The sequence below is a fragment of the Aythya marila genome (assembly GCF_965140915.1).
Source record: "Aythya marila genome assembly, chromosome: 5".
In the NCBI taxonomy this organism is placed as follows: domain Eukaryota; kingdom Metazoa; phylum Chordata; class Aves; order Anseriformes; family Anatidae; genus Aythya; species Aythya marila.
The window spans coordinates 9,598,747-9,670,835 of NC_139046.1; the positions used below are offsets into that span (position 1 = coordinate 9,598,747).

Genomic DNA, 72,089 nt, shown 5'->3' on the forward strand with positions numbered 1-72,089 from the left:
GTTGCATTGGGAATTGCAACACAGTAATGCAGTAAAACCCACCAGTTGATGCCTTATCATTATCCTCATCAGGCAGTTTTGGTGTTACACCCATTTCTCTTATTTGCTTTGTTTGTTTAAACTTGGAGAAGAGACCACTCTTTGCATACAGTTTACATTTACTGTATTTGTGTCTAGAAGTCCCTAGACAGTGTCCTCACACAGCTAAAGGATAATGGCAAAAGCAAATGAATACTGCAACCATCATCTACCCCAAACAAAAATCCAGCCCCTTCACTGTGCTTACTCTTTGTCAGGGCTGTGTTGCAAGCATTAAGCCCAGAAGGCCTCTCCTGATTACAGAACAGTATTTTTATTCAGCAGTGAAACTGGTATTAGCTCAGCTCCAAGGAAGTCATAAAGTCTCTCCCAGTAAAGATAACTGATGCAAAGTCCTCAGGATTAGAAAGAACTGATTCATTCACACTGCTCTTACTCAGGCCACACCAAAGGACATGTACTGATAGCAACTCACATCTTCCCAAAGACACAGAGATCATTCAACAGAAAGTCCAAGAAGTGAATTTTCTTAAAGAGGCTATGTGCATTGAAACAGATGACCCAATTCTTTGAAAGACACAGGACGGGGACAAATTGGGTATTATACTTATTTTTCTAAACCAAGGGACACAACAAGGCGTATTAAAGGAAATTCATTTTTGCAATGTCATAAAGGCTCAATTTTTCAGCTGGGCACAGTCTTGCTTTTTGCAGCCATGATTTTTCATCTTCAGACACTATGCCTGTAATCTGGTGCCAATAGAAAGAGTAAATTAATGCCTGTTTGCTTTGTAGGTACAAGTGATCAATTAGGACAAATGGAAACCAAGACTGTAAAATTATTTTGCTAGTTTTAAGTGTGGATTCCAAAAAATGTTTCTCAAAGACCTCTGGGGGGTGTGGGTCAGGCATGTTCTTAGTTATTTCCACCTTTCCCAACACCATCTCTGTTGTCTTCTGTTATTTTCTATCAGATTTTCTTTCATGCTGTCACTTTATATATTTACTTATTTGCTTTTTCACTAAGAAGCTTTTTGCCCTGGCTAGAAAAAGTTAAAACACAGCCTTTTTTTTTCATCACAGAGACAATGCTGGTTACATTACTGTTTATTACAGACATGTTACATTATTTTTTATCCTAAATGTATCTCACAATCTGAAAAATATTACATGGCTTTGTGTATTTTGTTCCAATGAATCTTTGTGATTTTTCCCTTAGAAGTCTTTTATGTATCAAATTGATTTGTTATTCTTCAAAGATATGATTACAAATCCCTGAAAACTAACCAGTGAATATCAGTAATTTGAATCTATGAAGCACATCAGTCAATACATTCACTCTGAAACCCCTGTGACATGCTCATTAGAATGCTTCATTTTTATCCGCTTCCTTCCAGATCAATATTTATAGTATCATTCAAACATTTATTATCATAGAAGAGCAAAGCTCAGGACCCAAAGAAAAGGAAGCAGAAAGCACCAGCTGCAGAGAGTGGGTTTAGCTGCCTGCAGGTCTCTGAGCTTTCAGTCAGTCGTTGTCTTTGCTTGGAGTTAAGACTGGAAGGCCACAGTCTTTCCATACACAGCCACAGCAAAGTGTCTTGAATCCAGGTTAAAAAAAAATACCTTGCTTGATAACTTAAATCATTGCAGGTAGGTTACGCTCATGTGGTGCTGGTGGGAAAGGAGAACTGCCCACTTCTTCCCCATCACATCTGCATCTGATCTGCAGAGATTTTCCTTCCTTCCCTGAATTTTCCTACACCTTAGCATCTCAAAGCTATTCCTGAATGTTCAACTGCTAATCCAAATGACAGTCCTGCACAGCACAAAGCTGGGGGGAGAGGAGTGCACTAGGGAGCACAGCACACTACAGGATGCTCAGTCACCACTGCACTCTGGTAGGATGCTGCACCCTCACCACTGCTCGCTTCACAGCTCCAGCATAAATGGGAGAGATGCTCTCGTGTGGGCATTTCTCTGGCTTCCCATCCAGATAATCCTTTATTCATGCTGCCTGTATGTGAAACTCCTGGCCTGGGAAACTTCAGTTGGAAAGATTAAACTTTGGCGAAGTCATGAGTATCTGAAAAAAGGATCTAACAAGAGGAAGCACCAGGCAACCTTAATAGGCTGTGCTACCAGCCTCGCCTATAACATATCGCTGTGTTTATGGAGTAAGTAACATATAATTACGATGAGTGATTCAGTCTGCTAACTAGCCAGAGCTGTCAGAACTTGGCTGTCTGCACAGTTGACGGAAAGAGGATCATAATAATTTCTAAATGTGACCGATAATGTGGTTTACATTTTTCACATTGTTAGCTCATGCACATTGGGATTTCTGGCTGGTAGGGAATAGATAACATTTCTATTACTTTTGCCTGGTTTTATCTCAGTTCTTAGCAGTTGGTTTGCTTTGGACAAGTGGTGTTAGCAGCATCCTGGCATTCTTTATGTGTCTGGCACATTTCTGTTTTTATTCCTGGACAGTACACCAAGGAAATGTAATCTGGCATGTGCTCTTTACCTTTTTCTGGGCGAAGTTAACCCATCAGTGTATGTCTAAATAGAGATACTTGCAATATTCATACCTGTTGCTGCTAAAGAACCAAAGTAGATGCCAATGTTCAAAGAGCTTATAGTTGCAAAGGAGATGGAAAGAATCTCTTTTATTTGATGTCTGATGTGCATGCAAATGCAAGCAAATATCCCCAAACTATGATGGTTCTTGGAGTCCATGGATCCCATTTCAATATCTGTCCATGGGCAAAGATTAAGTATCACAAGAGAATTCACCTATTTTAAGGCAGCTTCCTGGTCTTCAAGGGAGTTATAAGAGTTTCAAGGCTGCTTTAGCTTATGGTATACTATTCTCTGTTACCAGAGATGGAATAGATTTAGCTTCATTGCTACTCCTAACAGTCTGAAGATGGCAGGAACTTGGAGAAGAGGCACCATTCAGCTGATATAGCTCTGTCTTTGCTCTGTTCAAGACATATTTTGAATAGACTGGTCTTTCAAGACCCTTCTGCCTGTGAACAAGGCTTAACTCAGAAACAAACCCAGAGCTTTGCTTAAAATAATTTTCAAGACATTTTCTTGCTTTGTGTCATTAAGTATGTTATTTCTGAAGGATGACTCCTGGAAAGCAAATCATTTTTTTTTAATACACAGACTTAGTAGAGCACGGAAACACGGGAGCACCAGACAGAAAGTGTCCACAGTGCCCCAGCCACAGCTGTGCCACATCATGCACTCAATTTTAAAACTACACCGAGCTCTAACTTAGGTTTTCTCTCTCTTCAATCTGTAACCAGGAGACTGTTTCAGAATCTGTTTGCTGAGCTGGCAATCTGTTGTCTTCTGATCCCAAAGTCTGTTTTCATATGACTTATACCAAGAAAGTCATTTAGCTTAAAAAGCTATTTTCTCTCCTAATGCTGAGCCCATAAATGCATCTGCATAGCAGTCATCATCACTCCTGTGTCACTGAGCTGAATAATCCAAGTGCTTTGGTTTCCTCTTCTAAAATATGCCCTGCTTTCCCACTGCTGTTGGGAAAACTTGTCTGTGCCTACTGCAGACAGAAAACATCTGTCCTGAAGGGGACCAGAGCTGTACAGTGGCCTCGGATAAGATACAAGAGCTGTCCACCTCTCCACTGGAAAAATTTCTGCCCTTACATCTTGGGAGTGGATTTGACAACACTACAGCTGCATTATGGCAATATTCTATTCTGTGGTGATCCCAAGATCAGCTAAATCCTTTTTTTTTTCCTTTTTATTTTTTTTTTCTCCACTGTCATTTCCAAATGATGAGCTCCTAATGTATAGCAGAATTACTATTGCCATATGCACAACATTGATCTCTTTTCTCAGGTCAGCCTTTTTTTGGTCTGCCAGTCCAATCCCTCTATCAACAGTGCCTCCCAGCACCTTATCATCAGCACGATGTATTTGATATTACTTAATTTCCTAGTAGTTCTGCCAAGCTTCTTAATGAAAATAGGGAACAGAATCAGTGCCAGACCTTATCCTTGAGGAACTCTGATAATGACCTCTTTCCAGCCTAATATTTCCCCTTTAACCCTATCTGTTGCCATCTCCCTGGAAGCTAGGTCTTTTTCTTTGTGAATCCCCATTATATTCATTTTATTCATAGTTTCCACATGATGGTACAATTGATACCTTCCCTAATTCCAGACAGACAAGATTTATCATTTCTACAATATCATTATCTTACTATAGAAAGCCATTGGTTAGTCTGATATGAGATACTTTTTGATAAAATCATGGTGCATTATACTCCCATTTTCCTTTAACCTCTCCCTTTTATATTCCTTCCAAATTTGTTTCAAAATTATGACCCAGTACTCAGATTAGGCATATCCAGGTTATTTTCCATTCTCTCTCTCCTGATATCAACACTGTAGTTGCTGCTGTTGGTCAGCTGGTGCCTTCCCACATCCGTTAGGTTTGTTTAAGTTACTTGCACTGACACAGGATGCCACGTGTGAGCTCCTCCAGCTTGCTGGGGTGGGATGGAGAATATCTGTCCCTTCTGCCTCTCCCTTCCCAAGTACTGCACTTCAGCAAATGTATGACTTCATTCAGAAATGCAATTTTTATCTCATTATATTTGCTTGGTGAGGTTTATTTGGCCCATTTTCTATTTTTCTGTTTTTCTCCACAGCCAGACTTTCTTTGTACGCAGCACTAGATGCTCTGACCATGACCACCTTATATGGACATCCTTCCAAGGTCAGAAGTACATACAGTTTATGCTATTTTATTAGGAACTGTTCTGCCTACAGTTTCATTTCTGATCCTAGAAGGTCTGCTGGTATCACTCAGAATATTTTAGATAAATTCAAGATTGAGAGTTGTGAAAAGAAGACTGAAGGCAACTGTAGATTTGTTTTAAATATTCAGTCTGTATGAAATAGTGTAAGCAGTTAGAAATTCCAGAAGTCATGAGAGATGAAAGACTGACAGGTTTCCTACACCTGGACTGGCTGTAGGAGGAGGCCAAGTGAGCTGAATGTAGTTTGGTGCTGGAAGTGGCAAAGCAGCTGTGGGGCCAGCCTGTTCCTAAGTGTGCAGGGCTACCACTGCTCTAAGAGCCAAGAGGTGGAAGTTACCTGCTCCTCTCTGCACTTCATCAGCACCCACAATAACAGCAATATCCTTAGATAAACAGCATTAGAGGTTCTTCATAACCCTCCATCACTGCTCCACCTCTTTATCTCACCAGTTTTTCTTATTAGTGGAAGAGGTGACATTTACTGCTCCAGCCTACACATACACATATTTGTGAAGAAATATAACACTGATTTTTTTGTTCAAGTTCACACACACACAGATACATACATATACATACATGTGGTATTTCAGCTAGTAAAATCATTCACTGTAATTTTACTTTAATATGCCTTATTTAAACCTCTCTTAAGTACTGTATCTTAATTATTTTTCAAACCATTTCAGAACTTTTTAGTTGTTTTTTTTGAGGAAAAAAAAAATCTTAGTAAACATTAATTGGAGAAGCCTGCCTTATCAGAGAAAAAATAGTTCTGATGGGGAATAATTCTTCTCCAATAATTTTTTTACTATCAGACTAGTAAAAATGAGTTAAATGCAATTTTGACTCATCTATAATAATCTGCTTATAGCTATGATGGTTATTTCTGTTTTCCACAGAAACAATCACTTGCTAGATAGAACGATCCTGTAATCTTAATTTATCTTTATCACATACTATTTTTTTTTTTAATGCTAGCAGCCAGCTGACCGCAGTAAATATCCCAGTCAGAACAAAGGTGCAAATAATCAATACATCTGTTCCATTTACACCAATAATAGCACATAGTAAGATTTATAGCACTTAGTATAAAGGAGCTGCGCTACTCAATTGATTACTGTTCAATAGCTGACATACATTTGAGTTTCACTTGTCTGTAAATATGACAAGATGCTAACTATTCATGAAGAATGACTGAATATACCACTTATATCCTCTCATAGTTTTTCACTCCTGTTTTTTTATGACATCCTTTCTGGGAAAGAATACCTTCCTACCCTTCCACAGGAAGAGATTTCAATTAGCTCGCTGCCTACATCCATAAACATTCCCTCCACACACCAAAGACAGGCTTAATTTTAATTCAAACCCAGATGTATTCTTTGCTACAGAAAGAATCATAGCTCATGACTGCAAAATTTGCCTCAGCTGTCTAAAAATGTTCAGAACATTAAGGGCTTTATTATCTAAATGCTGATTTGATTATCAATACTTTAATTGGAGGAAAAGAAATAGTGTTGCTGTTTGGAAGCTGAGTACACTGCATGGACAAAATTTATGATGAAGAGAGCACCGAGAGCAGGGCCCTACCAAAAGGGAAAACAATTAAGTGTTTGTTAATGAAGCAACTTTTTATGAACTCTCTTTTGACAGCAACTGCTACATTACATTATTTGGACTTGATGATCTTGAAGGTCTTTTCCAACCTGGATGATTCTGTGATTACAAACCCAACATTGTCTCTAAAATTAGGATAGTAGGAATCTAAGGAGTGCTTCTAGGAATAGTGTTCCTTGTTCCCCAGCTTTGCATGTGCTGTTTGTTTAAGGTGTCAGATCCAGGAACATTTTGTATATAAACCCCAGCAAGGTAAAGTGAGGTAAGATGAGCAGCCGTTCTAGGATGACAGGCCGACAAGAAACCTCTGTTACATGTTTTCATATGCTTTTATTTGCTATCAGCTGGTGAACTACAGCACATAACTGCTGGCACAAGGGTGAAAACCACCAATAGATCCGTTCTATTTAAATCTATAAAATAACTGACTATACATCAGGATGGGCATGATGCACATTGATGAGGTACTCATGATGCTCCTCACTTCTTTTAAGGGTAACCATTCTACTCTTCTCTCTACCCTGAGACAAGTTCCTCTTTATAGTTTCTCTGCACTTGTAAAAACCAAATTAAGGCACTTATTATTCTTAGTTAGCTTTGAAAATCTTGGCTCAAGGCTCTCCACTGATCTCTGGTGCAGCATGATAAAATTACATTGCGGTCTGTAGTGGTAGTGGTAAAAAAGGGTGGGAAAAGATGAGCCAGTGCATTTGGCTAACCTGATGACCTGCCCCACGGCAGAGCTGAGCAGTGTGCTCACAGCTGCCAGCCCTTCATGGGCTGAGAAAAAAAAATGGATGAAAGAAAATGATATTTTTTTATTTGCTTTTCATAGCTTTATTATCTCAAGTCTGCAAATAAGACTTTCATGTGTCTTCCTGCTGTTCCTCACCCAGCACACACAGCTCACAGGGAGGGTAGGAAGCCAAAAAAAAAAAAGAATAGCACAGCCTGCTTGCAGGCTGTTAAACAGGTAAATACACTCCAGAAACAAGTGCAGTCAACTCACGCCTGTGTTCTTATCAGCAAAATCCACTGTGTGACAGGACATGGGCTTAGTGATGGCTTGAGTTACAGCCTCACTGCTGCTCCAGAGTCTACAGTAATCAGCTTGTATCATCTAACGGTTGATTTTGCCTTACCAAAATGCCCTTTGAATAGGAGACAGGTGTCTAAATTTTTATCTAATCTAAGCTGTGGCAGCGCATCTAGGTGTGCACAGCAGCAGAACTATAAGGATGCTGAAAAGTGTTTTGCCAGAAGTCACATGTGCCCAAGCAAATTGTCTGGGGATTTTGGTGGAGGTAAGCAAGAGGAGGTGGCAAAGGGATAAATGTCCTCTTGGCATCACACACCAGAAATTACACCAAAGTTTCAAGTGCTGTTTTAAATTGTGTCCTGAATCTCAGTTCCACAGAGATGTCTTACCATGGCTCTGAGTCAAAGTCCAGAAAAAGGGGACAGTGACAATCTGGCAGGCATGACTAAGGATGTGAGTCCACCCAGCTAAGCTCATCAGTGTTCCCATGCTTCCTTTACAATTGACAGAGAAAAAGAGTCTCATCCAGCATGTAATTCATCTCACTGTATTCACGTTGTTACCAGTGATATTCTCTGATTGCTTAAAAAAGCTAGAATATACCCAGAAATAAAGAAACCTAATTTAGATGGCACCCAAATGGTAGGAAATGTCAGACTTCTGCTCAGCTGCATTTGTTCCTTCTGAACAAAAAAGTGCTATTGAAAATGTGTATGGTCTAAAAAGACCAACAATGAGCATGAGGTTAAAGTTGCATGGACAACTGGACGCTATGTCTTCACTTAAATTTGCAAGCATTTGAATTTGTAGCTAAAAATCCCTTTTATTTAAAAATAGGTTTTATTTGTTTGATTCTGTGAATGTTCCCATGGTTCCTTTATCCATTGCCTGTCACGTGCTGTCAGTGGGTGTTTGAGCCTTTGCTTTCAGCACAGGCTGCTCCTATTTGCATTATGGGAGCTAATTAACGAGGAGGAAAGTGCTACTTTTCCAAAAGTGGGATGGACAGGTCCAGATGTAAGGCCAAAGTTTGGTTGAAATGAGAAGTCCACCTCAGTCAAGCTCTTTCTGTCCTCCTTTGTTACCTGTAGGTGCACTGGCATGAGAGGGTGACAGAAATAGGCTACAGCATTTGAACAGAGGCAGTGGTGAGAGGACAGAAATGTGTTCTTCCCTTCTCCAGAAACAAATAGTTACTGTTCTGTCTGGACAGGGTGTTTAAAAATACAGGTTTGAGATGAGTCTCCTTATCCTTGACAAAGCAGCCTTCCCATCAGGGACTGTCCTGAGCAAGCAGGCACATACATGCACGTACACACACACACTCACAACAGGAGATTTCATGCAAAACTTGTCTTTTAAGATCCTCAATCTAGAATCCCTTGACTCATTTTTTTTTTAGTTCATCTCTTCTTGTTTTTAACTCTCAGAAGATCCTTCTTGTGTAAATGCTGCTACTCTGTGTGACAAAAGCAAATAAGAATACTTGCATAAAATGTTTGAAAATAAATAAATAAATAATAAAGCTTCACCTATGGGTATAAAATGAAATAGTGCTGCTTCATAGCTTTCCTGGGCTTTTACAGCAGCAAGCAGTAATGGTCAACAGAGTATCACAAAGGAAGAAAATAATCCTGTGACATCAGGAAGCCAGAGGCACAGAATTATCTGAGCCCTCAGTCTATATCTGCCATGCTTTTGCCAGAGAGAGATTAACCTGCCTCTGATCATAGCTTTGGAAAGCTTGGCATGGCTTTTGGATTAACCAGATCCCACTGTGGACATAACAGGCACCAATCATACAACAGCAAATTATTTTCTGTGAAGTTATGTGGCCATTCAGCTCCAGGTCCAGCTTGTGCTGCCAGAGCACTTAGACCTTCTCAGAGGCCGGGGCCTGAGCCTAATGCAATCTGTGTGATTCCAAACTGAATTTCTCCAGAAAGATGCATCTGATGATTGCTGTCTGCCTCTTCACAGGCTAGTGAGCCTGATTAGCATGAAGGCAGGGGGACAGAGGAAGAGCCTCCCAACCCAGAATGTATTTATTCCCAAGTGAAGCAGCATGGCTGACAAGAGCTCTCAGAAATGTAAAGGTTTATTGCCTCATAATGGAATAAAAGGATTAATTTAGAATAGGTCCGTAGCCCCTTGTAAAATATTTCATTTTAATAATTTATACTAATGGAATATAGAATCTAGGGAGGGTCACATGGGTTGCTTCTGGGCAATTGTTGACGAGGCAAATGTGGCTGGGGAGACCTGAGCTGGACTCGCATTGGCTTGTCCCTGGTGGAGTTGTAGAATGCTGAAGAGAGTAAGAACAATCGAACAAGCAGCAAACAAAGCCTTTAATTCATCTGCTCCTCCTGTCGCTGCAGAGCGCTCATCAGATGGCAGAGCTGATCAGCTCAGCAGGTGCCTAAAGATGCACGAGACAAAAAAAAAAATAAGCTTTTATCTCTGTAATATGTAATGAATCCTAATTTTCCCCTTATAGCATTAAAAAATAATAATAAATCACTTTCTTGTGTGAGCACAGAGACCAGTAGCAGCAATGATCTCAGCTCCAAGAGGCATGCAGAGGTTTGGGAGTCACAGAGGCTGTTGTGTGTCTGAGTCTCACTCACGCACATGTCTGAAACAAGTTAGAGGTGATGGGCAATAATTATGCAGTCTGTACATAAAGAGGGTAGTATTTCTTTCCACACATGCACTGTAAGTCTACTCTCTCTCTTTATCCATCTGAACTGTTTATGATGGATATTTCTGATGCTCAGTCCTGTCCAAAATCTGAAAAAGGACTTTGGGAGCTCAGCATTGTGCAGGGGCTCTTAACAAAGAGATCTGCAGAAATCTTCAGTTGTTTCATCTGTCTTGTTTTATAAATCCCTCTGCACTTTGACAGTATCATGCAGAGTCCAATGTCTCAGCAAGACATTTCAGCCCTTCAGCCCTTTGGTATCAGTACTAAGTCCAAGTAAGAAAAGGCATCTCATAAATATTTTTCAACTATTTCTGATTTTCTAAATCAGAGCCAAGAGAACTTGTCCTCACTTTTGTTGTTATTGGAAAAAAAAAAAAAAAAAAAAAAAAAAAGTTACACAGAAATCCTAATTGTTCAGTTCTGTTTCATCTGACAGTGCAGACACACATGGCACTTTGTCCTACCTCTGCCTCATTTTTAAACATTAAAACTTGACCTCTGCTTACTGCCTACTTCACCAGTTTTGCTTTCGTTAAGCTGCAAACATTTTTCTTTCATAACAATTTACATATGTAATTACTACAAGTACTTCAGGAATTGTTTGCTAAAGGCTCTATGTAAATACTAATTATCAGTAATTAAAAATCCACAGCTATTAGAAAGATACTGATAGGGAGAAAATACTGCTTAGGAAGCAACTAACATTTGTCTAGGCAAAATTAAACATCAAATAACTTTCTATCTATGTAATTATATAATGTGACTCATCACCTGCTGCATAAATGAAAGTGCAAATGGGAGAAAGGTGTCTGCCTGCGTGCACACACACACACACACACACACACACACACACACACACACACATCCCAGCTGCTCACAAACTGCACATCTTCAGCATTGCAAAAGTCGTTTCATGTCGGGAGCAGAGACAATTTCGAGGTCTCACATTACAGTTTCAGAAACATAACAGCTGCCTGAATGCTGTCTATGGCGTGCTGAAGTCAGTGCTTCCAGGCTGATGATATGCAAACTTAACTCTCCAGGTCATAAAAAGCACTGGGATTCTTTCTTGTGCCAAGTACGCAAGAAAATATCCTGTGTAAAGAGTAGAAATAAAATGCAGGAGCAAATGACATCTGCCCGTATATCTGTGGTGGGTTTTTACCCTCCTTGATGTATTTTCTCATTGCTAATGAATTTGTTTCCTTATTAAATGTGGTTCAGCATCCATGTACTCAAAGTGGAATTTGGGCCCATCTACAGATGTCAAAGGGCATTTTGCCACTGTTGTACATGGAATTATATTTTCATTTCAGTGATTTATTACAGATTTCAGCAGGCTTTGAATCGGCCCTGGTCCATCTAAAATTAATCAACTTTCTGAGCCTGATGGGAAAAGCAAACGGGTAATCTAAGTGCATTATACAGCAACCCCAAAGTTTGCTCTCTACCGTACCGCTCCTGATGGTAGGGGAGAAAACCCATTAAGCACACGGGCAGGCAGGGGGGCAGCCATTTTATGCAGGGTGTGAAATAGATTTCTGCTCTCAGAGTACATGCACCAGGTTGCTCAAAGTCACCTCTGTGCTGGGGGCACAAAGCCACCAGCAGTGCTCACCTCTGACAGGAAAAGGACACAGCTGTGGGCCCAGGTTTCTTCTTATAACTCCTGGCCTTGGCTACAGTGTCAGCAGGAGTGAAACGCTACTGGCAGCACAGGCCGAGCTGCCTTCAGGATTTCCCAGCACGTTTCTATTTGCTGCTGTGGAGCTTGTTTTTCCCCGTCTTGCTCTCCATCTTAGGCCTGGAATCAATACAGGGAAACACTTCAATTATCTCTGGATCAGGCCCTCAGACTGTATTGTGGTTGAGGCTTTGAAAATTGCTGTTATCAAAACTATTAGCAGACTTGCCTGTGCTATTTTGAGCTGGACTGAAAAGGGCTTGATGGGACACTGAGCCACTCATAAACCATGAGTCAGACAGGAATAGCAGGAGTTTCACTGTCAGGGTTTGACTTTCAACTTTCACTCAGTTTTGTCCACAAGCAGCCACCCTGTGCCCTCCAGGTGAGCTGCTAAACCCAAACTCTCCCAGGCCTTATGCCAAGGTGTGGCAGAAAAGAGCAGTCCTTTGGGCAAATTCGGACCTTGCCTTGATCTGGTTTGCTCCTGGCAAGAGGATACTATCAGCCCGGTGCTGGGGGCTTTTCCCTCCTGGGTTGTGAGGCCTGTACCACACCAGCTCATGGGGCAGCTCCAGTAAACCCATCGCTGGCCCATCTACCACCTGCAGGTAATGGGGGAAAAGAAATCCAACCCCTCAGGCTCTGCATTTGCTTCTGCATCTCCCTCGCCTTGGGCCTATAGTACACACCAAGCATGGGAACTCCCCAGCATCAGGAAAAGCTTGTCTGTCATACGTCTCCCTGAACCACAGCTTTATAGCCTACAAGTGGTACTGGCTTCCTCACATCTGACAGTAACTAATGCTTTGGATCAATATTTTGTTAATTCACAGCATTTCCTCAGTCTTAACTTGGCATTTTCGTTCTTCCCCTCCTGCTTTCACTCCATTTTTTTTTTCTCTTTTGCTTCAACAAAGCATGAAATCATTGTTTGTCAAAAGATAATCTGCTTGCTGCTGTATCTGGTTGTAACTAATGATATTTTCTTCAGTCTTCTAGATTGCTGGGGAGACGTGCAACTGTACTGTAACTAATTTAAGATCAGTCAACCCAACTGCTGTGCTTGTAGGTTACGATTAGGGGCATGCCAATCAGAATCCCATGGTCCTGTTTTGCTTAGCTTCAGTTCCAGAGAAAGGTAAGTGAAGCTGTCCCAAACAGAGAGACACATCCCTTGCTTCTCCCCAGCCCAGGCTGGTGTGCCATGGATAAAGAACACAGTGACAAACAAGGCATAGTTTAAGCATTTAGTTACCTGCCTGCTTCATCTAGACCTCCTCACAAAATGGACATGGAGGTTCAGACACCAAAGCAAAGTAACAGGCAGCATGCTGCAGTAGGTGGAGGGGATTTATCCGTGCAGACCAGAAATAAATGTTTGGGGCAGGAATGGAAAGGGAAGACCCTTAAGAGGGATTTTGCTTGGGGCCGGTTGGAAGGATTGCATCCATGCATGGCTCAGCCTCAACTCTTCCCACAGGTAGGTCCCTCACTTCCCAGACACAACCAGGTCATTCTTTCAGGGGAGAAAGATACTCCATACTCCTCTTGCTTTCCAACTCATGGGCTAAAACCCAGGCTAATACACAGGGCACAGGAGACAAGCTCAAACTATCCTGCCTGAGGGTATCAGCATCTGCAGCATCCAGATACAGGTGGGCCAGAGGAATTTGAAGACTGGATGAAGAGTATTTTTTATCACCCCAACTGAAGCAATTCAATTCTTCGTGGAACATAAAAACATTCATTATGTATGTAAACAATGCATAACTGTGTGTGTTAACTGTTAGCAGCTGCAGCAAGGAAGAGAAGATCGGGCATCTGCTCAGTGAGTACAGTACCACAGAGTGGTGTGAGTGACTTAAAGAAAAAAAACATATGTGTGCTTCCAAGAACAAGAGTGAGATGAAAGTGTTTGTCATCCTCTAGTGAGTGGTATGTCATGGTAATGGCTCCTGAAAAAAATCATTGCTGAGATCTGCATGACAGTGTATCACTCAGGACTGTGGAAGAGTGGCATACACAGGAAGAAAAAGAAAAGTAGCAAGCTATCAGTGTTTTATAGTGGCATCCATCACACGCTACAGGAATTGAAACTACATCTGGTGAAATGTTGTCACCAAAGCATCCCTCAGAACACGGTCAAATCACAGGGGACTAACTGCTCGTCAGCACACCCAGAGTAAGGGTCCCCCCTCCAGCCCAAATCTGGAGCCACCTGCACTTGGTAGGGCAGGAGGTGGACCTGGGCTCCAGGTGTTTTTCCTTCCTACTCTCTTTCCCTGCCTTCACCTGATCCCTTGAGGTGATTCCAACTTTGTATTTGCAGCCCTCCTCCAACTCACTTCTATTTGTTTTTCCTTTGCTCTAATGTGGAAAGTAAGCAGGTTTTGAAACCTCATGAATTGCTGGTTGTCCTCTGATTGGGCTGGGATGCCAATGTGCACCACTTACAATACTGGGAGAGATCAGAAAAGCACACCAAAACATGGACTGTTTATTCCAAGCTCTCATTGCTAAAATTAAACTGGAAGCATAACAAAACCAGGTTCTCACAACAATTATGAGAGAGATTTCCATATTTCCAGCTTAACAGACTATAAAAAACAAGAGTTCAGTCTCTCCTGTTTCTTCAGAGCATCAGTGTGCACGTCTGCCTGAGACCTGGGCAATCTGAGTAAGCAAGGGGAGATAATTAATGAAGCTAAAACTGTTCTGAATATAATTTTATATTCAACACACTACTAGCTTTCCTTGTTTTGGCAAGGAGTGCTGTGTGTGTGCGCGTGTGTATTTGTGTACACTTACGTGTGTTTACCTTGCAGTGGTTTCACTTGTGGTGGGAATTGTAAATGTGCTTGCTCATTCCTCATAGTTTCACTGTGCAAGACGAATGCAATTGATTTAGAAGGAAAAAGCCTTGCCAAGGACAGTAGTAATGGCTTTGTGCTAAGTAAATTTAATACAGTATGCTTTAGCCAACAGCTGCAGCTTTGGAAAGAAGTGATTCACCTTCTCCCAAAATAACCATGAGAAGCTAAGTAGCTGGCTGAGAAGCTAGTTTGTGCACAAGAAGAAGTGAAGGCCCGCAGTGGTAGCTAATCATATCAGACAGCTATCAAAAATCACAGCCAGCTGAACGGGTGAGCCCCCGGGAGGGAGGAGGAGAAAGGGGGAGAGATGAAAAGTTGTAGGAGTGGTTTTCTCTGTATATTGGATATATACTCTTTTATTCTAGGAAAGATAAAATGAAATAAAAGTGTCAGAGACTGCCGGCTTTTGGTATTAAAATATTTTAAAGAAATAATCATTATGATATTATTCCAGAAAGTATTAGTTCATCTAGCAGAGGTTAATATATTTCTAAGGCCGGAAAAGGCTATTAGGATCACCTAGATTAAGTTTAATATAATTCAGGTTCAGAAATAGATGCAGAGAACTATTCTGCCAGGCATGTCTGGAGGCATGAAGTTATTTTATGACTCCAGCAGCATCCCTGAAGCAGTGAGGTCTGTTCTGCAGGACTGTCCTGGCCCCTTTCAAGCAGAAGCCAGACTTTGCTAAGGATGAATAGCACCTCCCCAAACCTCACTTCTTTTCTTGCAGCATGCAGGGGTCTCCTTTCATTTCATCTCCCCCACCCATCTCCAGGCCAGGTGTTTTTGGACCAATCACCACCAAGCAGAGTCCTTTGCAATCACTGTCCCACGCAGCCCTTGCCATTTCTTCTCCACGTTGATGCCTCCGGAGGCTGCGAGGGGCTGCAGAGCAGCTGGGCTGGCTCTCCCACGGCTCCATCACATGCAGCCGCCAGATAACCAAGCTGGATAGCACTGGTGGGTGGTCTGCCTGCAACCTGCGGCTCCTTGCAGCATGGAGCCAGATACACGCTTCAAAAGGCAGTTGTGTAGGAAGCTGCCCCCGCTGCTACCTGCTACAGAGATGGGTAGATAGGACACAAGCCCTATCCTCCCCTGGGTCCCGGCACCCCCCCTGAGGCTGTAGGGTATTTTTATTTCCACACCAAGCTTACTCTGTTCACCTCGCGCTTAAACAGAGGAGTGTGTATATTTTCCAAATTTACTTTCTGGGCTGTTTGTTCTCTAAACCTGTCCCTGTTCTGGTAGAAGAGAAAAAGGGTTCCAAAAAAGATGTGGCTGGGAAACTTGCCCTGGTTTATAAGTGGGGAAAAAAAGTAAATATACAAACAGAAAGAATCACTTTTATTTTCACCACAAAAGATGTTTTGCTATTCTTTTCCCTCAGCAGATTGTTGCATTTACTACACAGACTACAGATTGCATTTACTACACCAAGCTGCAGGTACTGCGGGTTTCTGCTCTTCCTCCTTTTGCCTTGGGGCAACACAGAAAGAGCAAAGGAGAAACAGCAAGGTTGTTTCTGAGCCTTCTGTGTTTGTGTCTCACCCCTGTGAGAGAACTCAGGTGACTTTGTTCTCCAGCTTCATTTGTATGCTTGGAGCCAATCCTGCCATGGATCTAAAAACCAATCATTCCTATTGATTTCATTGTGAATTTGCCATGTGGAACAACAGTCATAGGAGAAAAGGTTGTCTTATAGCTAGATGCACACAAAAACAAGACCAAAAAAACAACCCACAACCCAATAATAAAGGAACCCAGAACTCTCCTTTGCTCTAGATAAGCATCTTGGCATGTTACAATTACCTTTGAGCACCTCCCACTGAAAATTAAAAGAAAGCCTTGGTTTTGTCACCAAAGCTGAAAAATGTTATTATTTAACAATGGATTGTGGGCATTGTTGGTGTTATAATATATCTCATTTCAAATCATAACAGATGAGTGATCTCTAAATTGTAGGTTCAAATGAGATAATACTCTATGATGCTTTCCTTTGCAACACAAATCTACATAACTAGCACAGTATAAATACAATCCTGGCTGGTATAAAAGCTTAAAATACTATTTTAAATCCTACAAGTATGGCTCGCACTCAAATTGACAGCTCAATGCTCTGTCAGTTCCCACTGCCAATCTCATTATGGAAGTAAATGGCTTTATCTTATTTTATCCCGTTCTATACATGATGCACTTAAAGGGACTTAAAAAATCTAGTAAATGGAAATATATGGTACAATGAACAGTTAAAAATGTCAATTGAATTAGTTGGTTTTGTGATATCTTTTCAGCATACAATGTGAACACAGATGCTGCCTTTTATAGAGGTTTATGCATACGAGGAACCTGAAGTGGAACAAATGAGATTTGAATTTTATTATTCTTTTATAGCATTGCATTGCAGATAGCTTTTTTTAATTAGCTCCTATCTCAACACCTTTGGCAACTCTAAATAATTCAGAGAATCTTGTCTTCTGTTGTTGTTGCTGTTGTGGCAGTTTCTTTTGCAGAGAAGTGGCCCTCGTGAATGGCAGGAAGCTTATCTATCACCTAGTTTAATAACGAGCCTCCAATTACACAATTAATTGCACAGGGAGTGTGTTATGGCCCACTCAGGTTCTTAAATCAGCCACTAGATGCATGGAGTGACCAATCTATCCCTAACCCTAGGAGGTGCCTGGATTGCTGAAAGTTTGCTCCACTTCTCTTGAGATTTCCTGCACACTCCACCAAGTGGCAGGCACACAGACGTTGGTTTAACATAGCAGGGCTTGGGGAGTCAGGGCCCCATAAACCCCGCTCAGGTCACATACGGAGGGACAGGAGGGAGCCCATGCCACCACACAGCTTCATGAACCTGTTGCTGCCTCCTTCCCTGGTGCTACACCCTTAGCAATAAAATGAGATCTCGATATAAAACAGGCACAAAACCCATCGCTCCCAGGACTTCAAAGCACCAGGCGGTATTTCAGTTCAAAATAAATAAACAACTGCACATAGACAGAAGCTGATGTTTATGCTACGCTACACAGTGTGTGAGTGTGTTGGGAGGGAGGCGGGGAGAAGTCTGCCCTGCTCAATTTCTAGACAGCACATCTTTGCACAACTTCTTTGTTGAAAAACTTCAGGGACACGGTGTCTTACAAGGATTCCCTCGGGCTCCCAGCCTCTCCCTTGCTTCACAATGTGTGGGCAGGATACAGCTGTTCAGCTTCACTGCATGGTCTTCTCATCCAAACTGTTCACATAATGCAAAAATTACGTCCCTCAAGGCACTATGGAAATTCACATCCTAACACAGTTTCAAATGCCTATTTATTTCATAGCCTAGTGCAAATATTACATCTGCTATGGAGTCCACTGTTTCAAACGATACCACAGTGCCTCAGATTAAGTCTGCAGAATTTCTTTTGTACCTAAAAAGGGACAAGGAATTCTTTATTCTCTGCAGAGAAAAAATAAAAATAAATAAAAATCATAAAAAAAAATCACACTGACATCATTTTCCTTCTGGTTTCTTTCAAGAAAAATCCAAAGTTGAGGAAATTTCTGAATTGCATGAAACATCATTCTGAGAGTTTGGCCCAGCTCTACCAAAAGGAGGATTTGGGGTCAGATACTGCACTGTAGTCTGCTCACCTACTGCAGCTGAGCAGCCTCCCGCATCCAGAGGAGAAACAGAAGGGATTTCTGCTGCTCTACATCACAGAAATGCAACATGATATGAAATGTTTATAGGCCTGGATTTGAGAAATTTCTAATTTAAGCTTTTAGCAATGACATTAACTTAAAAAAAAATAAAAATGGCCCTTTGGTATGTTTTTGGCATCCATTTCAAGCCTGGGAAGCAAGCAGAGCAGAATGAGCCCTGCTCAGGGGATCTCAGGAACCTCTGTCCAATATCAGCCCTGGCCCAGATCCTTGTGTGGCCCCAGGACAGTCACAAAAGGCCACAGCCACAAATGAAGGGGCTCACGTGTGCTCCCACTGACACCAAGAGCTTAGCTGAGACCTGGTTTTAGGGGGCAATGAGGCACCTCACAGCTAGGAGTTAGGTGGTTTCTGAGTCTAGGTTTCTGAGTCTAGGTGGTTTCGTGGATCTGATGCTGCTCTCTTTAGGTCACCTAAGTGTTGCATTGCCAAAAGCAACAAGTTTGGCTAAATCTGGGGAGAAAACTACACAGGAAATAGTCAGAAAGGGGGTTACAGCTTGTCAGGCTGAATTGCTTAGGTAGGTAAAAGTATATTTTTTGCACTACATAAGTTCATCGGACAGTGCTAAGGTGGCTGCCTCTGACATTTCCCCCACATCCATGTGACACTCACATTTCCTGCTAGGCACAGCTACAAACTTTCACAACACACCTGTGCAGTGCTCGAGGCTTCATCCTAAAGCTGGGGAAATGAAGGGAGACAGGTTTGCACCTTAGTCTCAGCAGTGTTGTTCATATGTGTTCTTCATGTGGCCACCGTGGAAGGCAAAACACACTTGCCAGGCTAAGAAATCGGGAGTATGGGAAAAAAAAAAAAAAAGTGCAAACACAAATCAAAGCTATATGAAATGGTCAACAAAGAGCCCTGGCACAGGCACCCTGTGTCAAGCTCAGAATTTAATTCAATCCAACAGGGGAAAAAAAAAAAAAAAAGGTGGGTGAGATGTAGGGAAGAGGATAAGAGGCTGGCATTCTGGCAGCATCTGCCTCTTCACAGGACAGCAGGTGCTGCCAAAATATTAGGCTCTCTCATCTGCTTTCCTCATTGCTTTTGTGATGGGGGAGATTAAATCCTATAGATGCAAGTGAGTAAATGTGCCAATGCTCCTTCATGATAATTGGTGATTTTCTGGATCTCCTTTTTTGAACACGTCCTGTCCCCAGATGCCCATTGTCCCTCCCAGTCTCTTGCTGGCTCCTGCATCTTAATTAGATCTTGCAGGTTCTGCTTCTGTGGTGCTTTCCTTGCTACAGGTTTAATTTCCACTCCAAGTCTGCCTTTTCTTCAGGCTCCAGCCATAGTTCAGAGGTGCTCTGCTGTTTCCCACCACTGGTCACTCACCTGAACTACCTTTTAATAGTGGTTGTTGTAGCTGTTGCCCAGTCCTCTGTGAATGGTTGCTTCACCTCAGCACCCATCAAGTGTTCCTGATAGCAAAGGGCAAGTATGAAACAGCAGCCCTGGGTTAAACCTGAAAAAGGAACTTGGACATCATGATACAGCATAGAACGTAGGTACCTGGATCACAAGGAGTTGGAAAAACTAAAGGGACTCCCAGAAACACAGCACATTGCTGTGTTATGAATTTTCTAATGATTTTCTAATGTAAAGGACAAGGACCAAGGCAGAAGCCTTCTCTCCCATATGACAGGCTTTTTCACTTGCCCAGAGTTGTGTTCTCTTTGGTTTGCTCTTGAGGTAGTCCCGTAACTGTTTCCTACCTGGCTGCAGTTTCCTACCATCAGCATGTTGTGCGAAAAGTGGTTTTGAATGCACTTGGCTGTCCCTAGCAGCGTGGTAGGTGTGTTCTGAGCATGTTTAGTGAACCAAGGCCTGCAGGGCAGGAGATTTTGGAACTGAGAAGTCTCTACCTGTAAGTAAGTCCAAACACACACAGGTAGGAGGTAGACAGGTAGGCATCTCTTGGCCAGGATGCCAGTACACCCACTCTGGAATATACTAGCACTAAAAGCATCTATAAAAGGACACTTACTTACCTTTTTTTAGGGTATGTCAGGTTCTGAGTTGCTAGGGTAGAGATTTGCTGGTTCACTAGGTTTGAGAGAGGCTTTAGAGAGGCTCTTCCTCCAGAGTAGTCAGAACGTGATCACAGACACGATGCACACTTTGTGAAGAGGATGGAGAAGGCGCTGTAGACAGACTTCTCCATGGAAAGTCTGAATAAAAGGTGGTACACTGTGAGGAGGATACTGCTCAAAGCAACCCAGATCAGATGTTAGCCACAAAATTCCCCTGCCCTGCAAGTTGCCAACTACTTCCTAGGATCCTGTGATGGGGTTTGACATTTTCTACTCTGGTCCAGCCCTCAGCAAGGAGAGAAGATTGTCTGCTGGCCGAGAGCCCCTCTGGAAATGCAGGCAGCTTCCCTTCTGACTTCCTTTCCCTGGTTCCCTGCCCTGTGTTTTTTGGCAGCAGACATGGCAACTTTGAAGCAAGTGGTGGGAATGAACTTTTAAAAGGTAGGCACACAGTCGCAGCCGCATTAGCAGCTGGCTGTTTCAGAGAACTTATTAAAAGAGAGGGGCCTCAGCAGCAAGGGATACATTAACAGCTACAGGGTACTTGCAGTGCAGAGAGAGCAGCCTGTTCTTTATTTATCAGCTGCCACGCTGGTAACTAGCTTTGGCAGAGTGGCAGACTAAGTCAGGAGTCTGGGGAACAAAAGAGGCAGATTTCTTTCTGCAGTGTTTAGATTCTGCATTTGCAGCCCATCTTGCTAAAGACACAAAGAGCAGAGAGAGATTATGGCTGTGATAATCTACACAGTGATGCTGGATTCTATTTCAGCGGGGGCAAGGGAGGTGATGCTGAAAGGTGTTTGGATAGCAAATACAGTGCCCAATTTTACTGCAAGCGCACAGGGCTAGAGCGAGACAATGAGCCATGAAGTATTGACAGGTACTGTAGAGGGGACAGCACAGGAATAAGGACTTTTAACAGCTCTTGGTGCTTGGGGCACACCCAGCTTTTCTGAACCCATTCAGCATAGCTCCTCACGCGATTATCATAGGCACATTTTCAAGCCAATGTTATGTCAGGAGCACTCAGTATATGGAGCTCTTTGGAAAATTGGCTACTACTTTTTGGCAGTAATTGAAAGCTGAGCTCTTAGGAAAATGGGAGGTCTGAATGCTTGGATGACATTTCTCAACTTTGCTCACAAATAGGAGAACCTGTAAGTCACAAAGGCAATGCCATCAGCCTTCCTTTAAGGACATAACCCTCAGACAGACTATTATTAAATCTGTTCTTCTATCTCCTCATGGGAACTTTAAAGACAGAGGTAGCAGAGTGACAGTGCTAAAGCATTCAGATTCTAATATCCCCTACTTTAATACACAGCTATATCTAAACAGAAACAGCACTGATGTACATGTAGGTAACCGTATGTGTAGTGCATGCTTGTTCCTTTAAGTGAAAGTAAATGCAAGGCAGTTATCTCCATCAGATTTTATTATGTGACATAGGATGAACAATTACATACTGTGCAATAAGCTAAGTGAGGTTTTAATCGCTGCCGCATTTATGGATGGTTTATCTTGACCTTTCATAGCCTTAAAAACTAATAACTGAAGCAAAACGAAGTTTACCAGCTCCTCTCAGAAACTAGCCATGTGAGCATAATCAAATCCCAGGCATTAGTAAAGCCTGGATTCCTGAGCTGGTGAGGAACTGAGTCACCTCCCATGTCAGATGAGAGCACAGTAGTAATGTTTTTATGGTTAAGGCCAAATCATCACCTGAAGTAAATTGCACAGGATTTTCAGCTTTCACTGTCTGCATACTTTATTTATAGGACAATCACAACTGGTGTGATATCTCTAAGGAAGAATATTTATTTTAAGATATGCAACATAACTAAGAGTAGTTATAATTGAAATAATGCTAGATTAGATAAATGTTTTGCTGAAAAGGGAGGTCTGTGTCTCACACAGATACCAATTATATGGAAATATGCCGCTAAGCAAAGAGATTTGATGAGGTCCATGGGCAGGTTAGTAGCAGAGCTGTGAACAAAACCCAAAGTCCCACCTTTTTCTCCTTAGTCATCATACCACCATGGGTTTCTGGAGGGGGTGAATGAAATGACAAAGTATGAGAGGTAGTGTTTAATGCAGTTTTCAGATTTACATTTTTCACCTCATGCCCTGAAGACACAACGATGTTGGGACTCTCATATAGATTTGCTTCATTCCAGAGAATTTGCAGAAAGAGTTGCCTTCCCTTCCCATGTCCTTTGCATGACATTGAGTTACAGACTGACATACTTCCTGCAATCAAGTTGTGCTTTGCAACCCCAATGAATCCAGGAGGTGATCATTTCAGGTAAAGAAATAAAGAAGCAGTACCACTAAGGTAACTAATGAAATCTTTTCACCATAGCCATGTTTGTAAACATAGGAATGCAAAGTTTCCCCATTTCAGCTTATTTCAGACATGAAGGAAACAAGATACTCTGACTCTCTTTTTCCTTTTTTTGTCTCCAAGACAGAAGGCACATTTGCAAAGTTTGCCTGCAGCAAGCCCTGTCTACCTGTGTTCTACTTCAGAAACGTGGCTTTTCAAGGCCTCTCGTAGGCTGCCTCATTCCAGGCTTGGTGACAAAATTGCCTACAGCAACACTTAGCCATTTTATTTGCCACCCTCAGCTGCAAATGCAAAGGAGCAGACATGCCTCAGATTAAACTTGCGGAGAAGTTAATTGTTATGATCCGACCCACAAAAGAGAGAGAAAATGCACATATCCGATGAATTTGCCGGCATCGTTCCTTGCAGCTGCACAGCTGTCCTTCACACATGAAAGAAGTGGGACTGGCTACCAAACATCTCTTTCAGTTTTTCCTTCTGTACAGCTACATTCAGGTTTCTCCAAACCTCAGCCCTGCACGACATTACAGCTGCCTGGGCCAGGTCCTCGGCAGTTGTAACCCAACCTGGCTCCCAGCTCCTGGATTTCAAACGTCTTTTCCACCCACTGGAGAATCCGTCTACAAGTTGAAAGGACTTCCATCTCCTCCCTTCCCCACCCGCCCCACAAACATACACACGCACATCCACATACATGGTAAATGGAATGAGTCCAAAAAGTTTTTCTCAACTCTGGTAGCATTTTTTTTTTTAACTAACTTGGAAAGAAAACTTTGAACGCTTTCCAATGCAAGTGTTCCTGGGGCAAGAGGGCTGAATGTAAACAACAGCTAAGGCTTGGTTCTGCAAGAGCTTTTTACGTGGAGTCCCAAGTCAAACATCCCTTCCTCCTCCTCTTCTTTGCCTCCTACAGCTAATGTGTACTGTACACAGTTGTGCATTGCTCCATCAGAGACTCCTCACAGCTGCCAGGTCAGTAAGCACATAGCAGCTTCTGCCAGGGAAGTAGAAATGTGCTGGTCTGACATTTTTGACAATGATTTTTCCCCAGTGAGTGGTGGGAAGATAGCCATTTTCGCTACTTTTGTGTGGTTTGCTGAGGAACAGGTAAGAGAAGCCAGAGAAGCATCTCCTCATTGACTATGTGGATGTGTAAACTGCTGGGAAAAACAAAGAAAAAGGATCCTATCTTGTAATAATTAGGGCGGGGGCTAGGGGTGAGGGGGAGAGAAATAGAAACTTTGGTCTCTGTTTCATAGTTTCTCTGGGCCTTGAAGTGGTCAAATCAAAGAGCTTCTGACTTTCATAGTACAATGGCAGCCCTCTCAGATCAAACATCATTACAGTGGGAGTGATCGCACGATAGGATGCTGGGCAAAAGGGTAAAAAGATAACCAAGGCTTCTGTTTTGATTTGCCGAAGAAAGTTAATCTCCAGAATCGAATCTGATGAAGTCTCTCAGTTGTGTAGACCTACCTTGACTCTGCAAATAGTGCAGCTTTCCACTAGAAGAACTCCTGGTGGGCTGGGTGAGATGAACATGCCATGAAGATTCCAGGCAAAGACCAAGAACTTCAGCCACTCCATCACCTGCTGCAAATTCAGAGCATCTCTGAGCATTTAGTGAGCTCTGTGTGATTGCCCAATAACCATCCCAAAGTGAATGCATACAGAGCCACCTTCTGAGTTCACACAGCTCTGGGGCCAATATGATCCCATCCCAACATATGTACAACGTTCAGCAGATGGGGCTTCTCAGTGCCTTGCAAGACAAACCACAGTAAGACCATTAACGAGACATTATCTTTTAAACTAATCTCCCCATTACAAATTTGTTGGGGATAGGGTATTGATGTATTTTAGATAACCATATTACCTGAGTATTTTCTGGGTAAATAAAACTCAAAGTTAGTAGCTTTGATTTAATTGTTCTCCTGCCCCTTTTCTGCTTTGCAAGGTTTTAGCACTTTTTGGCATATAGGTTGCTGTAGTTGCAAAACTTTTGTTGATTTTTTTTTTAATTGGTTGATCAATTGGATTTGAAGGACCATAAACTTATAGGATCATTTAAGTTAGAAAAGACCTCTGAGATCATCAAGTCCAACCTTTAATGCAAGGCTGTTGGATGAAAAATGTGCTCGTTTGACTAGATACAGTTGTGAATCACACTAATGTTCTCCACAGATTGGGGTGAATTCTAAATTGATATAAAAGTAACTCCACTTGTGGAAAAGAAGATGGCCTGTTGGAAACTCCAGCCATCTGCAAGGCTGGCTTTATATATGACTGTTTCCTTTCTTCAATAAGCAACACAAGGATTTCCAGATCCAGAAAGTCAGCGTCTTCTTGTAAAGTGTGCACCAAATTCGTAACATACCACCATCTGACTTTATTAGATTAATTAAAGAAACCTATTAATTTCCAAGTAAATGAAGAATATTTTTAATCATTGCCTGTGAACCACTTAGCACATTAACTTGTCCCTCTGAAGTCATTTACTTAAGTGTGCCCTCAGTTTGCTTAATCCATAACTGGTCAATAGTATATTAATATTACAGTCTCATTTTGGATCTAAGCATGTCTGAGCCTATTAAACTGTCACCCTGGATTTACTTGCAGGAAAAAATTATCTGCATTCAGAGATAGAGGCAGAAAAGTATTAAAGTGAATCAAGCACTAATGAAATTAATCATAATCATTGTAAGTACTTTCAACTGCTATCACCCAGTGGGAGATGCTGTTACAGGAAAGTCTTCCCGCTCTATTGTTTTTATGGCTGAGCTGTGGAGCATACTTCAGCTTTTGTTTGTTCCAAAGAGACCGATAACACTATTGTGGTTCTTTGGAATCATTCCTATTTTTTTTAGTGAGAATCAACCTTAGAGACAACCTTGAAATACAAGCCACTTCATGCAAAGCTTGTTCTAGTGAACTAGTTTAATGTAGGTCAGACCTACTGTAGTTTGTGTTATAATTCATTCAAACTGTGAGACTCCATCTCTTGCTGTTTACTTTTACTGCGCTGCTTGTGAACCTAATATATATAATTTACGGGGGCAAGACAATAGGAAAGAGCAAGTCAGGAGAAAAATGATCTATTTCCCTGCAGTGTAAGATACATTTAGATATAAGGAGCCAGATCCTGAGCTGAGTAAATCAGAATAGGTATATTAAAGCCAATAAAGCTATGCTGATTTATAATAGTGCTGTAAAATTATTCTTTACAGCACTATCCTTAATTCATGCAAAAATTTAATAATCCTTTAATAATACTTGAATTTTAAAAATGCTTTTTTTTTCTACTCTTACAAATGCTGGGGTCTGTGGTGACAAGACACTAATCCATATCCTGATTAATACTTCATGAAACTTTTGAAGGGTTCCCCCATATTTCTTCTTTGAATTCCTCAGTTGTCTAGAAACTCTGGTGTTGTATGGATTAAACAGTTGACAGAAACCTCTGATGAAGAGAAACATGACAATGGGATAGACAAAAAATAGTAGCAGATCAAAAGCAGTTATCTCTAAAAACAAATTCTGTGCTATCCACAATTAAGCATAATTTGACATTTTAAAAATATTTGATCAGTGTTTTGGCTTACAGAACTGCTTAAGGGGCACTGTGATGTGTAAATTAAATTCAAATGAAGGTTAAATATAGTTCTTTGGGAAAGACTGCACGGTTTAAATTACCTAATTATTTGGACAAAATCTGTTCTCCTGTAATTAAATGTATACAAAAGAATGTGTCTTTTTACTAAGTACATTTGGAGAGATGTTTATCAGCAAATCGTTACTTCCTCTTGAAGATTGTAGAGATACTGTCATCACTCAGAACCATGTAAGGAGTGAAGTTAGTTTATACATTTATCAGAGCTCTGCTGAGGTTGGATGGAAGTGAGACAGAGCACTCCTGTATTTTCCTGTATGCAGCCCTCCTGCGGCTTCTGCAAAGCCCTTTAACATATGCTTTGCTTTAAGTCTCTTCCTTGAATTCATACCTATGCAGGAAGGTATGTGCCAGTGCAGTGTGTCCGATGTGAAAAGAGCCGATCATTCATCTGATTCATGTCTGCCACGATGCAGGATCACTCCTTGCAGCACCCGGGACCAGATTTCTGCCTTGCATCCAGCTCAGCCCCTCTCAGCCCTCAAGGATTCCCAGGCTTCAAAAGGATGACTGCTGGAGTGAGTTACGGCCCCGTGTGAGTAAGAGGATGAGAGTCTGGCTCACTGGGGTTTGTTTAGTCTATTTTTAAATGTGTTGAGTGAAGGAATTTCAACATCTTTCTGAGGGAGACTCCTCCTGAGCCTAGCAGATGTCAACAGCAGGATACCTCTTCCATGGTATTGGGCATAAACTTTCTCTTTGTCTTGTCCATTTCTCTTCGTTATGTTCTCTTTTACTTTACTCCGTCTTCACCTATATTCACACCCTTCAGTTTTCTGCTTCTTTCTACAGAGCCCACAAACTGTAGCTTTTTCATTCCATCTTTGGTATCACTCCATCTGGCTCCTTTCTGCTTTGGGAAGGCACCCTTTTCACCCGTTTCTGCCTCACTCCAATTGCCAACTCAGTTCAAATCTGTTGTGTGTGGATGACAGACAGAAATGTCAGCCCTGCTTAGAGCTTTATGCCATCAATTTAATATGGCAATACAGCCATAATGCACTTAGATTGCTCCATTCCTGCTCATAAACCAAAGTCTTGCTCTCCAAAGCAAAGGAATTTAAGTCTGCATGGCATGCCTAAACTTTACAATGCCATTCACTTCAGGAGATATGTGACATGGAACAGAAGATTCTAAGAAAAAATGATAAGGTTGTAGTAATTAAATTCAGAAATACCCAATATATACCTGGAACAAAGCAAGTATCTGTAGTTTCCCAGGCTGGAAGGAAAGCATCACTTTGCATGTCTGGTCCCCAGCTGTACTATCTGTCATAATTGCACTGCGAAAGAAATTGCATGTTCATTAGAAGAAGTGCACTGGTGCACAAAACTTGTGTCTGGTGGACCCAGACCATCTGAACTGCATCTGGGAGGAATTGTTTGGGTTTCAGACATGTCAAGGAGGGATTTTCAGTGTGAGTGGGAAGTTACAGGCAGCTTATCAAACTGTCCCACAAGTTATTTTACAGTCCACTCTCTTTATTCAAATTAATTCTGCAGAACATGAGGTTACTTAAAGGAAAAGGAAAAGAAAAAGAGAAGGGGAGGGGAGGGGGGAAGAAATAGATTTATTGCTAATAGTCATAAAGGGAAACCATAAATCTACTGGGGCTGTGCAGTGAGTCTCATAGTGAGTAAGAACACATGTAATCAATATGAATGTATTCATTTTTATTTTCTCTCAGCCACAATCAATATGCATGGTATCTCACTGCTGAGTAGGAAGGCACAGCTTTTGCCCCAGTGAGTTTACAGTAATTCAGCAAAACTCCCACTGAGTTTTGATTGAATAATAAGTTTGACTCTAGCTAGACAAAAAGCAGAGGCAGGCAGGCAATATGCTGACAGGGAGCAAAACTGGGAGCCAGCACTTCTAGGGAAGAGCTGGGTGCAGGAAGGCAAAGGGAGAGTGCTGAGGAGCGGCTGCGAAGAACAAAGAGAGAAGTGCTGCCGTAATTTCTCTGGATGGTGGAAAAGCTCCCTTATACAGAGCAGAAGGAAGCTGTCCCCAGCCATTGCTGCAATCTGGAAAAAAAAAAAAAAGATTCAAAGGTGACCTTTGCAGCACTGCGGGAAGGAGTTGCTGTCACGCCAGGAGCTGACCTCTGCAGAGCTTCAGCCTCCACGTGACTCCTCCAAATATTCCTTTACTGTGTCATTATTAAATGTGCCCATAACGTCCCATGGTTACGTATACCCAAAGGGCATCAAACGGCACTGACGGAGCTGCCAACAGCCAGGAGGAGCCTCAGCCCCCAGGGAAGCCTGGGAGAGAGCTGGCTCCTGCTGCCTCTCTCCAGGTAAACATCTCCATGAGCAGGCATGCACGGACGGGGCCGAGCTGCTCTGCTCCCTGCCACCAACCCTGCTGAGCAAGCAGCCTGTTGCACTCTCCAATGACTTTTAATTTGCAAATAGCCTTAAAGCATTGCAAAAAACAGCATGAGATTTTTATTTTCATTTTTAATGATGGTAACAAAGGCTCGGATGTCTGTGTAATGCCTGTATTGTAATCACTGAACAACCAAAGAGTAGACAAAGTGTCACACAGAAACAAAGGAAGGGGTCATCCTGACCAGAGCAGAGAAGAAAATCAGAAAGAAATATTCACATTCATTAAATGTAGCTTCTGTACTATTGTGCTTGGACATTGGACTTACCTGGGGCACTAACAATAATCCACACAAATAACCAAAGCGGTTTAATGTGCTCCTGAGCTTACCTGCCAGAGCAGGGGCTGTGTCCTTCTGTCAGCCACAAGCAGGCAGCCTGCAAACCAGTCAAAGGGCATTCAGGTAACCAACTTTCACTGGCATTCAGGAGAGCTGGCCATTTAGCTGCTCTTTACCCTTTGAAGACACACACTCAAGCACACACTACTCTGTGTACAAAGCAAGTTTCTCAATGGTTTGCTCTCTTTTCCTGTGAGAAGTCCCAGAAAAATCTCCCTGGATGAGCTCTCCAGGACTAATGTCTGTGCACTGCCTACCTATTCACTTCCAAGTCTGGTGAGACCCCAGGTACTCCACTGTGTCCTGTCATGCCTTCAGTTTGTTAGCCTCCTAATGAAAAGACCTAATTCATTCTCTGAGCACATTTGACTGGCAGGGGGGCTTGGCTAATGGTGCTGTGCAAATGAAGAAGACAGTTATTACTGTGATTATGAGTGTTACATTAATAATAACCGGAAACTGTGGTCAGGTATTTCAGATATACAGGAAATGAGAGAAAATACCTAATTTAAAAACAGGTTAAAGAAACAACTGCTTTTCATGAACTAAAGAGAGAGATTTGCATGTTAAAACAGAACAAGTTGAGCTCTGAGAAAAAATAGCTATTAGCATTAATTCCAATTTAAAACTGATTTAATTTTGCCATGCATTTTAGCCCAGAGAACATTGGCTTCCTGCAGGCTCATGAATTGCTCATGGGAATACGTACAGGAAGGGAAAGTTGAGCTCATACATTTGGTGTCCACATCCAGTGAGAATTACGCTACCCTGGACTGAGTGGAGGATTCAAGGAGAGAGCTCCTCTCCTGTGCCAGAGAGGCCAATGACTAAGGGAATAAGTAAAAGGCAAGTTACGGATGGTCTTTCTCTACTGCATTCTCACAGGTTTTGACAGTCAGGTTTTCATCTCCCTGAAAGAGCTGCAGACACAGACTAATGTGTTGATGGTCCCATTAAAGGATCTGTCCTGTTTGACCCTGTCTCACCTGTTTTGTTTGCCTATCTCTACTTTTGACCGTTCTTCAATGTCCAATTGCAGTGAGGTCCCCATTTTAACCGTGTGATGCATGTAACAAAAATCCCTTTTGCCTTTTTTAAAGATGAGCATTTCAGTGAGCAGCCCCAGTATTTGAGTTAAAAGAAACAGGAAATAATTGTTTTTTATTCACTTTCTCAAAGCTATTTATGTTACTACAGACCTCAAGCATCTCCCCTCTCCCATTTTCAGCCTCAGGACTGAAGCCTACTAAGATCAATCACATTATTATCATGCAACTGACACTGGAGCTAGCAGGTGACTTGCAGAAGGACAAGGAGAACGAAGCCACACTTCCAGCCAGAGGCCAAATTAATGGGCTGCTCAACTTCCTTCACTCTTGAGCAGTGGTGTACTTGTGCAGCAGGGCCAGATGCAGCCATATTTCATACAGAGGAGTAAGGGGAAAAGCAGTACTGTAAGTCCCACCTGTAGTCCTGGGTACGGTTCTCCATGGCAGAGATACCAGCGTAGCTACCAGTTAGAGGTAGGTCCAATTTCACTGGACAAGGAGGGCTTTGGATGATAGTGATGCAGTTATCTCCTCACAAGTGAGCTGCAGGCCCCAAGTATTTAAAACGTGACATGGCAAATACTTTTCAAATAGCAATCTGTTCACAACAGCTTGCTTGCAAAGTAAGAGGCAGTATCTTTCTCCAGTGAATGATTTCTTTAAAGTCATGCACCAAGCCCCAAGCCAAAAAAAAAAAAAAAAAAAAAAGCCCACTTATGCCATGGAAAACTCCTTACCAGCTGTAAGGGGCTATGTGTAAAGTCCTTGTCAAACAGCGAGCTAATGTAATCACTGCGTATTACGGACCAATCCAGGCTACTCCATTCCTTCAAATCCCCAACACACCAAAAAGATCCAAGTCAGAGAAATGCTGCTGGGTCCAAATTAAACATGGATGGGGAAAGAAATGCAACAGCAAACATATCAAATCAACCACTTATTGTATTGACTTGTTTATTGTTTTTAGTTCTGATGCTCATCCAAAAACCTCATTGCAATCTATCTATACCCTAAACACTGCTTGACATATTTTTCCAGAGAAAACCAGGAAGCTCATTAGCTTTCTTTAGAAGATACAAATCTGCAGCTCAATGTAAACTTCAAGAATACATACTTGATTTCCTGTACTGGAAGGTAATTTTTGCAAAACTAATAGCAAAGTAGTAGATACATTGTCAAGACTGTTGTTTGCTCACAGTCTGTGCATGGGACACCCCAAATATCTGAATGTAGCTCTACTTCATCTCCTCTGCAAAGCCTCAGAGGAAAAAAATACAGGAAGTGGTGGAAAAGGAAGATAAAATTATATAGAGTAGCAAGAAAAGCATAGGAATTACTTCAATTAAACAGTCAAATCAAAATAATAATAATAAAAAAAAAGTTAGTGTAGTTTCTTCATATTTTTACAGTTGGATAAAGTTTTAACAGTGGCAATTCGGTGCTTGTAGAAAAGCATCTGCACAAACAGCTGCATTTCCCTTGTGTAAAACATGCTGCATGCAGCAGCGAATTTGCTTGAACTTGCTTTCACAGGCAGCCTGTTCTAACAAAGGAATGGTTAATGATTTCTGCTAAATAATGGAAAGCTTCAGAAACGTGGCAGTGTAGGATGCGCCCTTCTCTCCCTTTGTCTAGGAGCACATCTGAAACATTGCACAACCTCAAGTCTCATCTTGGGGGAGCATAATGGACAGGCCATGAAGAGAAACCTTTATTCATTTTGCATAGATGTGGAGTAGACCACATGGTTTATCTTTTTATTTATGTTTATTCTTCTATGATTACTTGTGTTTAAAAAAATAAAAAATAAAAAATATGCCTATCAAAAAGATTTACATGTAATTGTCTGTAATTGTCTTGATGCTCATCTTGAAACTGATGTTGGGTGGCATACCAGTAAGTTCAAATTAAAAGTTTCTATATAGGGCAGCACCCAGTAGAAGCTACTAAAAACTGAAAAACATTTACATTATTAAGTTTCTCTGTTGTTTCTTTTTTTTTTTCTTTTTTTACTTTCTTCCTTTTTTCCTTATTTCCTTTTATTTTCTTTCATTCTTTATTATTATTTCCTTCTGCAGAAAAAAGGTAGAATATTTCTGGACTTGATTAAGACCAGTTGGTGGAGATTTATTGGAAAGTGTTGCCGTGTGGTTTTGGTATTAACCTCTTAGATCACAGCAAGTGACTTTTGAAGTTGGCTGGGGGCTGGAGTTCTTCAGTGAGGGACCTACCACACCTGCCTCCTTCCATAGCGGAGCTGTAGGGGGAGGAGAAAAGCGGGAAGGTCACTCTGTTCTGCCTGCCACATCATGCAAAAAATATTAACCACTGATGGTTATTGAATGCAAAGAAATAAATAATAAAGAGCTCTTACAAGCCTTACAGCTTGTATGTATCTTGCTAAGACGATTAAAGAAAAGTAAGTTTAGGATGAATGATTTTGCCATATGAAATTTCACTTATTTCCTTTCTAGCGGGGTTGCAAACAAAGTGAATTGATTTAGGGCTTTATCTGTCCTTACTTCTCCCTTTCCTTCTGACTCCTCCTGACCCCTTCCAGCACCCCAGTAGCCCTGTTCCTGGAACCACGCTGCCAGGTCCCCCACCAGCAGCAACTGGTTTTCCTCCCTTCTGGGTGGTGCAAAAAGAGCATCAGCACTTTCACGGTGGGAGTGTGCAGCAGTGCCACTTCTGCTGAAAGGGGACATGAAAGCAAGTCCTCTCCATCCCACCATCCAGGTGAAGGGGGACTTGCACAAGTTGTCCCACAAGGTGAAACCTGGCTGCTGCCACTGGAACTGAGGGAGCACATTAAGCCTGTGGCGTTTCAATTTCCCTGATTAAATTTCCCTATTAAAACAAAAAGAGAAAGAAAAAGAGGTTGGGATCAGACCATGGACTTCATCCCAGAGGGCACATTCTTTCCAGGCAAGGAGCAAAAAGACCTGCAGCTTTACTTTTACAATTATTAGGACAAGGGCAAATTGACAAAATTCACATTTTTGTTCAGTTTCAGGTAATGAATGTGTAGTAAGATGCATGTTTAATTGACAAATCGCCTAATTCTATTACTTTTAATGCTGGAACAAACAATCAAAGAAACTATTTGTAAGCATCTAGAAGATAACGAGGAGATGAGTTACAGCCAGCATGGATTTGTCAAGAACAAATTGTGTCACACTAATGTAATTTCCTTCCCCCACAGGATAATAGACCTTGCGGACATGGAAGAAGCAGTAGTTGTCATATACCTTGACCCTAGTAAGGTTTCTGACACTGTCTCGTATAACATTCTGATAAATAAGAGAAGAAAATGTGGACTAGGGGAAACTAGTAAAGAGTGAGTACAAAACTGGTTAGAAAGCTGTACTGAAGAAAATAATTTCCAATGGTTTGCTGCAAAGGCTGCATCAAGTGGACTGCACAGAGGTCTCTCCTGGCCTGATACTATTCATTGCTAATGAACTGGATGATAGAAGAGAACGTGGTGTTATTACATTGCACGTTGCACATCGATGGGAAGGGTTCCACATCTGCTGCAGAACAGGACAAGTACTGCAGAGGGTCTTGATTGTTCTGAAATAGTCTCAAAAAATAGGATTCAAGCCAATGATCCAGCAATAAATTGTTACATAAATTAAGAATAATTGGCATGGTACTACTTTGTAAGTAAAGATCTGGGTACTACAGTTGGCCAAAAGATGAACACAAAGGTGTAAGAAAAATAGAAGTTTTTCCTTTACTCAGTACCTGAAAGACCTCAAAGTGTTATATCCAGACTAGATTTTGCACAACTAAGTCTAAGGAACATGTAGGCCAATGAGGTCCAAAGAAGAGCAACATGAATGACCAGAAATCTGGACATTTATGAGAAAGAGGTAGACTTGCATAGTCTAGGGAGAAAAAAAACACTAATGCAAAACACAACAGGGATCTTTGAATTTGTAAATGATTTTTTTTTTAAGAGACAGCAGTCTCTTCTCTGTAACTTTGCTACACAGAACAAGAAAGAAATGGTTTATAATTCAGAAAGACTGTTTTTGGTTAGGAAAAAATTTCCAGCATGATAGAGAATTGATCAAACAGACTCCTTTGGGATGCTGTGGAGGAGATATCACTGAGAGAAGATACATGTACAACTTGATGTTGTCCTGCAGTGGGGAATGGCCTAGGTGACCTCCCAACCCACTTTTCTATAATACCATGAATTCTATGAACACTACAATCCATCTATGTTTAATAAATTAAACTGTAAAGGAGAAAAATAATCTCCTAGACCCAGAGCTAGGCCTGAAAACACTAAACATGTTGTAGTAATAGGCCATAAATTTGCTTCCATTCCCTAAGGAGATTTTATAGCCACAAAGACTAACATACCAGAAGCCTCCTCTAATAGTTAAGTAACTCCAGCACACTGGCAGGTTCTTTGATTCATATTCTGAAAGAAGTAGTTTATGTTTATAGAAACAAATTGGTTGCATCAGAAATACAGGTTAGGTCAATCTTCTGAGCTCTATATGTCTCCAAAATGTCTCTTTGTAAATCTTCATGTGCCTCGAACAGCAAACACACAACTCCAGACCATTATTAAAGGGCACTTTGAATTATTTTCACCCTATTCCAACACTCACTGCTTCCCACTATAACATTCAAACACCCTACCATCTGAAGGAAGACAAGTATAAAGCAGACAGGATGCAGTACAGCCTCAGCAGCTAATCAGAAAACACCACAGAACTGTACCTTTCTTCAGTGTCAGGCATCCATATTTTATAAAAAGCAGAAAGCACTTCATCTGTTAGTTGATGGAAGGGACCCTGCGAGGTTTCCTTTTGGCATCATGAGTATGACAGAAAGAAAGAAACTTTCTAATTAAAATCTTCCCAAGAAAGTGTGGTTTCACAGAAAGGAGTGATTATTGCTGTAAAACGTTATTCCAGTAAAGCAATCCAAGTTATCAACCAAGGTGTTAATTTTCTTCTTGCATCACTAGGCAGATTCCATGATCCAGTTTCAGATAAATGCCTAGTTTTTATTCTTTTTCACTTAGGCTCACTATGATGTTATAGGGAAATGAGCCCCCTTTTGCTCATTTTGATGTGCAAAACCTGTCGGAGGGAAAACAGAAGCCACCGACCACTTTGTGTCAGGAGCGAAACTAAATAATTCACTCAATGAGACAGAGTTTAAGAGAAAAAAAAAAGGTCATAATGAACCTCCCTTGTAAAATCCTGCCCCCCAGAAGCTCATGGGGTTCATACAAGCTGCATTTGTTCAGAACAGTCCCAAGAGGACAATGCAAGTCCTGTTTTACTACCACGGGATATGAGGTGGTATCAAATAATGAACCCAAGCACTTCCTTTCTGAACTCAGCCCAAAGCACTTTTAAAGTTTTAAAGTTTTCTAATATAAAATAATATACCGTGAAGTGGAAATCTTTCTGATATTTTGTCATTTTAAGCTGTAGTAATATATTTTCCTTTGGAAAATATAACACTGTGCTCATTGTATGCTTTTTGTTTTCTGTTTAATCTGTGATGCATATCTGAATGGAATTTTTGCCTATAATTCTATAAAATTTACTCTGAAGTGCTGCTTATGCTCTACTGATCACAACTCTGTTTTAAGGATTGGCTCTTATTTTTTAATCTTCTTTTCACTGCCCTTTTGCTGTATTAGAATATGAGGAGTAAGAGGGAAGGAATTTCTGTGCATTTAACACTTTGTTTCCCTTTTATTTCTGTCTAGGGCTATGAGGCTCTTGCTACCTCGCATGAACAAGCAGGAAATTATACCACAGAAATGACGGACTTGCATAAATCTGATAGATACACACACTTATAGATAATTTTGCTTTCCAAAAATTTCAAGAGCTATCTGCTATGTTTCAGCTGTGACAGTTATGGCAAATGTTATAAAACAAAGAGGCTAGATCTTCAGCTGGTGTAAATCTACCTAACTGAAATCTTGAGTTATGGTTTACATACCTGTATGTCAGGTCAGACTTAATGATGGTGCTAAGACCATAACCTCTTGCCATTGCCCTCTAACAGCTGCTGGTTCTAATGAGCTTATCAAAATGACATTGATTGACGAAGCCCCACGTCATTTCATTCAGCTTCTGCAGGAAATGGCTTGATTTGTTTTCAGTCCAAATGAAGCCTACAATCTCATCGGGACCATAAACCGAAAAGTATGACAATTACACCAAGGCTAAATTTGACCCTGCACTTACAATCACTTAGCAGCTTCCCAGGTGCGGAAGTATAGGATTTCATTAGCTGCTAAGAAGATGGTGCTCCCTGTGGAAGTTTAACTGTTTACACAGTCTGTTGAAGCTGCCTCAACTGGGGACTCTTTAAAAGCTCAGAAGTCATAGGAAATGCCCTGCTTCATCCATCTTGAATAAGGTTAACCTTTAACCATCTTAGGCAGAAAAGTGATGTTCAAAGATGCCATAGAAGGGACTGGCATGGACTTCGAGCTCCTCTATGTCTAAACCCAGAGCCCTTGTGATGTGGACAGAAAGGGAAGAAAGACTGGGCACTAACAGGAAAGGTGACTGAGGTAAGGATAGGTTGGAGTAAGTAATCTCGGATAGAGTTGTGAGCTTCAAGTGGGGCATTTCATGGGCAGAGTTAATGCCTGGAAGCTTCTCACTGCTCCATACATGGGACGAGAATAAAACAGATGTCTGAAGTCCCCTGCCAGAAGTAAACGGAGGACATCTGAAGTTCCTCTGCCTTTGAAGTAAACATGGCTTTAAACATGAATACATAAAACAGAGCACAGCTATTTATAGGAAATAAAATGTAAATGAAAAGGGACTGGACCTCTATGAAACAGCAAGAAAACAAAGAACACAAAGCAAACAAACGTGAATGTAAGGAAAACACAGTCAGCATTTGTAAGATGGTCATTAACCATGCTTTGTACTTCTGAACGCCCTTCATTTGCTGGTCTGTCTGCAAACATTAGGATTTGCCTGCAGAGGCATTGTGGTGGTATACGATTTTGGTGTAATGCGTATGTATACAGAACAAAACAAGGACTGTCCCACAGCATGCCCATTCATAAGCAAATGGGCTCTATCTGTGCAATGTACAGAAGGCACATCCACACATCCAGCACTGCAACACAGCACCAACCCCACAAGCTGACTAATGACAAACTCCACACCAGCACCAAATCCTGCTTCACATAGGTTTTCCTAGAGACCATCCCTCATGGGCATCCATCGAGCTGCCTGGGGAATCTAAGAAGATCTGCCCCAAACCCTCCCCCGCTGGGAGCTGCCAAGTTCTGCAAAGCTCTACGTCCTTTTCAAAAAGTCTGGGCTTTGTGCCTGATGCTGTGGGTCTGAGATGGTGGGGAGCTCTCTCAGCCTTCAGTTCCCCACTTGTGCACAGACACCATATTTATTACTTTCTGAGCATTAGGAGCTACGGTGAGGATTACTGACACATAACTGCACTGGAAAAGAGAAATTCTAAGTGATACCAGAAGGAGAGCCTTCTTTTATTTGTGTTGGCAGGTGTTGTGTGTTTTTTTTTTTTTCTTTCACCTTTTGTGCCTATGAGAAGGGCTCAGGTATCCTGTTTTTGTAAAAAGCAGTTTGAAAAAATCAAGTATTGGTATAATGGTACAGTCAATCCCAACAGGTCTCAAAAGCCTTGTCACTTTACATTACATACCCTGATGAGACACAAGCTGGAAGATCTGTATCTAAATGGTTTCATGGGTGGTAAGAGGGTCACACTTGAAAGTAGTCCCTCTCCCTGCAAGGCAGCAGGTTCTCCCAGGAGATAATCAGGATTTTCTTCCTGAAACAGTCAGTGGATCACTCTGGTTAACAGCCCAACACACACAGGAAAAAAATAGGGACACATTTTTCAGATTTGTTCACTGTGAGAGATCAGGAAAAATCAGAGGACTTAGGAGACTGGATGCACAGGAGCCTATATTCTGATATTTCTATTTTGCCGCTACCTTTGTATTTGTGCTTCCTCTCCAACAGTGATGGATTCATTACGCTGTACCACCTGCTTTAGGCATTCTGCAGCTGCCACAGCAGAAAATGGACAGATATTACATTGTCACAGAACTTACGCAGCTATTGCTTACTGCTTCCTTCCTACAAAGAGGAAGACGATAGACTTGTTTCCCCCAGCACATATCTTACATTGAGATGGTGCTTTGTTAATAAGCCAAGCCCAGTATTTTAACAACTGCAAGGTGAAGGGTTGAAGCAGTAATATGCCTTAGGGTCATGTGGCACATGGTCATATTTTAATTACCACTGCCTGAGGCTATCTCCACAGGTATGTTTCCTTCCTGCATAAAACATGAAGCCGGGAGTGATTTCAAAACACCCTGTCAAATAGTCTGTGACTCCAACAGGATGTACGCCGTATTAGACTTTAATCCAAGGGCAAATTTTATTTCAGTATTTTATCTTGGAGGCTCAGAGGGGCAAGAGAAAGAAACACTTGTCTGTTGGTAAACTAATAATGTTTAGCAACACAAGGTGTATCATATGTTCTAGAGATCTTTCATTTCCTTAATAAATATCTAAGCATAGCAAGCTCTCAACACCAATATCCTTTCAATAAAAGGTAACCTTATATGGTCACTACATGATACATGATTTATAAGATGTCATGTTAAAGTAAACTCAAACTCACCAAACACACTGAAGGAAGGAAATGGTTGTCTGGCTCCATATGGTGTTTTCATGTTTCTATTAAAACCAGACTATTCAAACGCTGTGGATACCGACACAGGTTTTAGCTCTAAAAGAAGGATAAAGAGAGTCTTATCCATACCATCTGTATCAATAGCATAAAACTTGCTGGCAGCACATGAATGTGGTTAAAACACTTAGGGTCACCTTACTGATGGGGATTAAAAAGACATTGCTCCCGCAGACTAGTTTTGCACAAAGAACTATCCTGAAAGTGAATCACTGAACCTTTTTCTAGCCAAATATCATAGAAGAAAAAAAAAAAAATAGGGATAGTTAAACTTTTCTCAGAGACAATGTCCTTAGGATAAAGCATTGCAGAAACTGAAACTTAATCTTTGTTAGCATACCTGACACTTAAATTCAGGGTCCAGATTTTTGTGAAGTCATGCTCTCAGCTGTTTGGATTACAGATATTGTACTGCTTTTGCAAGCGTCTTCAATCTACAATGTTATCATATTAAATAAATAAAAGGTTGTTTATTTATAATGGATGACCAAAAAAAAAAAATCTAGGGCACTGAAATCGTTTTTTTCTCTATCTGTTCCCTCTGTTCTCATTCCCTGGCGGATCCTACAAGGCATGCTCTTGCAACAGGCCACTTCTGGGACTCCCATGCTCAGCTTCTGCCAGTCTCCACCCAGAAATCAACAGAAGAAACCTGATGTAAATGGAGGAGGTGCCTGAATTATATTTTTCCTTCCCTATAGGGGGCAACCCTTCACCACAGCAGTGATTGAGGGGCCACAGAAAGTCTCACTTCAGGCCCAGGCACATGCTGCATCACAGCAGCGTAAATGAAATCAAGGAGGGGAACAGATTTCAGTGCACGTCACAGCAGGTCATTGCATCTGCTTGGTAGCGTACTGCATGAAGTTCACATAGTTGCCTTTTAAGCTATTTTTGAAACCGCTCCCAAAGCATGCTGTTGTAAAGCCCAACTGAGCTGAGAATCTGCAATAAACTCAGTGAAGTTTAAAAAGACACAGAAACTCCTGTCTTTTGCAGGGGGACTCATCCCACATATTTTCAAGGTGGTCATTCACACAGCACCTCAAGTTACACTAACACTTTCAAGCATTCCTCTTTGCTTAGAGATTAATGTATTTGTCATGTACTTTTGACTCCACAAGAGTTTGGGTTCATTCACTTCAATAGATTAGTCTTTAGCCTTGGTCATTAGCCTTTTGTGTCTACTACTACTTCTACTTTATTAACACAAGCACCTTCAAGAACTTCTGTTAATGAGAATGGCGAAGACCCAGAAAATGCTCTTGATTCTTTGAACCTCACATCATATTACAAGGCTAATAATGTCACTGCTCCATTAAAATTTTAAGTATTACAGCCTTCAGAGCTAGCAGCACTTAATGACTTAAACACCTCCTCCTCCCCTTTTTTCTTCCTACATCAAACACTATAGTATGTGGCAGCTTTTCTTTGAGTAGAAAATGCCATCCATGTTTCTAGTGTGTAATGATCCAAATGGTTTCCATTTACCTTTCCACAAACAGGACAAGTTACATGCTCACTCAGAGCTCACTCAGAAGGCAACACGTCTCCATTCTCACTGCCATCTATGGCACAGAGGCAGGGGAGCTGAGTGTATGTTGATATATGAGCTGCAGCAGGCCCAGTAAAACTAGCTGCCTTCTTACTATATTATATTACAGGTCTTTCAGCTTTTTAGTTCCTACACCATTGTACAGATCTTTAGAGTTTCAGCAAGACGTTGGAAGAGATTTTGAGACATGTCTTAAAGTCTCCAATTTTGATAGTGAAGTATCTGAAGTGAGACCCCAACAGGGTGATTCAAGAGAATGAAGATCAGCACATGGAGCATATCATAAAACCAACGAGGAGAGCTGGAAGGACAGTGAACAGAGCTATGTGTGGAGCTGGAGCTGCCTGGTGCTGGGCAATAGGAAATGCTGAGCACAGGGGATATCTGAGCTACTCCTGTTTTTCAGGAGCATTGGTATCCCTGTCCACAGGATTAGGATACATACCTGGGAACTAGGACAACTTGTATTCAAACTCCTCAGAAAACCACAGGCCATAAGAAAATCTTCCTGTTACAGATGGGTTGTCAGGCCAAGCACAGGATTCCTGGGCTAAAAAAGCTCAAGCAAGAGGGCCCTAGGCTGTAATTCGTGAATTGCAGGTGGGAAACTTATCTCGCTCAAGTGACAGAAATTTGACGCTGGTGAAGATGTGGCCCTGAGTCTTCCTAAGTAGGTTTGTGAAAGGGCGTATCAGGAGCTAGGGCACTTACTGGCATGTTAACACTGAAATCTCTATGACAGGGTGAACCTAGGTCTGTCTCAATTGCCAGCATAGTTTCCCTGATTTTCTTTTATTTTTAATTACCCTGTGCTCTGACTGATGGGGCCACTACTACAGAGATGGGCATTTTAGGTGGGCATTGTTTTTTCAGGCTAACTGCTGTGGTCTGTTGCTGCTGTTTTGTCTATAGGCTTCTTGTGCAAGAACACTTTCCCTTCTCTTCTAAACAAGTGGCGTAAGTGGGGCAACAGAAATCTCTATGAGCTGCTGACAGGGTCCTTTATCACTTGTTCTGGACAGGACACGAGTGTGCTGTGAGCTACATTTGCAGCCACACTCACCCACCCATTATGTAAGTTAGACTAATAAATTTCAGCACAAATGAATATGTTCATCTGAACTTCACACCAATTTCATCGCAATGACACAGAAATAAAGTGACAGAGGTGCCTGCCATCAGTCTCAAGCACAGGATAACAGTATGCACAAGCATTTGGAAGAGTTTTTAAAGAATAGTATTATTCCTTAGCTTATTATCTTGCTGTTTACTACATTGGAACCGAGATTAAAATGCTTTAGTGTTTACTGAAGCAGCATATATGGTATCTAACAGCATGTTATTTTGTGCACACTGTTTAACATTCTTTATTGCTCCAACTCATAAGGTTTATTTGAAATCAGTGGAGGAATTCATCCCATCTACTATTTACTCAGTTATTATCAGCTACTGCAAAAGCGTCGTGTGGAGGGGAATAAACACCAGTTATTTATGAGCTTTTGCAAGCATGCAAACTCCTGACAGAAAATTACATTTTTAAGATCCATTATTATTTATGGCACGTGTATGTCCCTAAATACAGTTGCATTCTGCATATAGGTTGCTCCAGAGCTAAGCCTGAGAAGAACCTTATCTACCAGGTTTTACTCTGCATTCCGATTGTTTTATGTTTGATTCTACACACACACATATCCACACACACCCACACACCCCTCTTTCCTCTCTCTGCCCCTGTAGCAAGACCACTTTATCTTTTCTGGTAGCTACAATGAACATGGAGCTGATGGAGGATTACACTCTACCTAATGTTTTGATCAAATCTTAGCCATGTCAATAGGAAATCTTTCTGGGGAAGAGGGAAAGACCAAGCATAGAAAAATACCCCCAAAAGCCAATTCTTCTGGACCAGATACATAAAATGTTTGGCAGAGGCTGGTCAGGAATAATTTAGAGCCCGTTTACATAGATGTGATCGAGATGAGAGGTTCCCATGAGCCACTTGACATGGGGACACCGCTCGACTCGATCTGAGCCACAGACAAATGCCCACCTGCAGGCAATTCTTGACTGTTAGCACAGCGAAGGAAACTCTTCAAAATTCTCAAGTTAAATATGGGAACTTCGGACCTCAGTGCTCTGTATTTTTCCTATATTTCCACTTACTCCACCTGACTTTTTAAGTTTGCATTTTCCTCCTCCACGTTTGTGAATTTTTTTCTGGTCTTGCTACCCAGCTAGAGACAACTGTGCATTTAATAGCTAGTGATTGCTTCAGATAAACAATTTAAGTGTAAATGTTTAGCACAGCTTCGTGTTTCATCTTCCCAAAACCTTGGTGACATCTAGTCTGGAATACATGGTTTGCATCATGCCTCTGTACACGTATTCCTTGGTTTGATTATCTGAGCTCCCAGAGAAAATAAATGCCAAGAGCTATGTACCTTTGCTAACTGGCATTCATGTGCTGGTTTTGCATAATCAAGCAGCACCTTTCATCCAATAATATATTTAAAATATCTTTTAGACAAAGCTCAATTTGATGAGGCTGACTCTGCAGCAGCAGGGAACATGCATGGTACATTGGGCATTAGAGTAATGGTTTAGATCTCTCTACAGCATGTAGCACACATAAGCTTTGAAGCATAAAAATCATAAATGATTAACCTACTTGATTTCACATAAATGACAGAAATATGCTCTTCATGGTTTATTTTAATGTCTAAAAACAAAGGCATTATGTCACCATGTGATGGGGTCTTTTTATGATCTCCAACTATGCTAGTCCATTTTGTTTTAATTGCCAATTTTTCACTGTATTAATTGCTAATTATTATATATTTGTATACGTGACACTTCAATTATCATCATGTGATCATAACTGTTTGGACTGGATATTGTGTTATCTCCATGAGCTATTTTCACTATAAGCTAGGAAGCCTTAAAAATTTAGCATCCAAACATTTCTCTTTTTTTGGATTAAAAACACATTTCAAATAAAAAACAAACTCACTAAAACATCTATTTTGCAAGAAAACAACAAGAGCCTTTGTAAGAAAATCTAAAACAGTATTTGTTAACTTTTCATTAAAGCAACTGTTCAAATCAAAATTTGAACATGATTCAAATTATGATTCAGATCATAATCAGATACAATATTACTAACAGAAAAAAAAAAAAAAGTAAAATAAAAGGTTAATGCATGCCAATATAAATATTTCCTATAGCAATAAAAAAAAAAAAAAAAAAAAAAAAAAAACAAATTACCACCCACTTCCCAAGAACTTCTCTGAGATGTACAAGCATCTTAAAACAAAGAAGTGCATATTTTTATATTTACCTATTTTAAAAGTAGTCGAGAAGCCTCCTTTGGAGCTTCAGGTAACGTTTGAAAAGAGGAGTGATCTTATGGACTGTTGTTTTTCACAGGAATTACTGGCTTGTAAGACATGCCAGGAGTACACTACAGGTTGGGCTCAAATAAGAAACAGAATTTGGGGGGGAGGAGGGGGGGAAGAGAGAGAGAGGGAGTTATTGGGTGGGGTTGGTTTTGTTTGGTTTATTTTCTTTGCAACTTGACTACATAGTTCTTACATTGCAATAAAATTATTTTCAGAGAACAATGACATTCCTGAGGAATTTTTGAAGCTTTACTGCAGTTGAATTTAATACCAATCACAAATCGGATTCAGTGACTACAGGAATGACGAAGCTAAGCTGACCATTTAAGGCCTAGTTTAAATACCTTTGTATGGTTTATTAGTTTATCTCCCTGCCAGGCCAGAAAACAGGTTGAAGATGGCCAAGACAATCATGGGACTCTGGAGACAACCCAAAGATGGCTCAATGTCACAAAACACATGAACTCACCCAGACAAATTATGGCAGCATCACCTACAAGACAAGTTTACTCATACATAGGACCCAAGAGAACATCATGGAGCTGGGACAGAGGAGGGTCAGGCTGGGTGTTAGGGAGAGGTTCTGCACCCAGAGGGTGGTCAGCACTGGGACAGGGTCCCCAGGACAGTGGTCATGGCACTGTGCCTGCTGGAGCTCCAGAAGCATTTGGGCACTGCCGTCAGACACATGGTCTGATTTTTGGATGGTCCTGTGTGGAGTCAGGAGTTAGACTCAATGACCCTTGTGGGTCCCTGCCAACTTGGGATATTCTGTGATTCTATGACTCTATTATATGTTGGTATACCTGAGCCTTTTCTGGAGGCATAATCTAAAATACACACCTCTCCTGCAAAATAAGAAGCAAAGATAAATTCCTCCACTTTGTTTAAAATGCTGTTGTTCTTGACCTCTGGGATACAGAAAGATTTATATAAATAAAATTTCTATTTTTGCTTGCTTCCCTGTCCTGGAGAAATATGTATAAATAAGAGATCAAAGATCCTGCACAAACATTAAACATAAAGCTGACAGGCTGCAAAAGCAGAGCTCCTTCCTCAGTGTCTCCAAGAACGGTGACTAAGTAAGCCCCTGGGACTTGGCAGAGCTGCTTCCTCCACTATGCCCTGTGAGAGGGGCCCTTTTTAATAATTTTAATACCTTTGAAAATATAAATATGTCAGAATGGTTAGGTGGTAAATGGTTTGTATTAGTTGCTGCAAGATATTTTTGCAGCCTATTTGGAAACACACGTGCTATCTGCTACCTGATCTTGTCATCTTTCTGGAGGCTGCTTAAATCCCACGCAACAGAGAAGACAGTGGACCGCAAAACCTTAGCTTTGGCTAGCCCCACAAAAAAATACACCAAACTTTTTTTATTCAATTGTTCATTTTAAGTTAAAATATATTCCGTCAGTCAACATGACTTTTCCTGGTTTATGTTATTTTATTTGAACCTCTCATCAGTTACCTCCTAATATCCCAGCCAGCTGTGCAGATTCAACCAAGGAAATAAGGTCCGGTAGGAAGTTATTGATGGCTTTATCAGTATGAAATAGTCACAATGCATCACCTGCATGCTTAGGAGTGTAATGTTGACAATAAATATGATAATAGTTGTCACACATCAGTGAGAGAAATGTTGAGCTTCCAAAGCACTGAATAAATTGCATTTCCTTTTATTTATTCAGTGCAATAGATGGCACAAAGATGGTAGAACCAACCAACCATTTTGACATGTTTACAAGGCTTTTAAATCATGAAATGGATTATTGCAGTGCTGAAAATATTTGGCAAATGCATTTTATGCACAGCACATTCTGCTTGAAGAGGCAGGCTTTTTAATTTACATTTGTTAGAAGTGCCTGTGAGGAAGAAGGATTGTATGTCAAAGAAACTACACGTCTGGTAACAAGCAAAGTAACCTGCAATGTTGCACCCATGCTTCTTCAGACACAGCCACACAACAAAGCAGAGAGGATATAAAAGAGTTAATTTTGGACGTCCATCTCAGCCCAGTGGGATTCAGGTGCCACAGCTGTGGAGTGCTACAGCAACTTCTTTTCTTCTAGGCAGCCACAGGCACCTATAACACCACCATATCCCTTTGTCAGGGCAACAGTCCCACCCTGGATGTCTAAGGTTTGATACGGATGAAGTGAATCCCTATGCAGTATCTCTGCCCACCACTTGGGATCTATCCCATACAGGACTGCAGTTCTTTAAATGCTTCTGCCTGAAAACTCACTGAATCCCACTGGTGTTACTTGTGGCAAAATCTGCTGAGCAGTCTCTAAAGAAAACAGTTTTCTTTCAAGCATTTCTTGTTCCCTTCAATTTCTGGATCAAATAAACCAGATCTTCAGCAGCTGTAAGTCAAACTCATTTCATTTCTGCTGGTTTAGGGCAGCTGATGGTGTGGTCAAAGTTTCTAAATCAGCATTTTGGTTTTATTTACTTTTTGCTCCTCTAAATATGGTGTTCAGCCATGGGAGCAGTTAACTTAAATGTGAATTGTTTGAGGAATTAAGAGGCAGAAAACAAACCTAACAAGAAACAAAAGGAACGCTGTAAGCTGTTGGAAGACTTCAGTTGTACTTACAGGCTAAGTAACAGTGGCAATCTGCCAACCAGAAAGCTGTGGGTTTACAGAAGTCCCTTGGTTTTAGTTAGAACAAAAAAATAAAATAATTATATATCGGAAAAAAAAAAAAAGAAAAAAAAAAGAAAAAAAAGCCTTACAACAGGGGGAAATAAATTCAATATGAAATGGAATGAAAAAGGACTAAAATCCCTAAAACTCAGTTTAACAAATGAACCAAGAGCAATGGAATGTTAGGGAGTTAGGGATAGGTCAAAAATTAGAAAAATAGCTAGTTCTTCATTCCTGTAAACCAGAAATTAAAAACCAGCACAAATTTAATATTTTCCAAGTTTAGGTATGGTACTGTTCACATTGAATTAGGCATGTATGCATTATTAACACACAAACTACATTAAAGTAAAATGAATGGTCTGAATTAAAATCCAGGAATGCCTGGCATAATATATCTTCACATCAAGGAAAGAAGCAAGCAGAAACCTTTCCACAGGTTTCAAGTTCTGCTTAATAGCATTATATCCTTTGAGTGATTTCAGGGCACACTAAAATGAATTTCTCTTCTAAGTATCTTTGAGATTATGACTATTTTCTTGGCCTTAGCTTTCAAGGAAAAGGGAAATACTACCAAAAGAGTTACTTAAGGCAATGTTAGAAACTACAGGTCATTGGCAGGACAGAGAAGAGCGGCTCTGAGCAAAGCCAGTGGCTGCTGAAGACCTTCCTTCCACTGACTCTTGATGTAACAAGCAGTGAACATCTGAAAAAGCAATGTTGCACAGTCTGTGTACTCTGCTGCCAGTGCACAGCAGGCTCTTACTCTAAATGGTCCCAATAAAATACTGTTTGTGCATATATTGTGCATCTATTCAAGTTTGAGATTTACTGGGCTATATGAAGGTGCAGGGAACAATTCCCTTCTCCCCCTTTTTCTCCGTGTTTGCTCTGCTGCATGTGCTAGGATGCAGCCTGCACTTCACTGCCTTTCTGTAGTCTATTCAGCTACTGATCCAGAACCAGAAATTTTTTGTTTCTACTAAAGGAAAAATTTCCAGAAGTGCTCTGATAAGGAAAGATTTTTTTCATCCCTAATGCAGAGTGTGACAGTAACATTCAAGAGACACCATGGAAAAATCTGTTAAAGTAGGAAAGTACTAAATAATGGAATGAGATCCAAGAACTGTTTTCATGGGTTTCCAAAAGAATAGAAGCATATTTAATTATGTCATCTGCTTGTGTGTGCATAAATTGGTCTGTCTTTTCTGCACATTAAACCTGCTAGACACCTTCAAGTAACTATGTCTGGATGGCAGGGATCTCAAAGACATGCTTCTGCAGCTATGACAAACACAGGTAGCCAGGTAAAGAAAGATCTCTTTTATGCTTCCACTGAAGAAATGACATAAAGATAAACAAAACCATTGCTAAACAATAGAGGATAAACAAGAGAAAACAGTTTTAGTTATGCTCCAATAACAAAAGTCGTTTCTGTAGGTGATCATCTTGAAAAACAGTGGAGAATCCAACACAACGCTGTAGGAAACCATACTTTATCCATTCATCTCATGGAACTGCTTATTGTCTACTCAGAGAAATGTCCTTAAACTAATTTAGAACATTGCACAGGGGAGCTATTTTGCAAGTTTCAGTCTACTGAAACAATAGCAACAAACTCTTGGAAAACACAAAAACCACAATCTGCTATTCACATACCAATCTTTAGATTTTCTGTGTTTGCTTGCAGTACCCAGAAAGTTTACCATTGCCCCTTTTGGTGTAAACTAGCATAATTTCAGGAAAATGGATACAACTCCACTTGCCTACATTAAGCAAGGTTCTGGGCTTCAGTTTGAGATACTTGGCAAGCAATCACATGAAACAGTATTAACAGGAGGTCTTTGACCTACTGGAGCTCATGTATTAGTGGCTTCGTTTGCTTTAAAATTTAAATTATGTATATTATTTATATTTTATTCTTAATTTAAATTATTAAAAATACCCCTGAAATAGAGAACAATTTGAAAAATAAAATAAAATAAAATAAAATAAAATAAAATAAAATAAAATAAAATAAAATAAAATAAAATAAAAAAGAGCAACCAGCATTGCTGCTAAAGTATATAGAAAACATTCTGCTTCTCCTGGCATACTCCCCTGAGGGCAGGGGCGATGGCTGTCCTTCTAAACCCTAGTTTCTCCTGAACAGCTTCTTGCAGCAACAGCGAATCAATTCCTTATGTGCAGTTTCTTCAAGTTTTGATTCAACACAGATGCCTGATTTTCCATTGTTTTAAATTCTTCTTCCCCCATGGACACATTTTTCTTTTCCTTGCCTTCTATGGTATATCTTCAATAATCTTCCCGTTTTTTTCAGTAGCTTTATCCCATTGCTTAATTCATTGCTTTTTTCAAGTCACATTAACCTTTTCCATCACCTGTCTGTCCAGGGTCTTTGACAAGACAGAGATAACCACCTGAGGGAGTCTAGATATCTGGATATATATGGTACTGCCTCAGGTAGGAATTTGAAGATGTCTTGAGGTTCCTTCCAGCTTTGCATTTCTGACATTTCCATTATCCTTCTTTCCCTGTTGTATTTTATTTTTCCATAGGTGACATGACCCCAAATTCAGCAAAGCTCTTAGGTACAAGTCCACATTTCTGTCTAGAAAAACAATCAGGAATAAACTTGGATCCCACTGGAATGACTTCCCAAGAACCTAGGTAAAGCCTTTTCTCTCAGTTCCCCCCTTTCCTCCTATTGCTTCAAAGTGTCTCTCATCCCCAAATCAGTTTGTGTGTCAGACCTTCCAGTCTTGTTCACAGCCACTTTCCACTTCCTCCTTTTCCTTAGACCTCCTCTCTAAGTCCCAGAATTATCTGTTTGTACCCTGAATTAGTTCACATATGTGCTCACTATTCCAGTTCTGTTGTGCTCATACTCAGAACCTACAGGTGAGGGATCATTCAGGATTAATGTAGTTCCAGCTGTGCAATCTCTACCAAGCTGCCCTTTCAGCTTTCTCACTCCTCCACTGCTCCAAACAACAGGTTTGGTTGTTAGTGCCCAAGAAGAGAAAGGAACTGCAGAGATCTTCAAGCTGAATGTAAGCAAAGACTCTGAAGGCCCAGAAAGTGGCAGGAAAAAACTGAGGACCAAAAACCAAAGCCTGTGGTATAGGTTTCCCTGTATGGATGCAGTAAAAAAATGATCTGTAGTTACCTGCCTCTGTCTCAAGTGATGGCAATGTTTTGTTTTGTTTTGTTTTCCTTTTCTTTTCTTTTAAAGCATTTAACATGATAGGAACCCAAATCTAGTAATAGTAAATAATATTCCTGTCCTAAGCCATTACATAATAAGTATGTCACCCCAGAATATGTTTTTATGGTTCATTTTGAGATGCCTGGCAATAAGATTTATAATTTAAAAGGTAGAGATGGGAATGGCACTATTGATCATTGTTATAATAACGAGGCTTGTGCTTGCAGGTTAAATCATTTTGTGCTAGGGAACAAAGACTTACCAAAGAAGAACCTCTATTGCCAGCATAAACACAAGGACATTACACTGATGCCAAGAAGGACTGGAATCTGGAAATACTTTTCAGAATTCGTAGATTAATTTTGCTGCACCTGTGGGTTTAAGCTTTCAGTTTTAAATTATTATCATTAGATTCTTTTTTTTATGTTTTTTTTTTTTTCTGAATCTGAGATGAAAAAATAGTGATCCTTCCATCTAGCAAGAATGGGCTCGTAATAGCAAAATATCAGGAAGATGATAACATGTTATAGTAAGTGACTGATTTACCCTTCTTCATGTGGACCAATTGCTTGTAATTAAAGATTGCCACTTTAGCACAAAGGTCAAAGACTAGGGCTTGTACAATCATTTTCTAAAGAAATTCTGAAGAGATGGGAGAATGAGCTCTCTGCTCTCTCTATCATTTTGTTCTGCCTCTGCATTGTTAGCAAAGCTTGTGGCTAAAATGCACGATTTGCATGCACACAAGGAGCTTAATTCCGAACTCAGTTACAGATTTGTTATTACATTCAGAGTGTATAAAAGCTGCTTTATGTAACCAAAGTTTGAACTGAGTCCTGAGGGCCAGTCCTTCAAGATGTTCCTCATATGCATTTAAATTAAACTGACCTGTTTTCAAAGGAAGATGATAGTACAGACAGGGTCATATAGAATTGGCTGCACAATTGATGCTAAAGTGCCAGGTATTCTGCTTGGTTTCAGCCCTTACCTGCAGGAATTACTCACTACCATACCTACAAGGAAACTAACTCTGAGGCACAGCTCACAGTATCCTGACCTTTGCTTAGTGTTGTGTCAAAATTATTTGATGATGTTGTCAACACTATCCCATGATGATGGAAGTAAAGAGGGATGGTATTTAGGAATTATATTCTTTGAAACCATCAGCTCAGTGTGCAGCAGCAAAAAAAAAAAAAAAAAAAAAAAAAAAAAAAAAAAAAGCAACTTGGGCATCTTGAAGCAGGTTATTAAGAACAAGACAAAGGGAATCATTTTTCTTGTGTTGGAACCACATCTTGAGGATCAGTTGCTGGTCTAGTCCTGCATCTCCAGAAGGGTATAATGGAGTTAAGGAAAAGGTACAGACAGGCAGATAAATGATCAAGGAAGTGGAGCAGCCTCATAGAGAGAGATGAAAAAAGCTGTGATTCTGGTTTGGGGAGGGGAAAGCCAAGGAATGTAATCAAGGTTGTCAAAGTCTTGAAGGTATAAAGCTGAAGGATAAGCTGAATGCAGAACTCATTCACCCATATCTGCAGTATGAGGGATAGGGGTCATTCACTGAAACTAATGGTATCAGTTTAAAGGAGGTGAAAGAAAGCAAGTACTTCTTTGCGCCTGGGTAGTGAACTTGGGGAACCTGCTGACACAGGAGGTTGTAGAGGCTGAGAGTATCTGCAGGGTCAGGAAGGGATTAGATACATTCATGGACAGCAGGTCCAGGAGTGGATACAAAAAGCTCCAGGCAAGGACATACATCCTAACAGAACAAACCTGGATGCTGGGAAAGCAGGGGGGCAGACCACATAAGATAGCAGATGCCAGTGCTCATCCTATACAGCATCTCCAGCCTGCACTGCTGGAGGGACAGCCTTGGGCAAGATGAACTGCAGCTCAGATCTATTTCTTATGTACTTAAAAATCAACTCAAAAGGCGTATGGACAGCAGTCTTAGAAATCAAAATTTTTAGCTAAAGAGGAAGCAGTTACTGCCAAAGCCAGTCTGAGTCAGGGAAGAATTGCAAAGGAAAATAAACTGTTTGTGCTATTCCTAACAACGAAGAAACTGCAGAAATTTAAATGGAGTGGTTTATCCTGAGGATTACTGTATCAGCCATGAATGTGACAGTGTATAATAAGTCCCACAAAAAGAATGGTGTTTCCACAAGATGCAGTACTACCATAGGAAGCACTGGTTAAGCCTTCCTACAGCTCTCCCCAACCTTAGGTATATATATAAAAAAATAAAGTGGTTTTTTTTTAATAAAAAAAAAAAAGTTACTTCAGTGGGTATAACAGGGAATGGAGAGTCTAAATTAGGGGATGAAAACAGTATGATGAAAAGTATGTGTTGGTCAGCCCAGCAAAACAAAGCCTGAGAGGTGAGATAATTTGTTCTCTATAAACATATTAGTGAGCTAAATGTCAGAGGAGGAAGATGAGGTAATTAAGCTAAAGGAAAATGTTGTCACAAAAACTAATGAGCAAAGACTAACCAGAAATATCCTCCGGCTGGATTTGCTAATCTTCAGAAGAGTTCAATTCTGGAAGAGCTTTCTGTTTGGAGCAGAAGGGGGGAAAGAAGTAGTTTTAAACTGGTCCTTGATCAGCTGGTGAAAGGAATAACACACGGGGGTGGTCTGCAGTAGCAAAAGACTGGACTTGATGACTCAAGAGACCGTTTCCATTGCTCTCTGTGTCCCTTAATTGTTGAGCACGGACATCAAATAAGAGTGGTGAGCCCTCTGGGATTCCTTGGGTCAGGGACCTTGAGGAAGGGGAGGAGCAGCTGCCCATTATTTTGCACAGCCCCACCATCAGGTCAGCAGCACTTCATGATCAGCAGTGTCAAAGGCGACAGACTAATCATGCATGAGGCTTTGAATGGCCCTACCTTTTGCAAACTAAAATGGGGCTCGTTAGCAGGAAACTGTAGCACAGAGGATGTGGTGTGGATGGAGGACAGCAAAAGCACCGGACATCACATTGTATTCTTTTTCTAGATCCAAGGTCACAAATCTTATTGAAAACCTGTACTGTATTTTCCACTGGCTATTTCACTGTTGTCCTTCCTATTGTTTTGCAATTTGCTTCACTCAAAACCTTCTATCTATTCAGTGCTTTCTCATTCTCTATTCTCTTTTGTCTGAATCACTGTCCACCCCTTTTTATCCCTTCCAGTTCTGCATCCAGAGGTAAGCAGAGATGCACTGAAGCAGCTACATCCTGCTTTGGTTCACAAACTTCCTAAGCCTTCATTTTTACATGCCAAGAAACAGAGAGAAACAGGTGGGGAATCTGCTGGGGAGGTACTTAAAGCTCACATTGCTAAAAACAGAAAGCAAAATATATGGGATATTGGCAATATTTAAAATGATGATAATTAAAACTTCACTGCTGTCTCCTGTGTTCTGCATCCCCTTTACAGGAAACCAGAGTTAATAAAGTTATCTCAAATATGGAAGTTCCCATTCTTCCAAGTTACCGAACGTAGTCCTTTGATTACTGCTGCTTAAACACATTCTAATGCAGACCATTTAAAATCTACAGAACCATTCTCAGTTTAATCCACACAACAGTACTTCAAACACCAAAGTGACAGAGATTTATGAAAAGGCCACACATATATATCTAATTAACTTTAGGAGTCTAAGAAATCTCATTAATATTATATTATATTAAGAAACATATAAGAAATCTGTTTAATATTGTATTACAACATTATATATTTAATAGTATAGCCAAAATTTGAAAGACAAATTTTCACTGACAATGTGTCAGCCTTTCTGATATTCCTGTTACAATCCCAAGAAAGACATCTGCCCAAGTCTGTCTAAGGTGTCACTCCAAAGAGAAGAAGTGCAGAAGATATTCCAGCTGACTAAGTCATTCCTCTGCGGTCCTATCTGTAAGGTCATTTCTGCTCCACATCTCCCAGGCAGGAAATGAACAGCCTAAGGAATGATGTAATGAATCTATCACTGATGCAACCTGTCAAAACAAATGGAGGGCTGAAAGTTTGCATCTGGTGCCATCGTTGCTATTCAGACTGCGTGCATGTGGTCAGAAAACAAATGGAGCAAGTATTGACATGTAAAGGTTGTGAGTACCTCTAGCCCCTAATAAAAAAATGGTATTAGCAAAGGTGTTGGTAGATGTATGGATCTAAAAATGGAAAAGCCTTGTACAGTGTGTGAGTACAGCAGATACTGGAAAACTACCAAGAGGGTAGAAGGGATAATTCTTTTGCCTGACTTCATAGATGAACAGATCTGTGATGCAGCTGTTTTCAGCTCCCTGGCAAATTGTAAAACCAAAGTTGTCATACCTTTAGGGATAAGGAGAATAACAGCCTTTTAAACTCTACTCAAAGTGTCAGGGCCTTCCCCCTCATCTACCCCCCCCCCCCTCCCCCAAACCACCCTACCTTTAAATCAACAGTAAAAGGTTCACTGATTTCCAGGGTAATAGGTATTTGCTCTTATTTGAATGTGACATTAACATGGATATACTGTTCTCAGGAGAACTGACTGCTATGGGCCAGAGCTGGCCATTGATTTCACACCAAATTCTCCATTGATCAGGCATGGTAGGAAGTCTATTCATTGAATTGATAGCAGGATATAGCTATACAGTATTTGTTTTCCTTTTAATATACAGCTTCAACAGCAAGCCATGCATGAATTTAATAAAAGAAGATAATAATCTATCCATTCTAGGAGCTATAGTCTGAACCTGGGTGGTTATCAGACCTGCCCTCACTGCTATAAATCATGTCAAATAGGAGACTCATTTTAGCTTCGCGAATGAAAAGAATTCTCCTTTTTTCAATATAAGGAATCTGTGTTTTCTTCTCACTCACATTCAGTAAATCAGTAATTGCATTCAGTTATGGGTTATCAATGTAAAACCGTCAACAGAAGAGAATCAGACCTATTGTACTGCTAGACACCAAGCATTTGAGGGCAACAAAGTAGCTCTAAATAGTGCATAAAGGTATTCGCAGGATCTGTTGCAATCATCCTCAGTTGTTCAGTATGCTCTTTCAGTTGTTTCTTCATGTTTAAGACTGGAGATTTTGTTAAGGTCATCTTACAAAACAATAGAAGATGCTTTGAATATGCTAATACCTCCCACAGAAGGAGAGCAGACACTGGTAATAGAGAAAATGGGCTGATATAAAAGCCACTGACAACTATAAGGAAAATTGAATGGGCGGTAACAATTGTTAGCAGACTGCTGTGTCCACTGTTCAGTCTGGGAATAGATCTTCAGAACTCATTTTCTGCTAGACACATGCTTGTAAATGATGGAAGATAGGCCGGGTGAATTGCACTGATAGTGCTTTCCAGAAGAAATGATCTCTACTTTTAAACATGGGTGGAAAGTTACATTCGACATGCAGAAGTGGTGCAAATTCAGCTCCTACTCCATTCACTAAGCATCAGTAAAGCCGAGAAAGGGACACTGGGTGCAGAATGGCATAAATGCTGGACTGGTACATGTGAAGAGTGTTGTCTGGCAGACAGCATTCTCATTTCATAGCACAACAGCACAGCACAGCTGTTCCTACTACCAAAAATTAAACATCACAGTTTTGGTAAATTATATCATTTTATTTTTCTCCTTTACCAACTCATGTGGAAAGAATTAAAGATTTGCTTTCTACTTTACCTGACCTGGCAAGTGTGATGCAGGTTTTCATAACAAACCTCTCATAACAGTACTGAATGGCATCAGACAGATGTTAAAAGTTAACTTTGGAGCTTTAAAGGCTGCTTGCTCTTACCCTAGGGCATGGCACTCCAGAAACTCTACAGTAACAAAAGTAGCTTGGAAACCTGATTATGAGCTTTGCTGAACTATCTAAAGTAACCTATGAGAAAGGTAAAGGAATAAAAGTCTTTCTAACTTTCTCTTAATCATGAAGTTTTAGTAATCCTTCATAATTATTTCAAACCATAAAAGATAGAAGTATTTGAGGAAAAAATTCAAACTCACTCACAGATTCATATAGTCCCTCACCTTTAGCAGATGACTGTTGTTGGTTACATGCAGTGCATTCCCCTAGTCAGCAAAAAGCACAGGACAAGATGTTAACAGCCTAAAAAGAAGGAACAACAAGTGAACATAAATGATACAGGATGGCAGAGCACAGGACACTGGAACAAACTTACTAGTTTCAGTGCTGTTCATTCTTACCTGCAGTAACTCCAAGAATAGCTGAGACTTTGGAAAAGGTGAGGTAGGGCTCTTTGAAAAACATTTAATTGAAGGAAACAGTAAAGGCAACCTGTGGAAATCCTGCCCCAAAGCTGAATGGCTGGGTAGAGTACAGAACAGGTCAACAACATCGTGGGTGATAGCACAACTCAGAGAGTCTGAAAGATGAAAGGGAAAATCGTCTAAGTGAGATATAAGATAGAAAAGATCCTCAAGACAAAGGGGAACCAAAATAAATAAATAAATAAATAAATAAGTAAAATAAATAAATAAAAAAGGAAGAGAAAATATTTCTTAGTACTGAATAGAAAATCAGTTGCTGTAGGAATAAAAATGCTTGTTTGAGACAGATACATATCAGCAGCACCTATGGCTACCAATGTTTGCCAGACAAAATCAAAAGACATTTGTAAAACTACCTGTGTCCTCACCTATGTAAGAGCTTTAATCTATACAGCTCTAAGTGCTACTTTTTCAAAGACTCATAGTGTCTGAGGCTGGAAGGGATCATTACAAGACTTGGCTATCCCATTAAATTTTATCTAGTTACTAAGCCAAATACCTAGTGATTGTGTAAGAAATAACTCAGCTAAAACAGAAATTCTCAAAAGATCTCTTACCTTGGACTGAAAACCTTGGGAAATAGAGAATCTGTCTGTCCTGGGGGCATATTATAACATTTAATCATTCTGACAGTTAAAAAATTACTCTTAATCTAAATTCAACTAGCTACAGTTTCCAGCAATTGATTCTTCTCAGGCTTTTCTTAGATTGGCTAAAGAGTTCTTTAGTGTCTTAACTTTCTCCTTGTGAAGGTACTTAAACACTGCAATGAAGTCATCTTTATCCTACTCTAATAAGATTCAGCTCTTGAAGATCCATTATTATAAGTAGGGCTGACTGGAAATGAGACCTGTGTTTTGTTAAGTGTTCAGAATTCGGGTATTTTTTCCCTACTATGAAGTAAAACAGAATCTCTGTCAGTCACACACTCCCTCTGTCACTCTAAAAGAAGGATTTTTTTCTACTTATTCCCAAATTATGGATGAACTGTTTGATAGCATTAGAACTGCCAGGAATATCTACATCCCTAAAAACTTCCATTTACCATACTTTCCCTTTGATGACTGTCATTGAAGATGAGCTGTCTGCACAAAATTGACACTGTATGTTTTAGCTTTGCAAAAACATATCACTCTCTCCTTTTGCCAAATAAAGGGATTGAGGTACAATGTGATAATGCACCAGTGGCAGGAATTTAATAGTAATCCTCCAATCCATTTGGCCTCTTGCAACACATTAACATTGCTGGTTCCTCCAAATCTCTTCCTCATTAGTCCTCTTACTTTCTCTCTTCCCGTTTTGTATGCTGACATGTGCCATTGTTCTTTATCAAGTGCAACTCAGTTCTCCTATGGAGCAGTTGTAAAATGATTATAGTTAGGAGCTAGTTCTAAGGGAATAAAGAGTAAGATTAATATAAAAATCTGTAATTTAGATATGCATCTTCTATGAACGTCAGTGGGAATGCAATGAGATGTTTGAAATATTATGAATTTCCAGTTTTTAGTGGATTATTTTCCACCAAGAGTATGATTTTGCCTGAAAAAGGAAGAACTCTATTATTTTCTAAAATGACATAGGAGTGCAGAATATTAAGACTGTTTCAGCAGGTCATGAATTCCCTATTATTTTCAAAATATCAGTTCTGTTGATTCTGTTAAATTCTGATAAGTTTTCAGAAGAATTTGAAAAATTCCCACCAGTTTATTTTCTGAATTTTTCAGAATGCTTCAGAATTCCTTTTGCAACTCAAAGCCAATGGGGAATCATTAAAATAAATAAATCTGCACAACTGTTCTGAACATAGAAACAGAGCAAGAACCAAATTCTTCTTCTCACAGATTTCAACAAATTCAACTCTTAATCATTTTTGTCAAAATAAAGTACCAAAATATTAGGATGACTAAATATCGGATGACTTCATTATTGACCTTTAAACAAGAGTGCAGAATGGGAAACAAAACCACACAATGGGAACTGATAAATATCAAAATGTCTTTTTAAAGAAAGAAGTATTTTTTCTGTTGATAATTGAGGTGACTTATGAGCTCTGAACAAAAAACAAGCTAATGCCTAAAAGCTGTTCTTACTCACTTGGCAAAATAACCCTGAATAATAAACAAATCACAATATTTTCAGTGCTGTGACAACTGGGGGGGGGGGGTAGGGGGGCAAAGAAAATGTTAAGTGTATTAATACCCATATTTTACATCTACTTAGGCATACTTAGGCAGGAGAAAAATCTCTTCATTTCAGATTTGAGTTCATACTGAAATGCAAAATAATTTATTCTCTAGAGTTTGGTTCCAAACCATCAATATTAAAAGTAAAACAAATTAACCCTATTGAAAGCATACAGGCAAAATCATTTGAAACCATGTTTCTCCTCAATACTTAGTCCCAGACGTTAGCACTACTAAAAATCACAGTACCCAGTGGCATCAAAGAAATAGACAGAAAGAAAAGGTTTACAGATGGAAAAACATAAGATCACTCCAGAGACAGGAGACAGGGAACAGGAGGCAATTGTAGCATGCAAAAACCTTGGCCTGTGTCAGCAGATGCTGAGAACCAGAAGCAGTTTTCAGGGGTGTGATGGAGAACAAGCTGAGGGCAATGTGTTTACCAGCTAGATTTTTGTTTTCTCCCTGCACTACAAACTAGGATAAAGTTCTGTAAAGATCATTAAAAAGCATAGGGATTGTACAATTGAAACTTGAACACTACCTTTTACTACTAGTCTATTGCTATATCGGTTATGGTTAAACCAGGAAGGCACAGTTCTGGATCCATGCTGTTGTTGCCTTCAGTTGGTGCAGAACCTAATCAAAAAGGCCGGACTTTAGAAGTTCTTAGGAACCTAAATAAAATACATCAGTATTTAACATCTCTCATTTTCAGAGTTTGGCACCTTTTAATATCTTTCTTGGCATTTATCTGTATCTTCATAATGCAAAATTTCTTTTAAAAACCTAGTCCAATAAAGCGGGGGGGAGGGAGGAGGAAGAAGAGGACGAGGAGGAGAGAGTTAAATGATACCTCAAAATAAATGTTTAGAGGAATTTATAATCCTGCCACACACTGTCATATCCTGGGCAACTATGGCTCACCACAAGCAGGTCTTCTGCTGACTGACAAGGGTTTTTTGTCCCAAAAACTCTTCCTTTCCTGAGCTGCCTGGGTTTTAGAGACTACTTGTGCAAGGCAAAAAGAGTACAGATCCTTTTTTTATTGTTATTATTTTTGTTCTCTGGGGACACAAGAAGAATCTCCTGTCTTGTGCTTCTCAAGAGAAAAACAAAAACAAAAACCATTGAAAACAAAAACCATTGAAAACAGAAAGGTGCTTTGTAAAAAAAAGGGCTATGAAGAACTCTGTCTCATTTCCTATCTGTGCAGTATAGAGAATCTTATACTCAAAAGCTAGAAACTCTTCCCTAGTTCTGCTAACTTGTAGCTCTTTATGCTAGCAGAGTTCATTCCAGCAGGAGTTATTAAGAGTTGATATAAAACAGAATCTTAGGATCCTTAGTGAAATATAATTCCTATTAGTGAAATATAATTTTCCCACTGTGTAACTGTTTCCCTTAAAGAAAGCATCTATCTTATCAAAATAATTGCTGGATAATACCAACCAGTGTCCACATTTCATAGTTCATGGTATATGAGCTGAACTCAAGTATTTAGTAATCTCAGGAGACCACCTTATCCATCTTCTGCTTCTTGTGTGTTGGGTCATTTTCATGATTGATAAACCTCATTCCTCAACATTTCTGTATTTTACAAAACCTTTCATCCCAGCCCCCTGCTTTCTTCCTGAGAAATTAGCACAGCATACACTTCTTGCAAGGAAGGGCACCTTATATTCCTTTAAATGTCACTGAGAATGGAGTTAAGGTTTTGCAATATAAAACCTACAGGATTATAACTGGTCACATCAAACTCTTAGCTTCTTTTTTTTTTCTTGTTTTTTTTTTTTTTTTTTTTCCTTAGTTTTCTGCTGCTTGCAGAGATTGGTACTTCAGCTTATGTTATAAACACGCCAAATAATGGAGTTGCTCAAAAACTTCTCTGAAAGTCTTATGTCCCAACAGCTATATAGTGTATGAACAACTACTGCATAAGTTTCTTACATGAAAACAGGAATATCACTTTTCCAAGTCACCATCACACAAAACAACTTTACAGTCTATCAGGTCTGTTTCTCAGCAAAAGCATCCTGGTCAGACTACATTAATTTAACTGCTAATGAAGGTAGCAGTCAGTGGATCAGCATGTGCTAAGAGAGGAGAAAAATGGAGAAAATAAATGAAAAATACTTGAAGAAGAAACTTGTTAAAGTGTGGATTTTTTTAGAGTGCCTCCTTTTAATTATTCTTACAGAAAGCAATCAGGTTTAGACTCATCTTTTGTACTCAACCTATATTAAGTCTTTCATTTTCCTCACTGACTTAAAGCAATGTTCTTTATTCTTCCCACTTCAAATGAAATATCCACATCATTTGTTAATGCAGGTTGTTGGTTGTCAAAGCTTGTAAGGGTCCTTCAGTTTTGGGCAACTCACTTACAGAGCCTTAGGCTTCAATCCATGAGATGTAATAAGGCAAACTGTAATATACAAGCCATGAACAGACTCATATCTATGGAAAAAAGGTTTCACTTTCTAATGCTCATATAGCTCAGGGTAAATTCAACTAAAATCCCGTCTGACTCTGACATAGCATGAAAGTAATTCTTATTCATTGAAAATTAGATGGTAGAAGGAAAAAAAAAATCCTTATTTTATATAAATATAAGTTTCCTCCAAAGTGGTTTTCATTTTTGTCCTGGGGATCCTATTCCATTTTTTCTTTATTTTTTTCTTTCTGTATTTATGTTACTAAGTTTTTGTCTGTAATTTAGGAAGGGGAAAATTGTTCCATAACAGTGTTTTACCTAATTTTACACCCTGATCTCAAAGGACAAACTAGTGTTCATGGTTTACTATTTCTGCTTCTACTTTCATATTACAAATCTATAGAAAAAGGTTTCATGATCACTGAATGTCTCATACATCCTGATAAAGAATTCAGCCTTAAATTCACTTCTATGTCATTATTTCTGTGTGCTTTTTAACCTACTGTTCAAAGAAAGACTAACCTTCTACTAGTCACCAGTGCTAACCTATAAATTAAATCCAGGTTCCTGTTACCTGAGTTGAAAAGAGGCAGTTTCCCACTGTCAATTTTCATAACAAATTATTTTTCTAATTGTTCTTGAATAAATATTGATTTTTTAATTGCTGTGTTCTTAAATCTCCCTACTGTGGTTTATTTCTCGTATCAGGTATTATACTCTGCCCTTAGATGTCCCAAGCCATCACAAAGGCTTGTCTGGTTGTTCAGCAAGAAAATAAATTCCCCAGAGAATCAGCTCTTCCCAAATGTCTTGACAGTATGCTCCTGTCCCGTACTGCATCCAACATGGAAGAAAGACACATAGTCCTTTATATTACAGAATAGACAGTAAAACATAGGTTTCTAAAACCAGAAATAAATCTAAGATAACTTTAGAGTCCTCAAAGCTTTGAATTATCTAGATGAAAGAATGCCAACACTTAAATGTTGATGAACTGGGAAAAGATTTGGGTTTAAAGTGACAAAACTAGTTTCAAAGCATACAGCAAATAGTAAAACTGGTTGAAAGTAATACTTACTATTACATTTCCAGAAAAATAATATATATACATGTATATATTTCTTGGAAATTAACCAGTTTTGACCAAACTCTCTTGACTCTAACTGAAATTCACTTGAAAGAGAGTCCTGCAAAACCAAGGATAGCCTTGTCAGTAATGAATTAATAAAATGACATGGATGGCAACACCCCTGAGTTAGGAGCATGACTGTATTCAGCAGTGCAGTGAGCCTCCCTAGCTCTTCTGGGAGCCATTCCACTTCATTACATAGCCAGATACCATCCACAGGCAGCAGCTGCCTCGATAGTCCTGCCACAACAGCTCTCACCTGGGCCAGCAGAGATGTGTGTTTGCCTTTCTTCCAGATCCAAAAGAGCAGAGACCTGGCCCTGCCTCTTCACTGCCATTTGAAGGGTCATTATCACTACCTGAAGACATGACATAAAGTAAGGTTTTGTTTTCAAAAAGAATTTTTAAGCAATAGCAGCATCTTCTCAATAGCAAAACTGAATTCATAGTCAAGAAGTACATGGGAAAATATGGCTGTGAGCTCAGAGAATAGTGTTCACTGGTAAGACACACACATATCTGGGAAGTACTATGAATATTCCCCAAAATCAAGTGCTACAGCAGGAGAAAGTGGGCTACACCCTGCTGAATTCATTCACATGAATAATCTCAGGTCTGTCCATGTGACTGTTTGTGTCAATAAGACAAACAAGTTTTGGCCTGTCCTGAATACTGTTCACTACAGATTGCAATAGAGGAGATGTAATTATGTAAGTGAGAGAAAGGCAGCAGGAGCAATTTCTAAAGGCAGGACATCATTAAGATTTCACAACAGACTCATTTTCCCAAGGGATCCAAAGGAAACTAGAGCCATGGATTTCCTTAGGCCAGGCTCTATGTTTGGATTCATACATCCAAGTGCATTTTTAATTTTAATTCTTAATTGCTGCATGCACTTAAGCATAAGTTCCTTGGGAAGTGAACCAGAGTCAAGACAGGTTCTAAAAGCATGTCCAGTCCACTATCCTACACAACCTGAAGCATGCACTGGAAAATGCATTAGCTTAGGGATATGGTTTAGTGGGGACTGCTAGCATTAGGTCAGAGGTTGGACTCGATGATCTTGAGGTCTCTTCCAACCTAGAAATTCTGTGATTCTGTGAAAGAAAATCCCAGCATCTAGAACAGCCAGCCCTGGAGATTTACCACACACATTTTCTCTGGATAATAGACAAATAAATTTGTGCATTGCAAGGGGAAGCAGTTGCTGCATACCTTCAGGACCAGGGCGCTGCCAATGAGAAGAACCAAGTCTGCAGGACTCTGAAACAAGTCAAGAGACATTAAGAGCGAAAGCAATCAGAGTTGGTCTAAGAGCTTAACACATCCAGCAGGAATGGAAAAAGGTATTGGCTGGGCTTGGGTTCGCATTCATTATAAGATGAGGAGTAAACAAAATACTTTGTTTTGTCTCAACATTATGGCAAATTCTATATTGCAGGTTGGAATTGGCACTCAACTCACACCTTTGGGTGAGGAAAGTTAACGTATACAGTCAGTCCAGGTATGGGTTAGATTTATTTTTTTCTTTTCTTTTCTAGTGAAAACTGTTTAGACATTTAGAAAAATCACATGGTGAGTAGCTCTAATTAAAGGAGAATGCTTTAGAACTTATTCCCTGAAGAAGGAAATTTCCTGCTGGAAATAAACCTTGAGGAAAATTGCTATGTTGCATGTCTACGTTGTGGTAACTGAAATTGTTCATATATCACAATATAACACTACCACAATGCCAACTGAGTTGCTTTGCTATAGGTAAATCAATGTTGTACCTTTGTATGAAACTGTGCTATATAGCTTTATGAATACACACACGTATACATAAGACTAATACAGTCCAGGAGCTAGAGCCCAGTTCTGGTGTGATAAAGAGAGAGCAGCTCTCTTTGGATTTAATGTGGCAGAACTCTGTGTGTGAATCTTGCTTAGCTCTGTAAGGTGGTGCTACTATTTCTGAATTGCTCCACTTCAAATTTTAATCAAATCCACTCCTTTGTGACTATAATACACTGCTTCATAAATAATGAAGCTTAATGAACAGAATTAAAAGTTGATTAATTGTAAGCATAGTTAAACACAGAAATGCTTTGCTTCTTTGCCATAAAATCTGTCTACTGTAAAAACTCGTCACTTTCTGTACTCTCTGTCTTTGGATTTTTAAACAGCTTTTACAGAGTTTTTAATTCCTGTCTACTGTTCAAATACGCTTTCATTTTTGTCCTCCTTGGCCCTTCTACACCACAGGCAGTGAGCAGATAAATGGCTGAGGAAGCTAAAATATTTACAAAGGATGATAAAGATCAACTCTGCTGAAAAAAAATATTGAAAAAAAGCACATAGGAAATTTTATGCAGGGGTGTGTGTACGTACATTTGTGTCTGATTTAATCTCTCTTCAGTGGCCTCACCTGGATCCTGTTCCTCTCCTGGTCCTATAAGCACCATTGCATCCAAAGTTTCCACATAAGCTTACAGAGCAGACCTCTCTCTCAAAAACAGCTGTTCTGAGACATCTGAGTCTATGTACATGCCTGGAGGCTGAAGAGTTGAAGTTAGGAAAATGCTACCAAAGCCCTCTTATATACTTAAGAATCCTCATCTTCAAAATACTACCCCTTGAATGCTAAATACATTTGACCATTTAAAAATGATATTTAAAGTTCCTAAGTTACACAGCCTATCAGGAAAAGGGCTATTTTTCCTTTATAGACAGAAATCAGCAACTGTATGTTCTACTGTCTGTTTTTCAGGAGAGAAATGAAATTGCCCAAATAATTTCAGTGTCCAGGCATCAAACAGAGAACTATTAATTTTAAGTAAATTATTTTTATTCTCTTTACCAGATCTTCACACGTAGTCAAAAAGATTTAAAAGGATTCAAAAAGATCTAAAAACTTAACCAGTAGAATTAAATAGTTGTAAGTTTAAAATGATATATTGCAATAGACATTGCTGATATATTTTGTGTTTCATTTATGTACTTCTCAAAGCTGTGAAAACAGATTATATGAAGTCTTAACAAAAACATAAATGCAGTGTGCCAAGTGAAAAATAATAGTGATTAGATTAACAGCATCTTCAGTATGTATCTACCGTAAGACATGATGCATTGAAAGTGTGTTTTACTAGGGCAACGGAATTAAACTAGTAGGAGGTCTAGTTTGAATTAATATCCAGGTTCACTGGGAAATATTGATAGACTTAAGTATGATTCCCAGTAATATGCTGTTCTATACATCTACAGTTTGGTCAGTAGGGAAAATGAGCTGCTACAGTAAGCATATACAGTATTCTTGAAACATTTAAAAGATGTTTTGAAGTAATCACAATACAACATTTGCTTTTATAAATCCAGACCTCAGTTCACGTGGCACATGAAATTGCTGTGATTTTCCTTACTGCGCGCTGTATCTTTACAAGTCTTGGAAGCACCTGTCATTCTCCAAGACAGATTCAATGGTATGCGCTGCATTGTCTCCTGCAAATTTGCTTTTGTTCTTGTTTTGTTGCTTTTATCTCTGATATACATAATGCATCTCCCAGGAGAGGGGGGCTTTCAGGGCAGTGAGGACAAGCAGACCACACTGGTGGCAAAGCGGAGGCTGTCCAACAAATTTCATGCAGTTCCCACATCAGCGACAAGGATATTCACCTAAGAGCACCACGTATTTCTGGGTAACATGAATCCATCTGTAATGAAACAAACCTAGAGTAACCATGAAGTGTGATAGACTACATATTGACTCTCAACTACCACAGAGGATCAGGAGCCCTTGCAGCACAGAGAGTAGATTGCAGTCTAATCATTGGTAGCTCTTTTCTGTAAACTGTCCACACCTCCCCTTCCCTTTGCTCTCTGACCTCAGTAGCACATGGTTTGCAGCTATGAACTTGACGATTTAGCTAAGCAGCTCTGAAAGCTGGTTGCCTCTGAAGGTTGGTTACACCACTACAATAGTGCTGAAACCCATCTTTCCATCCCAGAGATCACATTTCTTTCACAGTTCAAATACCGAATATTAACACACACCCATCTACTGGCACTGAATACCAAAAGGGCTTAAAAATCAGACCCCTAAATTGAAATGGAAACAGCAGCAGCCATTACTCCGTAAAACACTTTTAATCGTCTAATTATCAGGAACAAAAGAACACAGGGATAGCACTGAGCTCTTGTCAGCCCGAGTGCCAGGTTGGAGTCAATCTGCAGCTATAGAGAAATACTGCAAATTTGCTCTAACAAAATGTCCTGCCTGCCATTAGACAGCCTGGCTGAGTGTTTCCTGTTCGGTTCCTCTCCTTACACTTGCGAGTGCCATTGTTATTTGGTGGGAAAAAAAAGAATTCATGTTAAGTGCACAAGTGAAATGACAAGCATCTCACTGTTCTCTAAAAACCCTCCCTGATTGCATGTCGCTCACTTTAAATTCTGATTAAAAGAGGGCATTGAGAATCTCAGCTGGGAATGCAAAAGGATAAATAGACTTATCATCAGCTAGATTTTGCACAAACTACTAGGCTGGGTAGCTTTCATTTCAGAGCAAAGTACTGAGGACCACCACTACCCAGGTGTTAGTGTATGGTCTCACATAGCATTCTTTACAGCAAAGCATTATTTATTCTTATTTTTTAAAGAAAACCCACCTCTCATGCAAATTAAAGTTCTCTATAAAAAACTAGTGGTAATATCACCATACAGCAGTAGGCACAGCGTCATATATACCCTTGCGATGGTGAAACAATACACATGGGAAACTGAGAAGTGTAGTCAGTACTGAGAGTTTAAAAGCAGGAAGACAACGTGAGTCCTGTCTTGGCATAACTTTGAAAAATATCTTGTTAAAGCTTAGAGTTAGACACTAAAGAACAGTGGAGGACCAACTGGGGATAAAAGAGAAAAAAACAGGACACAGACATGCTAATAATCAGTATAAATGGATATCTGCCATTTTTCAATTTCAGATGATTCGGAGAAGATGACATCATTTATCTACAGAGGCCAAAATGCAAGCCTTAGATGTGGTGAAGGCCAACATGGGAAGATTCATCAGCCAATATGAGCTTGGCCAAAAACTGAAAATAAACCTTCTATTGAACAAGTGTTAATCATGACTGAGGTGCAAAAGTAAATACCAAATGACAGAGGGCTTTGAAGGTGAGAAGAAATGCAGATTATCTTCTTAAATGTTCAGATCATGCAACAAAGCTTAAGCAGTTTGTTACTAAAGGGTAGAATAAGGCTCTCCAGGATGCCATTAATTGTTATTGTTATCCTCAAGCAAGTGCTTCTACACATTCACTTGATCTCAATCTCTTTCTATGCATTATGTTACTACACTGACACCCCAGCTGTATTTGGTGTTCATTGTCATTTTCTTGTAGTGAGCTAATGACACTACTATAAAACAACTAGCAGCTGGTGGCACAGTACAAATAACTATTATTCAACATGAATTATGAATAGCATGGAAGCACTAAAGAAAACTTCTTGAAATACATGTGATAATGCATCCTAACTCTTTTCCCCTTCCCAGCTGCTAACTCATCTCTGAATGCTGCTGTAGTTCAGATGCCTCTCCACAATGTGTGTACATGGCACTCTGGAGCAGTTCACTAAAGCACCAGCTTGACAACACACCACCCCAAAAGACTGATATTTCTCACCCTGCTTAGTTTGTGTGCCACTGGAATTTTTTGCTAATATTACACCTGCTTGTATTTGGGAGTAGGTAGAAGAGCTGCTTGAGATACGGACCTATAATTGTAGAGTCCCTAGACTATTCCAGAGTCAAAAGTCAGGGAGCCATTCAGGGTTGCCCCACACAAACAGGCCTAGCAGGGAAACACTGGCAGAACCTCAAACCACATCCAGACTGCTGTGTACAGTTTTGGGCTCCCCAGTACATAAAAGATACTGTCTTTGAGCAGGATGAAGAGGGAAATCTAAATCCACCATTACCATGGAAGCAGGCATGAGAAACTACAGGCACGTTAGAGTACAGTCACAACTGATCTCTTGAGATTGGTTTCAGAAGAGCTTTGGTTTGCATTGTGGGATTCACTCTAATGTACATTTGCCGTTCAAAGGTAAGAATGGAGGCTTGAAGAGGGGGAGAGCCCCATCTGCTTTTATGTTTGCAAGTGCCACAGAGGGGAGTAATGAAAACCTTGTCTGTATAAACTATTGAACAAGGATATGTTTAATTTCAGTAGCTACTAATGATATTTAGGGAAAAGTAAATGCACCTACTTATTTGTAGCATGCCATCAGGCCTTTACAACTGGTAATTTCTTTGAAATGCCTTAGGTTTGCATTTTGTAAAATAAACAAATAAATAAATAAGCTTCCCAAGCAACTTACAGTTTGTTAACCTCTAGACAATAGGCTTTTCATGATGCATAGGGTTTTTGTTTTTGTTTTTTTAATGAAATTCTGTTTTAGAAAGATGGAGAGAATTCAGGGAGAAAAAAAAAAAAAAAAGAAAGAAAGAAAGAAAGAAAGAAAACAAACAAACAAACAAAAAAAAAAAAACGGGGGAAACAAAGCACTTTATTGATACAGTCAGAATACAGTCTCAGTTAAGTCTTCAAAATGGAGCCTTTAAGTTACACACTAAGGCCTTCAGCCTGCAAGGACTTCATGTATATACTTGTCTCTGTGCACTGCAGTTAGCCCCACTGATGTCACTGCAGTTACTTTCATGGATATAGTTAGTTATCTTCCATTTCTCTCAATGGATCATAGCCTGCATGTGTACACAAATACTGCATCACAATCTCGTTTATATACACAAATGGTAAAACAATTCCCTGTTCACACATTTAGATAGCCAACTCAGATGAGCAAAGATTTAATTCAAGAAAAGCTAAGAGTGAATGGGGTCTTTTACAAATGTACATCTTCCAAACAGAAATCAACTTACAATTGAAGTTGAAATGAAAACTGCTATTCAATTTGATAGCACATAAAGGGTTTCCTGGGAGAAAAGAAGGTTTTTTTTTGGTTTGTTTGTTTTCCAGATAACCAGGTATAGAATTATGTCCCATAACAGTTCTCTCAAGCAGAGATTCAGTAAGCAGCTATAGGGGAGGCATGCTACCTTCATCTGTACATGCAGGACCTTCCTGAAGGCAGAATGAAGTACAGGTGCCTCCCTTTCCCCAAGACATCGGTATGAGCTCTGATACATTCATAAAACAAAGCAGAGCTTGATTACCACGTAGATAACACCAGGCTGCCACTGACTCTAATATAGTTTTTGTTATTTTTACTGGACCACTGGGGTACCCAGAAGTCAGGGAATTTCAATACCCACACATCCTCATTGAATATTAATGCCACAACCATAACAATAGTGGCTAATAATGAAGCTTTTCACTGCCATGTGAATTACACATCAATATTAATGAAGCCTTTGTTAACATTCAGTGTTCTTCCCTCTTTGCGTCTCTGCCAGGATTTTGGGCTGGTTTATGCCAACAACACAGACTTAGATGTCAACCCTGAGTGGGTCCCAGACACTCAGAAAGGGCTTGCTTTTGCAAACATACATTTAAATTAAGAAGTATGCCATATCAACATTGGTTTAAATTGATGGTTGCTTAGTTTTTTTCTGCTTATACAGGACAGATATTGCTTTATATGTTTGCATATCCTAAAAGTAACACACAGAGGAGTGTCTTTTTATCTCAAAATGTTATTACAACAGCCTTTGTACACAAAGTCTGACACAACCATTTACAATCATTTATGATTCTTGTTCTTCCCAGAATCAGACGTATTAAGAAAAGGCAATGGCTCAGTAATGAGAAATGAAGACAAGTAGTTTTCAGTTCTGTAACAAGTCCATGATACAGATCACTAAGCAAGTTCACCCTGAATTCTGCTCTTCTGCACAGGAAATTGTTCCAGTGCTTTGAACCTTCATATGAAATTTAAATGTAATTGCCAGAAGCATTACCTTATTAATAAAAGTAGAAAAGCATCATTACTAATTATCGTGAGCTTCATTTGCATTTTCTAAACATTTACATTATCTAATCTAACTATGTAACAGATGCTTGCATGATTTCTAACTCAGCTCTTTTCCAAAATGAATATCCAACACCAGTAAATAATAAGGGTTGCTTTGGACTCTTCCTGTCAGATGCAGTGTCTTACTCAAAAAGGAAATTCATCAGCCACAGAAGCAGCCCATTTTTAATGAATACCAAACCACCAACTTCATTTCAGTACAGCTGATCAACCTTGTTGAATGCTGTATCAACTGATCCCATTTCAATAGTAGATCCTGCAAGATATCTGCAACAAATTACCTCTTTGAAAGAAAGATCCAATTGATTTGCACTAATCTAATTTAGAGGAGGCTAGAATAAAATCATACTGGGACTTAATCTCATCTGAATACAAACAGTACAAAAATGCTGCTGATAAGTAGCTGATGTAATGCTCCAACACACCAGGGGGCTGATGTACCAATCCTGCTCCCATTGAGGAGAGCACTCTGCAATTCCCAAAGGTGCCACTCAGATTAAGACTTGAAATTGCATGTTTAGCATAGAATATCTGGAACTTAATATCACAAGATAAAGAAGGGAAAGAGAGGAGAGAAGAGAGGAGAGAAAAGGCAGACTATTCTTTGCAACAGTTGTCACAAAAGGGACATGGGATGCATTGAACACAGCATATCCAGTCAGTCCAAAGAGATTATTCTCCCACTATATTTAGCATTGGTGCAATCTCACCTTGAATATTGTGTGCGGTTCTGGGCTCCACACTACAGAAAGGATGTTAAGGTCCTTGAAAGCATCTAGATGAGGGCAACAAGCTGGCAAGAGGGCAGGAAGGCACGTCCTGTGAAGAGAAGCTGAGGACACTGGGGCTGTCCGGGCTGGAAAGGAGGAGGCTGAGAGGTGGCCTCACAGCTCTGCACCTCCCTGAGGAGGGGGAGAGGGAAGTGCCAGTCCCTGCGCCTGGTCAGCAATGGCAGGAATAGCACAAATCATAATGCCCTTAATAACATGCTTTAAGTTTTGGTTAGCCCCGAAGTGGTCAGGCAGTTGGAATTGATCATCTCTGTAGCTCCCTTCCAACTGAATCATTCTATTCTATTCTATTCTACTCTACTCACATCTAGATCTGCAATACACAGCACCAGGCCTTTGGTGAGACAATGCCCAGGAAGAAAACAAAGCTCTACTCCTCACAGTCTAGCAAAGGAGCCATAAGTAGTGCAAGGAACCAAACCTAACAAATCACAGGTGGTTCTTAAGCTTATTGTTGTAAGCTTAAGGTGAGAGTGATCTAGTGTCATAACTAGCAATCATCAAAAGCAAATGAAACCACTAGTGTTGCTTTTCCTTCCTTTAAAATAAGCTCTCCAGATTTTGGTAGACAGTCAGGCAGCCGAATTTCAGCAAAACCACCATTTTGACCTGTGCCATCAAGTCCACTGCAGAAAAGAATGGAACCAATTTTACAGCACAGAATATGATGCTCTAAAAGCCCATGTCAGGAGTAACTGGACTTTCAGTCAACAGATTTCATTTATAGACATTTATTTGCTGATTTACTGTGTAGATTTCAGGTAATTCAGCCCACCATCTCACTGTGTCTGTAAAACGGTGATAACAATCCCACCTCCCTGGGAAGCTCGAGGTTAAACTTACTAATATTTGCAAAACACTCTGAGGTGCTGCAATTCAGGCAGTAATATGAACATAAAACATCACAAAACATCAGCAGCTATTGTATTTAAATTCATCAGCTTCAACCAGAAACATACTTATCTAAGGGGAAATACAATAATTCCTCCTTATTCTACACTACATGAATAACTATGTAATTATGAGGGAGCAATTATAAATGAAAATAATTGCAGCAAACTTGGAGAACTTAGAACTTGCAATAAATTCTGGTCATCTGGGACAGGAAACAAGAATAAATGGATGAAAAGACAAATAGATACAGGGATGCATATATAACTAAATTATGAAAGTGGAAAGGATATTTGGATCCAACCTCCAACCATACAAAAATGTTTTGTTTGTGACTGACTTTCTGGTTGTTCACTGTTCTGTTACTTCCATAAAATATGCTAAGAAAACAAAATTAAGTTGGTAATATCTTCAAGTCTGGGGACAGAGTATGTGAAACCATTAAC

At 40.0% G+C, this 72,089-nt stretch overlaps 1 long non-coding RNA gene across 1 annotated transcript; it reads right to left on the reverse strand.

The window, feature by feature from the left end:
• Nucleotides 1-28,350: 28,350 nt before the first annotated feature.
• LOC309878400 lies at nt 28,351-56,221 on the reverse strand. The gene is made up of 3 exons (XR_014317537.1): nt 56,098-56,221; nt 55,921-55,999; nt 28,351-28,572 (listed from the first exon to the last, which is right to left on the reverse strand). It is a non-coding gene; the product is annotated as an uncharacterized lncRNA (long non-coding RNA).
• Between the last annotated feature and the right edge of the window lie 15,868 nt (nt 56,222-72,089).